We start from the raw sequence: 71,447 nt of genomic DNA on the forward strand, positions 1-71,447 counted from the left end.
ACCTCAGGAAAGAATGCTACCCCTCTACTTACAAACTGAATGGGAATAGGGAGTAGAGGAATCCACTGAGGCACAGGTCACTTAGATTCCCAGGTGGCTTCTTGATACCCAGGATTGAAAGTATGACGGATTTTGACCCTTGTCCACATGCAGGACACGTGTCTTCATTCCCTCCGAACAGCGCCCAGCCTGGGTCCTGGCACAGTTAACCTGGCTCAGAGAGACGTGAGAAAGAACAGGATCCACTCATGGAATAGACAAAATATACAGCCATTTTACTGCCAAAGATGCATTTTCCAAAAGCAAGAGATGCCATCTTGAAGATAAGAAAGCCTCTGGGGAGGGGACTGGTGGAGCTTCAGTATGGCACAGCCACGCGGGGCAACCCTTTGCGAGCTCGGATTCCCTGGGAGATCTTGTAGAGTTCCATCGCTGCCCGCGCATCTTCCACTGAGCTGTGTCCCAGATGGTTGTTCTGAAGACAGAGGCACACAGTGAGGACTTGGGGTCCCAGTGTCACACCCCAACATCCCAATTCCTGGGGTGATCTGTGGTGAGTCTCCCTGAGCCTCTGACTCCCTGGGTTTGGAAGAGTGTCAGTGGGTGACAGGAACTGGCCTGGCTTCACCCTCTGGAATCACCGGGCACTAGGCCCAGGCATTCCAAGACAAAATCCAGCATCCTGAGAATCAGGCTATGCCCTACCACCTAACATCTGGTGGGGGAGAGGAGGCATCGGTGCAGGCGGGAGCTGGCTGAGTCTGGGGAACAACCAGGCTTCATGAGCCCAGGGACAAGCAGACAGAGCCTGAGACAGGGTTAGGGTCAGGTTCAGACTGACAGGCACAGCGCGTGGCACCGGAGCAGGTGCGCAGAGATCCACAGAGTACACCTAATACCCACGTGTGGACGGCACCCCTCTGCCAGCCAGAGCCACCAGGGTTGGTCCTTGGGTGCCATGGAGCTAATGAGAAGCCCACCCCTGCTTGCAACCCAATTCCTGCAAGGAGGGCGAGGGCTCTGTGCTCCCACACCCAGCCAAGCAGTCTCCATCTCGGGCCTGGTTCACGCCCTACGCTCCTGTTCTCTGAGACTAGGACTCATCCAACTCTGTCCACACCTGGTCTCCGGCCGGCCAGTCCCACCCTTCCTTCCTGCTCCCAGAGGACTGTTCTTCCTTCCACCGGGTGTTCCTCGCATTGTGGGCTGATGATTGGGCTCGGTGCCACCTCCCCTCCAACCAAGGGTGCCTCTGGGACAGAGCCAGGTCTTGCTCACCCCTGCGTCCCTTGCATCTGGCAAGGAGTATGTGCTCCATAAAGAGTTGCTGACCTGGATGGAGGGCCCCAGGGTGTGCAGCTGGCTGTTAGCATCTGGCGGTCTCCCTGAGCCCCTCCCTCCAGGAATTCCCACCCCACATCCGCGTGGCTTCACCTGCTGGCTTTGCTGGGGCCAGCTTTGCCCACCAGCCAGAAAGGCTGGGGAATTGGAGCAATGCCTGATGGGAACTGGGGGGTAAGTACCCCAACTCCTGAACCCCACCCTGGGGTACATCAGAGGTGATGGCCTGACACCATTTCCCAGAGTTCTGTGGTGGCATAAGCTTCGTTGCCCACAGGGAAACTGGCTTGATTTGAACCAGCAAAAGCAAATGCCTGTTGGGTACCCCCCTGCCCCTGCCTCATTCGCAATCTCCCAGCACCTCCCGGGCCACCTCTCAAGTCAAACTCTAGCAACCCCATCCTTGCTTCCGGAAGCCCAAACAAAACACTCTCCCCCTCTCACAAGCACACACCTCTCAGGAGTAGAGGGAACAGAGTCTTGGGGGTAAATATTTGTACTGAAGCCATCCTGTCCACAGTCCTGGACGGAGAGGCCCTGCCCTTGGAGCAACGCCTCAGACAGGCTGCCTGGCTTGTCCTGGGTGGCCCCACCCTGAGGAGCAGGAGGAGTCCTCACCTGGATGAGCCTGTGGAGGAGACGTTCGCTCAGCACCCGCAGGGAGACCCGCATGCAGTGGTCCAACTTGGCCTCGTGCCACAGCAGCCTGTCTGTGGATGTGTCATAGATGGTGTAGCTGCTCATGTCCTCCTTCAGGGCCTTGAAGTCATGCTTCAGGTCATGACCCACCACCAGCTTGCCTTTCAGGATAGACAGGATCTGCCCAGGAAGACACAGGCCCCACACTTATTCATCCTGGGTCCTCCAGGTAGATGGGGGGCAACTTGCTACAGTTAGGGGGCTGGCAGGGAGCAGCCCTACCTCCACTTGCTGTGTGACCTTGGGCAAATCATCATCCATCTCTGAGCTTCAAACATATCTAGGAAGAGATTGGACCAGGTCCCTTGTTATATGCCATGCCAGGCAGTGCCAAAGGGACTTGTCCAGTGGCTCAGATGCATAAGGGCAGTGGCTGGTATTTACTGTTTCCCATGTGCTGGCATATATCAAGATGTATCACCTAGATCACCTTTGTGTGTGTGTGTGCATGTGTGTGTGTGTGCATGTGCACCCACTGGGGATGGAACCCAGAGGCAGTTTACCACTGAGCCACATCCCCAGTCCTTTTTTAAAATTATGAGACAGGGCCTCATTAAGTTGCTGAGGGTCTTACTAAATTGCTGAGGCTGACCTCTAACATTTGATCCTCCTGCCTCAGCCTCCTGGGTTGCTGGGATAACAGACAAGCGCCACCATGCTCAATGGTCACATCTTTTGATATCCTCAACAACCCTACTGTGGCAGGTAGAATAATGGCCTCCCAAAGATAGGTATGCCCTAATCCCCAGAATCTGAAAATATGTTCCATGGCAAAAGGAATTGTTAGAGTCTGTAAACAAGTCAGGATGGCTCCTGGCATTTTGCCAGAGAAATGTTAGAGTCTGTAAACAAGTCTGGATGGTGCCTGGCAAAATGCCAGAGGGAGTGGTTTGAGAAGTAACGAAAGCAAGCCATTGAATGTGGAGATTCCTTATTGGTTGACTGATGTATCTAGTTTATGCTAATTAAGATAAGCTGTGTGGAATGTATAAATACCACTCCTGTCCTACAATAAACGGCTCCTACTCCTGCTGTATCAATCTACACAAGTTGCTCGTCACACCCCACCCCCACCCCCACCCCCCCCCACCCCCGGTTATTTTGCCCAGCCAGCCGGGCTGCGGCAAGGAATTAAAATCATGGGTAGAACTTAGATCTCTAATCATATGACTTTTAAAAAAGGAAAACTTTTGAATTATCCAGGTGGGACCAACACAATGGAAAAATCCTTATTGTGGAGATCAGCGAGATTCCTTCTAAGAAGAACTCGCACGTTGCTGGCCTTGAGGATGGAGGAAGGGACCAAGAGGTGTCAGGCAGCCTCTGGAAGCTGGAAAGGGCAAGGAAGTGGCTTCTCCCCCAGAGTCCCGAGGACTCCAGCCCTGGGCACCTTAATTTTATCCCAGGGAAACCCACGTTGGACTTTGGAACTGCAAAACTGTGAGCTAATAAATTTGTGTTGTTTTGAACCATGAAGTTGATGACTTTGTTCATCAGCCAGAGAAAGCTGCTCAGTCAGGAGGGGTGCTGCATTTATCTGAGTTTTACAAATGAAAAAACAAAAACAAAACAAACAAAGAATGGGAGCATAGAGATTTGAAGGCATTTGCCCAAAGTTCCTCTGATGATTTTTAAATTAGTTTAAACTCTCCTCTCAAAAAGATGAACTCTAAATCCCCTCGCATCCGGCTGCCCATGTGACTTCTGCTCTGGAGCTGAAATCCTGAGGGCCTTTTTTTTTTTCCCCAATTCTGTGGATTGAATCCAGGGGTGCTCTACGACTATGCTATGAACTCAGCCCTTTTTATTTATTGTTTTGAGTCAGGACCTTACTAAATTGCCCAGGCTGACCTTGAGCTTGTGATCCACTTGTCCACTTGTTCCAGCCTCCCTAGTTGCTGGGATGACAAGCAGGCACCATCACTCCCAGCAGAATCCTGAGAGTAAGGAATGTAAGTTCAGCCACCCAGAAGCCACCATGCTAGAGACACCATGGATAGGGAGAGGCTATACAGAGACATGCCCAGGGAACCCCAGCATTGTCAACAGACAGTTCCCCTGAACAAACTTTCCTGAAACTCTAGCCCCTGCCTTCACTATGCCATTCCTGCCCTGCTCTCCCCAGGTTGATTGCAGGTGCATGAGAGAAATAAATATGGACACTGTTTGAACCACTCAGTGTTGGGTGACTTGCTAAGCACCATTAGAGAACTAGCACAGTGCACAGCTAGATAGTGGCAGAGCCAGGCACCTGCTTGTCACCGTCACAGTGAGAAGATCAAGCAGGCCTGCTCCAGGCCTCCAACAGCCCAGTGGCCCAGCTGCCAGGGCAGGGATGGCCCTAAGAGCACCCCAGTCCATGTCCTGTGCAAGTGTCCAAACCTCTCCTCCAGCCTCCTCTCCCATGTGGACAGCCTGCAGGGCTCCAGCCATACCAGGTTGGCTGTCCAATGTGGCTGCATTGGAGAGGATGGCAAAGGAGACCTAAGAGCAGAAGGTGGCTGTATCAACGGGGCTGAAGGGCAGCTCTGGCTCTTCAGACCCAGTGTGGACAGTTCTTTCACCTTTCATCTTTTCTCTGTATGGAGCCCCCCAGCTTAGCCTGTGCCCCAAGAGGGTACCTCGTGGGTCTGACACCTTCCCACCTCCTACTTCTCCTGCTAGCTGGCTAGTGACTGGGGACACCATGGAGTTCCTTTATAAACATACTCTCTTGGTGACCACAGGAAGCCCAGGCTCAGACAGCTCATGACTTGTCTACAGTGATAATTAGAAGCAGGCCTGCCCATTTACTGTCACCAGCCCACTCTGCTGTTCACATGACTCTGTTGGAGTCTCCTCTGGACAGAGGAGGGGACTCAACTTGGGGGACTATGGAAAGCAGGCCAGAAGAACTAGGAGCATTGCTCCTGGGCCATGCCGGTGCCGCTTCAACTGGAGAACTTGGGAGTCACCTGTGGATTGTCACTACAATAAAGTCGTCCCTTGGTAGCTGTAGGAGAGTGGCTCCAGGACTCTCATAGATACAGAACCTGAGGATGCTCAAGTCCCTCATTTAAAATGAGGCAGTGTTTGCAAACAGCCTACGTACACCCTCCCGAGTCCGCGAAATTGCCTCTAAATCCTAACAGCTAATACAGTGGAAATGCTGGGTCAAAAGTTGTCATGCTGGTCCCTGGTCCCTGGTCCCTGGCCCCTCAGCGGCTTGACGTGCGGAGCAACGCTGACGCGGCCCCTGGAGCTCAGGCGGCGCTGCTGAGCCCAGGTTCCCCGGAGCGCGGCGCTGGGCCCCGCCCCGCCCCCCGCCCCCCGGCCTGGGCCCCGCCCCGCCCCCCGCCCCCCGGCCTGGGCCCCGCCCCGCCCCCCGGCCTGGGCCCCGCCCCGCCCCCCGCCCCCCGGCCCAGGCCCTTAGGACGCGGAGCCGCGGAATCTACAGCGCTCGCCCCGCCCAGCGGCGAGCGGCGCCTTCCAACTCCAGAGCAATCTTCAGAACATAAAGCAAGAATATAGTGGTCATCCAGAGGTGGAGACGTTTAGAAGTCGTTCTCAGTCAGAATGCAGCTCGCACTTCAGAAGGCCGGCCTCCCTCCCAGCACTCACAGCACTGATGCCCAGGTCCTCCTGATGAAGAAGGACCAGCCCGCCTTCGCCCTTGACAACTTGGAATAATATGCGAGAGGCTTTTAAAAGACTAGGGAGATAAAATACGGGAGGAGTATGAGCAAATCCTCAGTACCAAACTAGCATGGCAGTAGGAATCTTTTGTGAATTCACACATGATCCGATTATGCGGAGACACGGAACAAGACCCATAAGCTGGGTCTCCTGAAGCTTTCTTGCATTATCTGCGCACCAGGTTTGACCTCAAGAGATGGCCCTGTACATTTTGCAACTGGCTTGATGTCACATTTCAGCTCCAAAACTTTGCATCCTGAGAACACTTGAACGTTTCTGCAGGTCCGTTTTATACAACTTGAAACACCTTTCTGGTTGCCACAAGCATATCTTTCTTTTCTGCTCATCCAATAAACAGTTGTGCCCTACTGGGACAGAGTTTCCAAACAAAAATACCTGGAGCAGCAGTTTAGCAAAATATGCCTTCAGTGGCACTCAACAAATGGAGTTTCCCCAAGCACAGTTCTGTAAGAAGTGTGTGTGAGAGAGTGTGTATATGCGTGTATGTGTATTTTAAGTTTTTATTTGTATTGTGCAAAAAAAAAAATTGTTTTGAACTCTGGGATTCTGGCTGTGAATTTGATGCACAACAATTATAGTTAAAAACACTTGCTTGTGGGGCTGGGGATATAGCTCAGTCAGTAGAGTGCTTACCTGGTATGCACAAGGCCCTGGATTCAATCCCCAGCATCACCAAAAAAAGAAAAGAAAGAAAGAAAAACATTTGCTTGGTCTATAGACTAATCATTGATGTTTCGTGACCTAAGTTGTAACAGTGGATTGTTTTATGTGTAGGCATTATTGTTAAATACAGGGACTGTTTCCAGGCACAGAATATAAATCATAAGTTAGGATGGACATTAAATGTGATTATGATGATATAGCAAAGATCTGCAGTCCTAGATCTACAAATGTGAGGTAAGAACAAGAGACAGGCCATTGACACATGGACTCTACCTAGTCATGTTAGGAAAAAAAAAAAAAAATCTTTGACTCCAAGCCTTAAAATACCCCATGGAGTCGGCGCTCACCTCATTTATATAATCAAAGACCTCCCTGAACACTGAGCCTCTAAAGGGAGACAAGTCTCTCCTGGAGCAGAAGCACTGGGGTTTGCTCAGGAGCAGAGTATAGGTGAGCAAGGGACTGGGCCAGGCCCCAGCAGCACCAACACTTGGGAGGAACCACTTCATCTTTGTATCAGTTATTAAAAATACAATTCAGATTCTTTGGTCAGGTTCCCCCAAATTCTTCTGAGGTGTCCATGTTCAACTGCTTGAGCTTTGTTTTGGCAACCCCACACCTGAATTTGCTTATAGGCTGTTCTTCACCTTGTTTCCAAGGCTGCAGAGCAGAAAGTAGCCCCTGTTTTGAGGAGGAGGAGTTAAGTATACATTTATTTTTTGACTGTGACTTGTTCAGGACCACATTTTTAAAAAATGCCTTATTTCCTTATTATTATTTCTGGAAAGGAAAGTTCTATTAAAGTCGTTTTAGTTTGAACATGGAATCATTTTTTTAAATTATGGCTTATTTTGAAAATTTTTGAGTTTAATTCAAATGTATGCCAGTGCCTTCCAAAGTAAGGTAATATTCAGAGACAGTTGTTCTGATCATATGGCTTAGAGAAATTTCTGGAATATTCACATTTGAAGATTCCTTATTAATGAATGTCTGACTTAAATCTAACCAAAAACTGCAACATTATTCCTTGCACATTTTCATTCTATAGTGTTAACAAGCTTAGTTGCAAATAAAATACTTAAGCTATTTTTTTTTAAAGTTGTCATGCCATATTGTTAGGCAAGCAGGACAAGAAGAATGAGTCTGTTCAGGTTCAGTACAGACACGATTTTTTTTTTCCCAATTGTTTTCCACGCATGGTTGGTTGAGTCCACAGGCATGGCACCAGGAGCAGAGGGCCCACTGTACAGGCTGACATTCAGGGGGTCTGGGCAGGGCCTGGATTCTGCACTGGCCAGATATGACGCTGCTGGTATGGAGGTCACCATGAGGCTTTCAAAGACGACTCTGGGACCCAGAAGACCTCAAAGCAGCGCTGGAGGGGAATCCTGTGGGGGGAATGGGGCGGCACCGGAATCCGGAATCCGCAATCCGCAGAGGGGGATGCTGCCAGCCGGGTGGCTGAGGTCACTGCTTTTGCTTGCTGACATCCTTTATGTTGCTGAACAATGTGGCCTGTTTTCCCGTCTAGCAGCTTGGCTCAGGCCCAGTTCACACAAAGCCCAGAAGGAAATCGTGTCTATCCCAGAGACAGCTACAGCCAGTCCCAGACATAAGAGGACCAAGTCATGGTGATGTGGATTCCTGGGAAATTCATCACTTCCTGGACCCAGAGTCCCCCCTGGTTGGACTGGGTGTGTGTGGGGGGCGGGTTCGCTGGCACCATGGAAATCATCATGAGGGGTGTATATCCAAGCCACAAAATAAGCGGGGTGAGATAAGCAGAAGAAAGAAGAAAACAGTCTAGCTTGTAGAGAGATACCTATGATTCTCTGCACAACCATGCTGGGACCTGGTCAGGGACAGAGGGCCAGACTTGCTGTGTGGCTTCAGGATGTTAGGAATCCTCTCTGGTCCTCAGATTTTCCATTTGTAAGCAGCCAGGGTTCTGTGATTTCCTAAGGCTGGACTAGGGAGGGATGAGGTGAGGTGACCAGCTAGAGCCCAGAGAAGGATTGGGGGAGGGGTCCACCAGCAGGTCAGACCTGTCACAAGGCAGGAATGCCAGACTTCACTGCCAAACACAGGGAGTGGAGACTCTCAAATTCCTGGAAAGAACTGAAGTGCAGTGGGGTAAGGGACATTTGTTGATCTCTTCTTATCAGCAAGGCACTGTGCCAGCGCTTTGCTTAACTAACCACAAGCATCCTCAGCAAGATTATTCTTCATTCCAGGAAGGAGGTGAGGATCAGAGAGGTTAAGGGGCTTGTCCAAGTCAAACAGCTTATAAGTGGAAAGCTGAGATGCAGTATCTGAATCCACCTAACACTGTCATTTTTATTGTCGTTGTTATTATTACCACTACTGAGTGCTTGGGACAAAGAGCACATCCAGGCCCATAATGGCATTCACTGAGGATTTCTGGAATCAGGAATAACAGCCCCCATGAGACAGGGCTTGCCCGTCATCTGACCCAGTGGCGACGGGGTGCAGAGGGGTGTATATCCAAGCCACATGGCCAGGGAGTGACAGGCCGCGTTCTGCTATCTGCCTTGTACTCCCTCTGTGGTTACAGGCTCCTTCCAAGCATTCCCCAGACGGGCCTGACCCAAGCCATCCCAATCGCTGGGCCACACTGTCTGCATCACTGTCCCCGGGGAAGGGTTGGTGGCTGCTGTTCCAGGGGGTACTTCCTACTGCCAAGTCTGGCAATCTTTGCAGACAAGTCTGGAGACCTCTGCAGGAGCCTGTGGCCTCTTGAAGACTCAGCCTTCCCGTCTGTAGTTCCCGTGTCCATTCATGCTCTCCTGGCTGCCAAGCTGCCCAGTTCCCCTGCCCTCAGTTCGTGCCACTTACCCTGGGACTAACCCGGACAATGAGGTCTTCTTCCTCCATCTGTCAAGCCCCAGAGAGCCCCAGCAGGTGGCAGAGCCCCAGCAGGACACCCTGACCCATGCAAAAGTCACTGTTACTGAGCTCACTCCCCCTTCACAAGCCACCAAGTCCTCCCCTTGTGAGATTCCCTCCTAAGCCCCAGGGTAAGTGCCGCTCATCATGCCCAGTTGGCATAAAAAGTATTAAATCACTTTTGTGCTTTACAATCTATTAAAAATTACTGTTAGATAATGCCGAGCACAGTGGCATATGCCTGTAACCCCAGCTACTTGAGAGGCTGACGCAGGAAGATCACAAATTTGAGGCCAGCCTCAACAATTTAGCAAGACCCTCAAGCAACTCAATGAGACACTGTTTCAAAATAAAAAATTTAAAAAGCTGGGATAGAGTTCAGTGATAGAACACCACTGGGTTCCATCCCCAGTACTGGAAAAATGAAAATGAAAAATTACTGTTAGTTTAAAAGAATAAGATTAACCTGCCAGATGGGAGCCTGAGTCTGAGCACTGTCTTGTATCACAGCTTCCTGTGTGTCCTTAGACCAGTCCCCGCTCCTCTCTGAACCTCAGTCTCCTGATTTCTAGGGCTCTCTATAGACTGGGGTTCTCAACCTCAGCACCAGAAACAATCAGGACCAGATACATCCTTGCTGTGTGTGGCAGGGGAGGGGGCTGTCCAGCAGCGTCCTTGGCCTTCACTACCAGATGTCAGTAGCAGCCCCCACTTCCCACGTGGTGCCAACCAGAGTGGTCCCAGAATCCCTCAGTTAGCCATGGGGAGCAAAACCCCACCTCATTGAGAACCCCTGCTCTGGATGATGGCTGGACCTAGCGATGTCTGAAGATAAGGAACACTTTCCTTTTTATTGCTTTCTGTTTTTTTTTTTTTTTTTTTTTTTTTTGGTGGGGTGGGGACTAGGGATTGAACCCAGGGGTGCTCTAGCACTGAGCTACATCCCCGGCCCTTTTTATTTTTTGAGACAGGGTCTTGCTGAGTTGATGAGGCTGGCCTCAAACTGGCCTCGGCCTGCTGAGTTGCTGAGATTGCAGACGTGCCCCACCACAGACGGCAAGAACAATTTCTTTACACTATAATAGTGACAATCCCATTACAAAAAAACAAAGAAGCAAGAAGATCTTGCAGGGGTCCCACTTAGGGAGAGGGGCTCAGGGGTACCCCAGAGCTTTCCTGGTTGCCTGGCCAGCCCCGGATTCGCCTGAGAGGAGCCTGTGGGGGTTGAAAGGGACTTTAAGCTTCTGCCATCTGGGGTGTCCCAGCACGGTTTGGCACCCGCATGCCTGATCTGTCTGGGATTGAAACATGACGATGAGGTAGATCAAGCCACCTCAGGGGCCTTGGCTGTCTCACAGGTGTCCTTGATGGCCATGACCTGGCACCACCTCTTCACTCACAGGCCATACTGGATCCTGTCCCCTACAGATGTCGGGCACTTCACATTTATAGAAGGCACTGGCAATCGTTGAACTTGAGATTCGAATGGCAGAGCTCCAACTCTGGAGCCAGAATTAAAATCTCTTCTTCACAGTGGACAGTAGACTCAGCCTTGCACCTCAGTTTCCTTATCTGAAAAATGGGGACGATCCTAGGTAACTCCCTCCCACCGTGTTGTGGGAAATAAAGAAAGTGGTATGTGGAAAATGCACAGAGCTGTGCCTGGGACATGGTGCTGGATACACCTGTGCTAATGCATCATTCTTATTGCACAGAGGGGAACACAGAGAGGGTGAGCAACAAGCCAAAAGACACGGAGCAGTCAGGTGGCAGAGTTGAAATTGTACTCATGTCCAGTCAAGTCTAAAGAAAGGATGCTTCCCGTGGCTGTGTAAGTATTGCTATGACTCAACAAAAGCGTAGAGAGCAAAACTGAATACCTGGGGAGAGGCAACCTTATTGCACATGATGGCCAGAACTTCTGTTTTTGAAAATCAGTTTAACTCCCATCCCACAGATATTCTCAGGGGCCCTTCTGAGTGCCAAGCACAGCATCCCATTTGGATGCAGGCAAATACAGCAAGAGCTGTGGCTCTAGATAGATAAGAGTGGACAGGGAGGCTAAGAGGTGCGTGGGCAGCAGCAAGGGAGGTGAGAGACCCCCACTGCAGGGGTCCCATGGGCAGGGAGAGGGGCAGGGTGGGAGAGCATCATAAAGGACTCCTCTCACCTGGAGCTGACATTTCTGGGAGCAAGAATGGAGGACGGGGGGCTGGGTTTGGCCGAAGCTCGGGGTGAGCAGCACTGAGCTGCGCAGCAGGCAGCAGAGTGAGGTGGGTGGGGCCCTGGGGAGCCTTGATGCTGGGTGGCCGCCAGGTGATGGGAGCCATGGGAGGTGTGTGAATGGCAGTGGCTATGAGCTGAGCCAGGCTTCGAGAAGTTTCTCTGGCAGCAGAGCAGGAGTGACGGGGTGAGCAGACCAGAGGTAGCAGGCAGAAAACAAGGCCAGCATTCTCAAGGGGAGTCGGGAGGGGACTGGCCGCCAGCTCTGGGTTTCTGCCCTTCTCTGTAGCAGTCACATGTAGTGAACAGCAACCAGCCAGGAGCCACTGCACTTGGGACCACAGCTCATGTCATTGTATCCAACCTACATGAGGTTGGAGAAGAGGCAGGGACTGAGGTCCAGAAGCATTGGAGAATTTGCCCAAGGTCACACAAAACGGGAAGTGACAGGGCAGAAACTGTGAAGCCACTGTGGCTCCAGAGACCTGTCCAGTGACCAATCTGGGCAGACCTCTGTGTCAGGTACACAAAACCTGGCTTTGGCTTGGTGTCTAACTGAGAAACAGGTTAGATGACCGTGGTCTACAGCCCAGACCAAGATGGTATCCTGACTCCCAGGCCAGCACTCAAGGGTGCCCAGGGAATGACAGGTTTTAGGCCTTGATGTCCAGGTCAGGGAATGCGAGAGGCATTTCTTTATTCTGTTCTGGGTTCTTCCGACTCTTTCCGCCCCTTTGATGGGGAGGGAGGCTGGGGACATACCATTGCCCCTGACTGCTCAACAGGGATCATAGGGCAGAGGCTCCTTGCAGTGTCCCAGGGCCTCCCACCAGCACCTGAACACATCTCCACCTCTTTGTACTATGCTCCCCTTCCCGGGGATTCTGCTGTGGTCTCCTCCTTCCAACGCCTCTTGGTCTCCAATCCTTTGTCCACCATGGAAGACTCGGACCCTGGAACTGTCCCTGGGGCCTCTGGTGCTTCTCCTGTTTGTAGACCCTTTCCTCACCCCTGTCTACCTCCCACACCACCCCTATCCTAATTTTCTTGAAACTGGTCCTTGTCCTGCCAGGCCCTTCACTTGCTCAAAATCTTCAGTGGTTCCCTATAGCCTCTAAAACTGATGGCACACACTCTGTGCCATCCTTTTCAAATGCCACTGATCTCATGGAGTCTTTCTAGAATCACCTTGACAAGCTGGGCTCCCCAGTATCCTCTTAGTACTTCCAGAGCAGCGTTGTCCAATAGCAATACAGTGCAAGCCACAGATGTCTTTTTAAATCATAATAGGCATATTAAAAAAGTAAAATGAGACAGGTGATATTAATTTCGATGTTTTGTTCAACCAATATAGCAAAAATATGATCATTTCAATATATAAACAATAAAAAAATTGATCAAAGTATTTTGTGGTTCTTGTTTCCAGTACAAGTGTACAAAATCCAGAGTGGATTTTACACTTACAGCACATCTCAGTTCAGACCAGCCAAACATCAGGTGCTCACCGGCCACATGGGCGGTGGCTGCCCTAGCCATCAATGCAGCTCTGGAAGACAACGCCTGAGCTGTTCTCTCTCCTTCCTCCCTCCCTCCCTCCCTCCCTCCTGTCTTCCTTCCTTCCCTCTCTCTCTCTCTCTTTTTCATATGTACAGATTTTTGTCCTGTCATTATTCCCTAAATAAAACAACTATTTACATAGCATTTACATTGCATGAGGTAATTAAGTACTTTAGAAATTATTTAAAATATACAAGAGGATGTATGTAGGTTATATGCCAATAGCATGCCATTTTGTTATCATTTTGATTGATTTTACCCTTTTATTTTATTTATTTATTTATTTTTTGTAGTACTGGGAATTGAAATCAGAGGTGCTCTACCACTTAGCTAAATCCCCAGTCCTTTTTTGAATCAGGGTCTCACTATGCTGTTGAGGCTAGCCTCAAACTGCAATCCTCCTGCCTCAGCCTCCCAAGTCACTGGGATTATAGGCATGTGCTACCTCACCTGGCTATTGTGCCATTGTTTACAAGGGACTTGAATATTTGTAGAATTTGGTATCCTTCAGGATCCTAAAACCAATCTCCTATATATACTGAGGCATAACTATATGATTACCTTCATTTTCCAAATGAAAACCAGATAGGGTGAGAGTAAGTATTTTACCCAGTATCTCACAGCTTGTAATAGGGACTTCAGGACTGAGCCCTGCACTCCACTGAGTTCTCTAAAACGACAATCTGAGTTTTAAATCTTGACCAGCTCTTGCACATTCTAGCTATCTGATCTTGTGCAAATTACTTAGTGTAATGGGCTGCAGTGTGTCTTCTACCACCAACTTTATGTTGAAATCCTAACCCCCAAAAGCTCAGAATGTGACTTGTTTGGAAACAGGGTTTAGGTGTCCACCAAAAGCTCACGTGTAAGACAATGCAAGAAAGTTTAGAGGTGAAAGGTTTGGGTTAAAAAAGTCTTAGCCTAATCCATGCATTTAATCCCCTGATAGGGAGGAAACGGGGGTAACTGTAGGCAGACAGGGTGAGGCTGGAGGAGGTGCGCCTTGGAGGGTATGCCTTGGGGTCCATATTTTATCGATGGTGAGAGGACTCTCTCTCTGCTTCCTGGTGCTGTTCCCAGCTGCTTTCCTCCTCCATGCTTTCCTGCCATTATGTTCTGCCTCAACTCAGGCCCCAACGAATGGAGTCGGCCATTTATGAACTGAGACCTCTGAAACTGTGAGCCCCAAATAAACTTTTCCTCCTCTAAAATTGTTCTTGTTGGGTCTTTTGGTTGCAGCAACCAAAAAGCTGACTACAACAAGTGTCGTGGCAGATAGACAGTTGTCCCTCAGTATCGAGGAGGATTGGTTCCAGAACCCTCTGTGGATACCAAAATCTGCAGAGGCTCCAGTCCTTTAAAGAAAATGGCATAGTATTTGCACACCACCTACACACATCCTCCTGTAGACTGTAAGTCATCTCTGGATTACAATAACACCTAATACAATGTAAATGCTATGTCAATAATTGTTGTTGCTTAGAGAAAAGCGACAAGGAAAAAAGACTGTTTACAGATACAGTTTCTTTTCAAATATTTTCTTCTAATATCTGTGTTTGGTTGAATCCACAGATACAGAACCTGCCCATATGGAGAGCTGACTGTAACTAGGTTACTTAGGATAAGGTCATGCCAGAGTAGGTGGGCTCCTAATGCAGTGTGACAGGAATCCTTTAAAAAGAGGAATTTAAACAGGGAAAAATGCACAAATGCACAAATGCCTCATGAACCCGAAGGCAGAGTCGGGCACAGTGATGCACGGCCTGCAATCCCAGCAAAGTGGGAGGCTGGCACAGGAGGATCGCAAGTTTGAGGCCAGTCTGGTCAACTTAGTGAGGCCCTGTCTCAAAACAAAAAATAAAAAGAGCTGAGTGTGTGCAGCTCAGTGATAGAACACCCCTGGGTTCAATTCCTAGTATTAAAACTCAAAAACAAACAAATAACATGAAGGCAGAGGTCTTGTGATATTTCTACAAATCAAAGATTGCCAATACCACCAGTGAGGAAGAGAACCATAGTAGATTTTCCGTTGTAGCCTTCACCTTGATTTTAAACTTGTAGCCTCCAGAACTGTGAGACAATAAATTTCTGTTGTTGGGCTGGGGATGTGGCTCAAGTGGTAGTGCACTCGCCTGGCATGCATGCGGCCCAGGTTCGATCCTCAGCACCACATACAAATAAATTTCTGTTGTTTAAGCCACCCAGTTTGTGATGCTTTGTTACAGTGTAGCCCTAGCAAATTAATATGCTTAGTTTAAGCAAACCTTAGTTTCCCCATCTGTCAGGAGCCACTCTGGACAGGAGCTATGTATGCACCTCTAAGTCCTGAGTAAAGAGGTACTGAACTGGTATTGCACACATTGCAATGCATTTGGACCTTACTTCTGCTCAGATAAGAGAAGTGCAGCTCCAAGAGTGGGCGTCACCCAATGGGGGTGGATTACACCCACTTGTTTGTTGTAACCCTACCCCTTGCCTCATTTAAATGGCTCTTCCCCAATAAACCTGGGTTTGAGGTGTGCTCCCTCTCTTTCTTGCCTGCCTTGCCCTCCTTGTGGGAGCTGTGGCTGAGGTGTGGTCACTGAGCCCAAAGAAAAGATGCTTTCTGTGTCTGTGTCTTGTAGTCAGCCCAAATTCATTTGGAGTGACCCTGACGGGTTCAGTTGTGTGTCGCAACAAATGGTGGTCCATATGGGAAATCTAATATGAATTTTTAGAACGGTGGGTTTGTTTTTTCTTTCTCTCTCCAGTAGTGAGGCTGCACATAGATTTTTTAAATATTGTGGGTTGATTTCTAAAAGGTGAGAATTAGAAGAAAGTCAGCAAATTTTTTGATCTTAGAAAGAGAATAAATTTTTATTTAGCAATTCTAGAGACCATAAATAAATGTAAAAAATTATTAAGATGATTAATGGGATATGCTGCTAAATTCAGTCTTCTCCCATGGGAAAAGTGCTTTTGTGGGTTTTTTAAATTGTTTTTGTGAATTTTTATATTTTAAAATATTAGGTAAAGATTTTGGGGGTTATATGCTAGGAATCTTCACTTGGAGAGTGAGAGAGAAGAAGGAAAAAAAATTTGTGAGACTTGATACAGGGGATTCTATTCCTATAGAAAAGTGAATTTTATTTTTCTTGTTTTTAAAAAATACTAGGGGGTGCTGGGGCTGGGGCTCAAGGGTAGAGGACTCGCCTAGCACATGTGAGGCCCTGGGTTCGATCCTCAGCACCACATAAAAATAAATAAATAAAATAAAGGTATTGTGCCCAACTACAACTAAAAAATAACATTAAAAAAAATACTTGGAGAATTTATACTGAACCTTTTCAATGCATTCGTATCCCACCGGGATCAAAATGACTGTGACCCAACTGATGTTCTGGGACTGATGCAAGACTGGCTGCTGTTCCCTATAGGGTCTGTAACTAGACCCACCACCAGCAATATTCTGCCCTTTAAAAGCCCTAATTTGACGAGTACGGTCTGCCCTGGGGCCCTCTGCCCTGGGGCCCCCAGCTCCAGCGTCTGCAGAGCGGCTTATTTTGGGGTTGAAGGGTTTTTGAGATGCTAGCAGGACTACGCACTGCTCAGGGAGGATGCCCGCTTACCCTGGCCCCGGGTTCCTGGAGCCAGATGCTTGCCCCAGGCGATGGAGGACAATTTGCTGGTTGTGACCCCACAACTGGCGGACCACCTGTCCACAATGCACTTGCAGAGGGACCCCAGTGGCCACAGGAAGGCGGAGGACGGCTCACTGCTGGGGCGGGCATTCCCCTGGGCACAGCCATGCTGCCCGCTCCCTGGGCCCAAGCCCTGCTCCAGCAGGACCAACACAAGCACGTGGGACACAGGCGCAGACAGTGGCCAAAGGCCACACCAGGCTGAACTGCCCCGCAGCAGCAGCCATGGGCTTCACTCTTGTTTCTGGGCCAAGCCCGGCTTCCGCCTCAACCCGGCTGGCCTGAGAACCCGACGGCGGGGCCACCTTCTCAACCTCCATGGCCTGGAGGACTGGCCAAGTGCTCACACAGTGTGGTTGCAGGGAGATTTGGAATGGATGTGCGAACAGACAGGCCAACAGGGGGGACTCTCGCCTGGAGGCTGGTTCCAGGCTTCTACACAAAGAAATTCACAAGCCACAGGGAGAGAGCAACAGGGCAGATGAGTCCCACCTTCCGCATTTTTCCCGGCTTCCCATTGGTTCTTCCACTGTCACTCAAACGGGGCTTTGGGCCTGGCCTCCCAACTGTTAACCTGCACTTCCTGTTTCACACAGGCCGCTGCCTGAGCTGCGCACAGCCTGCGTATATATCCAAATATAACTGGTCAAAATCTTTCCCCCATAGATCTTCAGTACTAACAAAATACTTCCTTTCCAGGTACAATTTGATTTGAGAAACTTCTTTATTGCAGCCATCAGCCTGACTGTTCTCAAAACTAAAGAATCTGATTTTTTTTTTAATCCTTCAACAGGTTCCTTTAAATTCCTTCCTTTTCGTCTCTATGGTTGTGTTACCAAAAAATGTTACCTTGACAAAAGTTGTAATACATATGCTTCTTTGTATTTTGCTTTTATTTTTGGACATTATGAGGATACATTTTGCTCATCACAGGAACAAAAGCCTGCAACCTGAGACAATTTTCTCACAATGTTCCCATAATGACCAAAAAATCCTTATCCTTCTCATTTCTGACTATATAAATACAAAAAATAAATAAAATTACACAAGGATCTTAATTTCACTAAATCGTGTGATGTCGTAGAGATATAAAAAGTGCACTCTTGATCCAAAATAAGTTAAAATGGATCCAAATATTTTGAAAACCATATGGTTTCATAATTATAAGCTGTACCTTTATTCTTTATGCATATTTTTCCAAGTATTTAACTAATATATACTCTTTAATTCATAAAATAGTTAACATATATGTCTATTTGTTTAACTAATGTGTCTATCTGCTTCTAATATTTTCTTCAACAGAAAACACATAACTTATACGTTTTATACATGCATTTATCTGATGCTCTGGTTTTTGTAGTTAAAAATAATTAAAGGCTAGGGATATGAGTTGGTAGAGTGCTTGCCTCACATGCTCAAGGCCCTAGGTTCAACTCCCAGCATCATAAAAAAATAATAATTAAGATAAATGTAATTTACTATAAAATACTTATTTCAAGGGACCCATCATATGATCTCTAATTCCTAAATAATTGCTCAGGCTTAAGTATCTCTTCTTATTAAAAAACAATAGTTATTTAGATTCTAAGATTTACAGGAGTTATTCCAAATATAACCAAGGAAGAATTTTAGAAGGAGAAAAGGATACTTCTACAGAGAGAAAGCACCCATTGGAGAGTCATAAGAGAAAGAAATCATCTTTGGATAAAAGAAGAGGTCTTTATATATTCTAGATTTTAATGATAAAAAGATTTTCCTAAATAGAGAAATCTTTATATAGTTATCTAGACAGATGATATAGAAAACTAAAATAATTGAGAAACAAATTTATATATAACTGGACTAATTATAAGTATTTGGACAGATCAATCCTAGGATGTTTCAGCTTTTCCCCCTGATTTTGTTATACTGATATGAAACAAGATTTTGTCCATATTTTGACACGATAAAAACCTATTGAAACATTAAGTTTATTTTCATTAAATAAGGTTATTATTTACCTAGTGATTCTTACTGTTTAAGACAAGGACCATTTTTAGTGAATCCAATTCACACATCCTTGATTAAACAATAAATATCTTTGAATATTACCTTGAGTTCCAATTTTGAAATATCTCTTTAGATATTAAAATTGATTAATATAAATACATCGATTATTATGATTATACTGCTAATTCCTACATATTACTTCTGTTTGTTAGATATTTATGGGATTTAGGAGAGAATTTTATTGGGGCTGATGTTCTCCAAATTAAAGTCATATGTTGATTTTGAGCAAGGAAGCTTACAAACTTTGTTGGAAATTCATTGGTATTATGCAAGTTCTCTGACTGGACCTATTATCCATAAAATATGTGGTAAGACTTGTATATTACTCCCTACACTGAGAAGTAACCTTAATCATATATATTTAAAAAGATAAGAGACACCTATTTAAAGGATAATATTCTAAGCTATAAGGATATTTTGAGACCTTCTCTCAAAAAGAGATTGAAGGTTTCTTTCGAATTGTCCATTTACATGTCACATCAAGGTGGATCAGCTAGTCTACATACTGAGAAAATATAAAGATTAATAACGATATCTTATTTTCATATATTGTTAGATCTAGCCTCAATCACTCATGAGACAAAGCCTTAAAAAATTGCCTACTGGAAAATAAAAAGGGAACCTCTCAAACTTAATATGGGCCAGAAAAAATTCAGGGAGTTTTTAAGAAATCCAAATTCATGTATTGTAATATTTCAAAATTTATACCAGATGTCTGACCTCACCTGGAGAAATATTATGCTAGTACTTAGCTAAGTTTTAAGGTAAAATATCACCCAAAAAACAATTTTGGAGATTTTTATATTAACCATGTCCCAATAACACAGAATAGGGACAAACCTGATAGTCTGTCTGAAGCACAGACAACCCCCAAAACAGATATCCAACAGGTAAATAGATGCTTAAAAAATAATTTTAATAAGCCTCTAGAAAAATCCTACTGTTTCATAGACTCAAAAAGACAATACACACCACCCTAAATTTATAGAGGGTCACCCAATTTCAAAGGATTTCAGAAATTGGCATGATCCTAAACCAAATTTAGCTGTTACCCCACAATTTATACAGATATCAAATAAAAGAAATTTTAAAAAAACCTTACAGACAAAAAGAGATTAAAATGCAAATCCTAGCTCAAAGAAAAATAAGCTACCTGGGTAAAAGTTTTACTCCTCGTTTAAGTTATAAACAGATTTGGAAGCTTCTAAACATTAAAACAGGGCCTTACTTCTAGCCCCTGTCAACAGTTTATCACTGAGAAAAATTACTCTGGAAATTATTATCCCTAAAATATTAGGCAGACAGCCATAAACAAATCAGCTCAACAGCCAATAGCTTATTTCAATAAGAAATTTAACATTATAGACCTTTTCTTAACTTTAATAATATGAGACAATGCCCTACATACATCAATATTTTTAAAATTAGTAAAGCCAAAAATCATACATAATTATTAGAGCAACTCTTGCTACATTAAGATGTTCATACAATTGTTTCTTTATATTTAAAAATTATTTTGACATAAATCCCTCAAAATGTCATTGCTAGCTCAAGTCATACAAATTTTAAATTAAATCACTGTCTTAAACCATACTGTTGACTTCTTGTTTTTACTCATTAATATTTGAGATACTAACTCCCCATACTTAGGTCAACACTAAGTTGGATAACAATAATAATAGTTTTTTATAGATTGGTAAATAAAGAACTATTAATTTCTCTATTTCATCTTTTATTAATGGTGAAAAACAAAACATCTTCTCCAGGTTTATTTAGCATGTGTACTTCCTATCTTGGATAGATGTCTATATTTTTCTCATGCCCCTAGTAAAGACCGCCACTTCTAACTTTAAAACTCTGTCTCTAGCCTCATCCCAAATTAAGATAATTAAGTTTATCTAGGTCTAATTTCAAATTATAAAATTTTATATACAGCTTATTATATTCTTCATTTTTGGCAATTCTGTTAAAGTCAAAACCAAGTCATAGTAAAGGCTAACCTTCTATTTAACATGGTTCCTTTCCAACTCATTAACATTAAACTTAACATAACTAGTAGATCACCTTTGTCAAGTTTATGACCAGCTAGAGATAATAAATCCTTTCTTATTATTTAAATACTTGTACTATTGTCTATAACTTAAACTAATGATAATATGGGTCTATTAAATTTTATTGAATAAAGAAAGGGGGAAAACAGGACCCAATATGCACATACTGGATCATACAAATATTTCAAAAATTTTCTTAAATTTAAAATATTAAAAGTCTTACTGCTGCTGAACATGATTTAGATAGTTAAATCAGATTTCAAAGGAAAGTTTAAACCTGTAATCATGGAAATGACTGAAAAACCTGGCACGGGAAGTTAAGTTTCCAGCTGCAGAGTTTACAGCCATACAGCTTCACAAGCTTGTCAGGTAAGTAAAAAATTATGAAGAGACTTCTGTGTACCCATCTCTCAGGTCCACCTTTAATGTGCTTTGCAGTGTGGACTAGAAAGTCCACCCATGTAACTAGATTAATTATACTGACTATAATGGTCAGTTATACCTATATGTTGAGCCTAAGGTAAACAGGCTGTCTGGAAATATCTTTTGAGGAAAAAAACAATATATGAGAAACCTAAGCCAGCCAATCATGCTGGTCCTTAGAAATTAAGACTATATATCTGGACAATTATCAAAATAGAAAGATTGTTGAAATATAATTTTCCTATATAGGCCAGTTATTTACAGACTAGCCTCCTAGAATTGACAAGGACAAGTGCATAAGTTTTAACCCTCAGCCAGATGGCATCCAAAAAGATGTCTGATGTTTGACTTCTGCATCCAGAATTTTTACATTACTGACAGGCCTAAAAGACTCCTTAAATGTGAGAACTAAGAGAAAGGATGATCAAATATCCTGTAACCTATAAAAAATACAACTTGCCTAATTTTGTCACTAGTTATGATAGAGGAAAAGGGCATTGATCCTTCATCAATGTTCCTTTGTCCTATTGCCAGCTGGCACGCTGAAGTTAACATTCACGCTTTGAAACAGGTGCATGCCAATTTACCAGACCTGGGCAAGCTCTTGATCTCATGATCCTTGAAGTGGCTACTTTGAATATTATTCATTTTTTCTACGATTACAGCCTTTGTGGCTATGTCTTAAAACTTACAACATGTGAATTTTCTTAATAATTTGACTTAAACTACTTCCAAGATCCTTCACAGTCTGGTAAGTGCTGATGAAAGAATTGGAACTAAGTCGAACATTCTAGAAGCCACTATAATGAATAATGCAAATGAGCCCTCTGCTTATGGTTTGAGGAAAGGCTTAAATGACATGCCAATTAAATATATCTGTGTTACTATGGCCAAACACAATGGTCCCAATAAAATTAGGAAAAGATTAAGAATCTTCTGATGAGTATTTGGCAGAGTAATATGATAACATGAATCTTTCAAAGCTAATTAAATGACTTTAATCCTAAAAATATGTTGAAACATTCTATATGATGTTATTGGAATGATATGTTTTCTACTAATTCCCTTTGTGTCTCAATAGTAAGTCATGACAACCTCGAACCAAGAATCCAGTGACTTGAAGATATAATTCCCCAATTTCCCTTTTATATTAAGAAAGGGGGGATATGTTGGGAGCCACTCTGGACAGGAGCTAAGTACACACCTCTAAGTCCTGAGTAAAGAGGTACTGAACTGGTATTGCACCCATTGCAATGCGTTTGGGCCTTACCTCTGCTCAGATAAAAGAGATGCAGCTCCAGGAGTGGGCATCACCCAGTGGGGTTGGATTACACCCACTTGTTTGTTGTAACCCTACCTCTTGCCTCATTTGAATGGCTCCTCTCCAATAAAACTGAGGTTTGAGGTATGCTCCCTCTCTTTCTTGCTTGCCTTGCCCTCCTTGAGGGAGCTCTGGCTGAGGAGTGGTCACTGAACCCAAAGAAAAGTTACTTTCTGTGTCTGTGTCTTTATCTAGTCAGCCCAAATTCACTTGGAGTGAGTGAGTGACCCTGACCCATTTAGTTGTGTGTTGAGACACCCATCTATTATTATAAGGGAATAAAAAGTTAAACAATCATAATAGCTAACATTTTTTTTAGTAGAGTTTGCCCTTGTTATCCAAGGGGTAATGATTCCAGGACCCTCTCTAGATACCAAAATCCACAGAAGCTCAAGTTCCTTATGTCAAATGGTGTCATATTTACATGTAATCTATACATATCATCACACGCCCTTGAAATAATCTCTAATAGCTTATGATACCTAATACAATGTAAATGCTGTCGATAGTTGTCATACTGTATTGTTCAGGGAATAAGGACAAAAAAAGTGTACATATTTGTTCAGTACAGTTACAATTTTCTTTCCAAAATTTTCAATCCATGTTTTGTTGAATCCACCAATGTGGAATCTGCAGATACTGAGAACCAAGTGGACTCACTTGGGCACTTGTCTTCATCACAACCCCATGATGCTGCTACTATTATCACCCCCAATGCCTTTTAGGAATGAGGGAAGTGGGTACAGAGAGGATGAATAACTTGCCCAAGGTCACTCTTACCGTAAGCAACAGAGCTGGGATTCAAATTGGCCCTCTGAACTCTGGAATTGTTAATGGCTGAGAGCCCACCTGGCAGGACTGGTGGTGCACAATGAAGCTTGCAGAGGGTGACTGTGCAGGAGAGCACCCAGCGCATAGCGAGTGTTCAGTAAATAGTAGTTACTGTGATCTTATCTCCAGTGCCCAAAACCTGGCATGCACTGCATGTGTGCAGTTGAGATAAACCTCAGTCAAGTGTTCCTGGATTCCCCCAAGCCCCACAGATGCTGATGAGCTCACTTGCCCTGGGGAAACTCCTGCACTGGTTAAGTTTTATTTTCCCTTTAGTAATTCAGAGAGCACAGTCATTCCTGGAAAAGCTATTACCACTAACTAAAGGGCAAGAGTGTGGGAAATCTTGGGACCACAAACTTGAGCTTCAAACTTAGTGGACAGTCTGTGGTGGGCCAGTGTTGCATCAGGAGAAAGACCCCTCTCAGCCCAGGGAGCTCCGATCTCTTCTCCAAAACAGGCTCAACACAGGAGCCTATGCAGCCCTCCAGGGCTCATCTATGGCAGCCTGGCATAGAGTAAAGAATGGGGAATGTAGCCAGGTCATTGTGTAGGGAACATCAGGTGGGACTCAGTTTCCATATCACAAGACTAGGAAGTGGAACCAGATGTGAGCAGCTTCCAGATGTGAGTCTAAGGTTCTCTGTTGGTTGGAAACTTCTCAAGACTAGGATGGAGACCCCTGCCAAGTTTGTCTCCTCAGCAATGTGGGGTCACAGACTACAGATGCCAGGGGAGGAGCTAGGGAAGTGGGATGGGGTTGCAGACACTTGGTTTGGCTGGCTCCTGGCCATTCACTCACCTCTTTTCTGGCCTCGGCAAACGGGGTGGCCCTTGCCATGTTCTGAGGTGTGATCCCGCTGACCCGGGTTCTGTAATCTGTGATCTCTCCCTCTGGCTGGATGAACTTGTCGTACAGCACAACGCCATAGAAGTTCACAAGGCTGCAGCGAGCCAGGCCACTCTCCCGGTGAGGACCCAGCCCCACCATCTCACAGTCCATGGCCACGACCTCGGGGCTGCCTGCCATGCTCCGTGGGGTCTCTCAGATGTGCTACAGGGGCGGGGGTATGGAAGAGCTATCACTTGGGGCCAACAAGTCTCCTGGTGTCCTAGGCCACCACCCAGCTGGCCTGCACCATCTGCCCTGCCCTATCTCCACAGCTACCTGGCAACAGAGGAAGCTGGCCTCTTGCCACCCTGCCCAGTTCCCCTGGCCTGCGGGTCCCAGGCCCCTATCTTGCCCAAGAGGCTGGGAACTAGAAGGCCCCCTCTCACCACCTCCCAGGCCACTGTGGCCACTCAGTGTCCCCTTCTTACCTGCCTGCCTCTCCACCCTCCGCTCACGTCTGCCTCTCTGCTGCCACTTCGCAGCTACTACAGTTGCTCTGAACGGTGACTCATCTCCAACTCCAAGCAGGGCATCCCGACCCGTTTCAGTTTCTAGTGTTATCAAGGGAAGTCAGGGGCGGGAGGCAGCATGTGGGCTGGGCCACTCCTTCTCCTCAGCTGCTGGCAGGTGGGGAGCTGGCAGACTGAGTCAGGGCTGGTCGATCTGGACGTCCCTCCTCTGCCCCTGCCCTCCCCCTCTCAGATGACGCATCTGACGTGGATGGAGTGGATTGCAACATCTTTCTTTGCTTTCTCACCCTCCACCCAGAAAATAAACATCCCCAGCATTGGAGCCTGGGGAATGTCCTGCAACTTCTGGGGCCCGTTACCAGAATGATATTCTGTTTGGTCTTTTATGAGGGCAGGGCAAGCTGTTCTTGAGTTGTGGAGGCCACTACTTGGGAAGGGTGGGAGGAGGTAGGGGTGGAAAGGGACTAATCCCCACCCCCGACCAGGGAACGCAAGGAAGCAGCATTGGGACTCCATCGGTTCAGGGGTGCTTCTGTCCACCCTCCGTGGGCTCTGTCTTCAGCTGGGTTGATGTTGAGGACCAGAAGCAGGCATCAAGGGAGTACCACCAGCCCAGCCATGCTTCTTTGGAGCCACACTCATCCAGGCCGGAACATCTAATTCTTACAGGAGTGCCTGGCATGTAAAGAGCACTCTGTATTTACTGAATAAATGAATGAGCTACAACTGGGTCCAAAACTCAGTTTGTTTTGGTTTTTTGCTTGTTTCTTCGCGGTACTGGAGATTGAACCCAGGGGTGCTTTACCACTGAGTTACATGCCCAGCCCTTGGTTTATTTTATTTTATTTTGAGACAGGGTCTTGCTAAATTGTTGAGGCTGTATTCAAACTTGCAAGCCTCCTTGCCTCAGCCTCCAGAGTGCCTGGGATTACAGGTGTGCACCACTGCACCCAACTTCAGACTCAGTTTTCCATGAGAAACACACGCATTGCACCATACACTATGGTGTGACTGATTAGAGCCACCATGCTCGCCTCCTACCTCACATCTATACAGAATAAACACCCATCAGTCTGATCTGGTTGCCCTCATTTTCACAAAGATTTGTGATTTGTAAGGGGACTTCCCTAGTTTCATGGTGTTTTTTTTTTTTTTTTACCAAGCCAGATGTCTGACTTAGACTTCAAAAATAAACCAAATAGGAAGTATGTCTCAATGATACAGCATTGTTTCTGTTTGTTGCGCTGTTGGTTCAAGTCTGAACCAAAAAAAGTATTTTTGGTTCCCATCTGAGTGAGCAACTCTTGCTTGGATTCAGTTTGGGGACTTTCTGCTTTTCAAAAGCATAAAGGTTGTTCTGCTGATTTAGGGAGAAGTGAAGCGGCATAAACAGGAGACAAAACTCTTGTTACTTTATGAGAATGTGCATTTAAAAAGTAACCCCTGCCAGCTGTGGTGGCTCAGCCTGTAATCCCAGAGACTCCTGTGGCTGAGGCAGAAGGACCACAAGTTCAAGCCCGGGGAATTTAGTGAGACCCTTTCTCAAAATAAAAAATAAAAAGGGCTGGGAATGTAGCTCAGTGATAAATGAAGGATATGAAAAACAACAACCCTCAGGGGTGGGGGGGGGACAAGAACAATGAGTCCCTGGGAGAGAAGGAAAACAATGGGCTCCTGACTTTCACAATTGTTCCCCCTGACTGCCCAACCGATGCATTCTTTGATGATTCAGTCTAACTAAACCCTATAAAATTTAGACCCCTATTGAAACTGAAGGACATGGACAATAGGCCCCAAGGAACTTCCCTAACTGTTCCCCTTATTGTCCTACTGCCCCTCCCTAAATAAGCCTACCACCAAAAACTCCCATGACTTGGCAGTGCTGCCAAATAGGGCCACCAAAAGGAACTAACTCCTCCCATGACCAGGCTCTGCTAAGACCCTATAAAACACAAATCCACGTGGTGGCCTTCTGCCATTTTCCCCTGAAGATGTGCCCCTGGGGTGCCGAATAAAGCATTGCTGGTCCATTGAGGTCTGCCTCTATTTTCTTTTTGTATTCACTTTCATGTGCTTTCAGTAACCATTGCCATATTCTCTCTTGAAAATATGCCCCTCCAGTGTTCGATAAAGCATTGCTGATCTGTTGAGGTCTATCTTCATTTCTTCTTCTTTCATTTTGCTTTCAGTAAAGCAGCCCTGGGTTTAATCCTCAGTACCAAAATAAGAATCCCCCTAAAACAAAACAACAACAACAAAAAAACCCAAACTCCCCCAAACAGTAAGCCCCTAAAGATTCTCTTGGAGATTTGTTTCTTCAAATTCCCATTGGACCCCAAACAGTCAGTGGTGATCTTTAGACATCAACATCCTGCTGCAGACCCTGTGCTTCACCTGGTCCCAGAGCACATTCTTCTCCCCGTGGTCCTATACATGGTCTATGCAACCTGCTCCTGATCTGCATCTTCAAGTGCTTTCCCACATGGCTTCCAAGTTCGGCTTTTTCTCTTTTTCTGGGCTTGTTTTACCCATCAGTCCTCATCTTCCAATATTGCTGCAAATGGATATTCTCCATCTTCAGGTCCTGCTTTAAATTGTCCTTTGAGCCCTACCTGATCAAGTTTTCCAAAGTCTAATCTCATGTACTGTGTCACAGCTCTTTTCTGCTTAAAAATTTAGGAATTTTCTGCTGTTCAAAACCCCCACACTTCAACTCCCAGGCAGTTTTTCGGGCCCTCCCTCAAGTGCCCCCCCCCCCCCCCAGCCCTTTCCAATCTCATTTTGAACCAGGCTCTGATCTACAACCTCTAGGTTTAAACCCACTCTCAGGGTTGCTGTTCATACAAGTGTTGACACCTCCCAAGCCACATGCAGGTCTTGTCACCTCCTTGAAAGATGCTGGTCGCTGCCCCAGTGTGAGAATGGCTAGAAGAACCAATAAAATCAGGTCTGCTTCAGAAGGGTATGTTCATTTGGGCACACTCCTTTCTCAGGGCCTGGGCATTTGCTGTCACCTCTTCTGGAAAGTTCCTCCCCCAGGTCATCTGCCTAGCTTACCTCTTCTCTGGCAGGTCTCTTCATGGAACCATCCCCGATCTCTTATTTAAAAATGCACTTCCATGGAGCTGGGGCTATGACTCCGTGGTAAGCACTCGCCTAGCATATGTGAGGCCCTGGGTTCAATCCTCAGCATCACATATAAATAAATAAAATAAAGGTATTGGGTCCAACTACAACTAAAAAATAATTTTAAAAAAAAATGCACTTCCTAATCTCTTCCTGGCTTTTTCCTACTAGAATGAGCACCCCCCAGAAACACCATGCATTCTACTTGTTCATTTAATTCCATTTGCCCTCTCTTTGGTTCACTGCTGGGCCCCTAGAACCTAGAACTCTAACTGGCTCAGGCTAAATTTTTGTACAAATGTCCTGCGTGCTCTGATGTTGGATCCAACTGCTGGTGATTAACAGCACTTTAGGGGCAAACGCCAACCCCAGTCAGGGTGCTCCCTGTTGTGGATGTTGCCAAATCTTGTTGGATCCGGTAGCAGGAGAGTGAGTCATTCAGCAAACTTGTCAGCCTTACAAACACACATCTTGGAACAGCTGCCCACTTGTCACGACTGTAGCAGGTAGAAGGCTGTCACTGCGTGGCCCTCTCTGCAATTCCTACCACTCAGAATCCCCAGGGTACAAGCCAAGCAAATGGTTTGTACTATGGTTTGGAAGTAGTTTGTGTCCCCCAAAAGTTCATGTGCTGGAAGCTTGGTCCCTAGCATAATGCTGTTGAGGTGGCACTTAGAGAGGTACAGTCTAGCCGGTGGTAATACAGCCATAAGCACCTCTTTCACAAATGGATTAATGCTGTTTCTTGGGAATTCAAGGTCATGTGAGACTAGGTTACCACTGCAAAAGAGGGTCTCAGCTTGATGTAGCCACCAGGTACCCCCATCATAATTGTACCATATAAGCTTCTCCCCTAGTCAATAAGATTCTTACAAAGAATGTCAACAGGATTTATGCAGAATTCATTGTGGTTTGAAGCTTCCTCTCCCTTGTAAATGACAGGTTTGCACCCAAAAGATGTGACAGACTGTCTCAAGAGAGCTTGCTGTGCAAAAGTTACTGTATTCCTTGGTAAAAACTTGTGAAACCTGTCTGATCTAAAATATGGGACAAAGTGTAGCTGTTACATACCCACCCTCATGTAACCACCCCACTGAGTATAAATCTGAGAGAATTTCCAGACCCCAAGGTCCAGAAATTTTAGACATTAGCCCCTTTGGACCATTGTAGATTAAATAAATCTGATTCCTGAAAATTCCACAGGTGTCCAGCTTTATCTGTCCTAACTCAAGCTCATTGTCCTGCTTCCTGTCTTACCATGTGATCCATTCTACATGCAATCCTGCCATGGTGCTACCATCTGTCATGAGGCCCTCCACAAAGCTAATCAGATGCCAATGACAAAACCTTGAATCTCCAGATCTCAACTAAATAAACCTCTTTTTATAAAGACTTGGGTATTTTGTTATAGTAACAAAATAGGCTAAGAAAATTCACAATGGAGGGTCAGAGGCACTTTTCCCTAGAGGCAGCTCTGCCCTCTCCAACCCTGGCTGAACATGTATCGCTAAAATGTGCACATGGATATCTAAACTATATATTATAGGTTGAGTCACATGAAATGAAAACTTCAGCAATAATCAAAATCATGTGGTTCAACTTAATATATCTAAGACTAGGGCAAAACAGAGAGGTTGGGAATATAGCTCAGTTGGCAGAGTGCTTGCCTAGCATGCCCAAGGCCTGAGTTCAACCCCTAGCACCATATGAAAAAAAGAAAAGACTGTGCTAATCCATACACAATAAAAAAAAATGAAGTGAGTTAAAAACTGTGTGGGGGCTATGGTTGTGGCTCAGTGGTAGAGTGCTTGCCTAGCATGTGTGAAGCACTGGGTTCGATCCTCAGCACCATATAAAAATAAATAGAATAAAGGTATTGTGTCTACCTATGATGAAAAAATTTTTTAAATGAACTATGTACAAATAAGCACTCAACATCACAAAATATAAAAACCCTATCATCTCACACTCATTAGAATAACTATTATTTTAAAAATAAAACAAAAACAACAGGTGCTGACAAACATGTAGAGAAATGAAACCCTATTGGGTGAGAATGTAAAATGGCTCAGCCACTGAATTAAAAAATTACCACAAGATTCAGCAATTTCCCTACTGGGTGTATGTCCAAAAAAACTTAAGAGGATAGCAAAGGGACATTTACACACTCATGTTTACAGCTGGCATTTTCACAATAATAGCCAAGAGTGATAAACAACCCAAGTGTTGCTCACAGACAGATAAATGGATTAACATGCTATGTGCAAATTATTCAACCTTAGAAATTCTGATGTGTGCTATAACATGGATAAACCTTTTCTTTGAGTATATTATGCTAAGTGAAATAATCCAGTGACAAAGACAAATATTGTATGATTCCCCTTATGAGAAATATCTAGTCAAATTCAGAGAAACAGAATGTAGGGTGGTGGTTGCCAGAGGTTGTGGGGGTAGGAATGGGAGTAACTACTTAATGGGGAGACTTTGTTTTGCAACAGGAAAAAAGTTCTGGAGATCTATTGCACAAAAATGTGTATGTATTTAACACTATTTAACTGTACACTTAAAAATGATTAAGATAGTAAATTTTAAGTATGTTTTATCAATTAAAAATATTTTAAAGTACATAGTTTCAGTGAGATATTAAACTTGTGCTCTAAACAGGGCAGCTATAAAATAAAAATTGTAAGTTCTTTTTTTTTTTTTTAAAGAGAGAAAGAGAGAGAATTTTATTAATATTTATTTTTTAGTTTTCGGCAGACACAACATCTTTGTTTGTATGTGGTGCTGAGGATCGAACCCGGGCTGCACGCATGCCAGGCGAGCATGCTACCGCTTGAGCCACATCCCCAGCCCCTAAAAATTGTAAGTTCTTTAGCTCTAAAAATTTTCTGCTACATTCCAGTGCATCATCTTGAAAGATGTCCTTGAGACCAAGCACCCAGCAAAGTCTAGTGCCCACCCCAAATCCCCAACCACCCTAGGTTGAGAATTGATGGAAAGAACCATTTCACCCACTTTTCTAATTGTGTTTTATTCTAGAACAAATGGTTCTACAACAAAACAATTTTCAACAATACATTTTCCCACTATAATAGCTCCATTTTCCTTCAATCCACGAACCAATTTAAAATGCTACTTAGCTGTGTGTTTAGCAAGGTTTTAAAAGAATTCAGATGTCAGTCCTAGAGGTGGCTGGCCAGCTTCCTCCTCTGCTGATAGGGAGGAGCTGGTGACCACACAGTCTCTGACCTGGGTTTGTGCAGTGGAGCCTCGGCTGACGAGTGGGTGGTGTGGTTTCAGTAGTGTCCCTCCCTCCCTGACCCTGTGTTGCCTTGCTCTGTCATCACTTCCTGCACACAGTGATAGGATGCTGACAAGAAGCCAGCAATTGGTCGCCATAGACAAGATACACTGAAGCTCCATGCCCTGCCCTCATCCCAGCCTGCATGGGCCCAGGCCCCACCTGCTGGAACAGGCAAGCAAAGACAGCTCTCTCTGAGCCACTACTGTTCCATCTAGGACTCAGTGTCTGGGCATTGTCCTGAATGAACAGTAAGTAGCCCATTCACTCAGGACATGTGCAAGGCACCTAACAATGAATCCTCCTAACCACCTGTAGGCTTTATCACTCTGCCCATTTTACAGATGAGGAAACAGGCTCAAGGGTAAAGTCACAGGCTTGTCTGAAGTCTCAAAGCTAAGTGGCAGTAAAGATGGGGACTGTAAGTGGCAATAAAGATGGAGTTTGGAGGTCTGTGTCACCTGAGCCCTTGGTTGTCCTAGTAACCCAAAATTTCCCCTCAGAAAACATTTTTATAGGAATTAACCCCCCTCCCAAATCACAGTGTAACTGTTAATTATAAAACTGAAAGGCACCAGGTACAGGGACACTGTATAGCTGCCATACCTGCCCCAGCAACTATGTAGACTGTTTCCAAGGCTGGCACTTGCTCTATGTAAGGGCAGACACAACTCCTCAGGGGGGTTGGGGGTGGGGGCAAAATTAAACCATACTGTTTCTCAGGCTTTGTGTAAACGAGCCTAGTGCTGGATGGGCAAAGAATTCCTGATTTGGGATAATAAATAAATATGCCAGTTCTTATCCAAAGCTTCTCTGCTCTCCCTTGTGAGCTGTGACCTGTGATTCTGATATCACGCTTGTGAAGGGGCCAAGGGAGGCTGTGGGCTCTCCTATTCTACTGCAGCCTAGAAGGCAGGGGACAGGCACCATGGGACATAAAACTTCTTACAATGGCTGTAACCAGGGTTCCAACTCAGAGATGAGAAGAAATGTCCCCTTTAGAGGCCTTAATTCTTTTAACTTCAGAACATATTTATTCTGAATCTGAACATGACTGTGGAGGAAGAGACAGCAACAAAAACTAAACTTTGTCACATAAATTAACTTAAGGGAACTCCAGGGACTGAACCCCATCCCCCCCACCCCACCCCCACCCCAGGGAGATGTTATCCCTGTAGCTAGCACAGCATGGTCCAGGACACATGGAGATGGAGAAGGCCAGTGACAGTCCACCTGCCATTTCCATGGAATCTATAAAGTGCCATCAGCAAAATCACAGGAGTCAGGAGAAAGAACTACCAACAGCCCTCAGGGACAGAGGGCTGTTATGTGGGCAGAGGGTATAGAGGACAAAGATCCTAGCTGCTGTGACCCTGGGACTGGTAGGCTGCATCCTGCCAGTCCTGTCCAGGATGGACAGCCCAGTGCTGCCCTGAACCCTACTTCCCACCCACCACACTCCTTTGTCTCATTCCCTTCCGTCCTGTACTCCCCCGGTGCCTCCTGTGGTGTCCTGGGCCAGGTCATCAGGCCAGTATTGGTCCTCCATATACTGCTCCATGTCAGTGCTGCTATCAGGCTCTCTGTCCTCAGGATGGGCCCAGAAGCTACTGGCTGCCTGCTGTTCCCACTGCGCCTCCACCAGCCGGTACAGCTCCATGGCTGTTGTGGCATCTTCCACGGATGAGTGCCCATGCTGGCCCACCTGTGGATGAGAGCCACTACATCAATGTATGGTGATACAGGCCTGAGAAGCAATGCCCACTCCCAGGGCTTTTTGTAGGGGCTCAAGAACACATACCCCAGAATGTGTTCAGAGAAGAGTTGGAACCTTAGCTGCCTACCACAGGCCACCTAGCTTCTCCGAGCCTGTTTTCCATGAATATAAGACATGGTAAAAAGTCTGATTCAAGTGCTATAAGACCAGATGGATAATGAATATGAAGCACAGTGGGAGCAAGAGTCACCAGACCCCTGATCAAAGGTTCTATGTCTGATAGTAGGAGAAAAGAGAGCAACCTATGGGGATACAAGGACAGAGCCAGGACTTGGGTAGGGGACAGACCTGGAAGAGATCTGGAAGAATGTGGCTATCATAGTGACACTGGGAAAGGTTGTAGAAACACGAGGACAGCCTGTGTAAATGGGAGACCCATGCTTCATGCAACATGACCTGGACCAGAGAAGGAAGAATGGCAAGGTACCCCTGTGGCCTAGCAGGCATGGAGGCCAAGTGGGCCTTGCTCCCTTCCAACCACCCCTGTACCACACACCTGGATCTTCTTATGCAGCAACTGCAGGGCCAGGTCCTTAAGAGAGACTCTGGCTCGGGTGTGGAGGTCAGGCTGACTGAGCAGGTTTGGGACATAAGTGGTATCCCGAGTCTGGCTCCGAGGGTGGACGTACTTGAGGGCCTGGAAGTCATTGTGCAGCGCGTGGCCCACTACCACCTTGCCCTTCAGGAGCTTAAGGATCTGTAAATGGAGAGAGGAGGCATGAAGGCCCCATTGTCAGACTAGTAGCAGACATACCCTGGAGGGCCCTCAACAACATGTGCATGGTCCGCAGGGAGGCAGTACAGAAGAGGGAGACCATGCACCCTACAGTCAACCATGCTACCCCAAGTTTGAAACCAGGCCCTTCTTCTGAGTAAATTAGTGGTACACTTCAGTTCTCTGCACTGTACAAGGGGAACACTACCAATAGCATTCCATGGGGTGGTTGTCAGGATTATGGGGAGTCATGGAGGGGTCAAGTCTTCTAGTCTCCAAATACAAGCAACTCTTCACTGCTGGCACAGGCTTTGCTCTCCGCCTAAAGACTTCACCATCAGCCTTCTCACCCCACCTGGCTCCTCCCCAACTTCTCTCAGGCTGTAAATCTCAGCTTCAATGCCGTCCTCAGGAGGCCTTCCCATGATTTCCCACTACCACTATTCTCTCCTTCAGGGGACACATTTTCTAATCACATATTTACCTCTCAAGATGATCTAACCACCTCTTTCTCCCTGTAATTCCCAGGAGTACAGGGACCCTACTTGATTTGACTAATAATGCTTTGATGAAAGCATTCCATTTATTTATTATTAATTATTGATCAATAAAGACCTGTTATTTGGCAGGGTGTGGTGGCACATGCTTGTAATCCCAGCAGCTTCGAAGGCTGAGGCAGGAGGATCATGATGTTTAAAGCCAGTCTCAGCAATAAGTGAGGCACTAAACAATTCAGTAAGACCCCTGTCTCTAAATAGAATACAAAATAGGGCATGGGCTGTGGCTCAGTGGTCAAGTGCCCGAGTTCAATCCCTGGTACCCAAAACAACAACAAAAACAAAAATACCATTATTTGGGTGAATTCAACATAACAGTATCTCGCACAAGCAGACATACCATAAATGGAAACTCTTGTGAGTATTAAAGGACATAGTTCTTTTTTTCAGGATATTGTCACCTTGCCTCTCTGTGCACTAACTCTTCCTTCTCACCCTCTACACCTGCTTTTCTTTGCAGCTCTGGCTGCCTGCAAAGGGAAGAGTGTGCTTCTTTCCTCCCTGGTCAAAAATCTCCTCACACCCAGGGAGGCTGTGTCCAGGGTCATGGGCCTGGGCTCTCCTTATCACCAGCTGCTTGTCTCCCAAGGTCTAACTCTGCTGGCAATTCATGGTTTACTACTCTCGTGGCAGATGGGTAAGACACACTTAAGACTTTATGGTGGGGTGCATTACCACACTAGTCTCACACCATAACCTCCACCCAACCACCAGTCATAAAATGAGATCAAGCCCACCCCAGGCTAGCTCAGTCTGGACAGAAAGTGGTTCTGCTTCTGAGTAAATGGAAGGGACCAAGGAGCTAGAAGGCTCATCACAGGTCTACCTTCCTTTTTTATTTTTAAAGTACTGGGAACTGAACCCATAGGAGTTTTACGCTGGCTACATCCCCAACCCTTTTTATTTATTTTGAGACAGGGTCTCACTAAGTTGCTGAGGATCTCATAAAGTTACTTAAGTTAGCTCAAATTTGGAATTCTCATTCCTTAGCCTCCCAAGTCACTGGGATTACAGGTTTGTGCCACCACCCATGGCCATAAATCTACCTTCCTACTGCTTCTATTCCTGCTCCACCTGATTGATAAATAATAATCTTTTCAAAGAAACATTTAGACCATAGATGTATGGAAAAGGAAGACAAAGATGAAGTATACCAATATCTTCCAAACCTGCCTAATTCAAATAACCCAGAATCATTAAATAGCAGTTGTAATGCTTGTTTTAAAAATGCAAATTTATTCTTTTTGGGGAGATACCAGGGATTGAACTCAGGGGCACTCGACTACCAAGCCACATCCCCAGCCCTATTTGTATTTTATTTAGAGACAGGGTCTCACTGAGTTGCTTAGTGCCTCACTTTTGCTGAGGCTGGCTTTGAATTCGAAATCCTCCTGCCCCAGCTTCCCAAGCTGCTGGGATTATAGGTGTGTGCCACCTTGCCCAGCCTAAATTTGTTCTTATATTAGATCAATCTATCTACCAAATATATCAATTATATTACTGATGTAATAGAGCACAGCTTAAGAATGTGAATTTCACCTTGGCTTATGCATAATTTTATCCTTGAGAAACACTAAATAAAAGCAGGAAAAACTAGCCAGCTGAACTGGGATCAGTATAAAGGCACAATATATGCAAACCTCAAATAGCTATCAGCAACTTTGTTCACTTGTGTGATGTCCCATACCTCTTCACATCTATTTCTATTTGTACCAGTTTTTTTGTGTGTATGTGCATGGTATTGCAGCCTGAACCCAGGGGTGCTCTACCACTGAGCTACACCCCTGCCCTTTTTATGAGAAAGGGTCTTGCTAAGTTGCCTAGGCTGGCTTTAAGCTTTTGATCCTACTATCTCAGCCTCCAGAGTTTCAGGGATTATGGACGTGTGCCACCAGCCTCACTTTCTTGTAGCACTTTCTGAGAAAACTCTTCTTCCACACACCAACTTACAAATAACCCAAACAGCAACCCTCCTGACACCTGTTTCCATAAGCAAACTTCAGGTCTCTGTCAAGATAAAGTGCCCAACTTATTGGTGCATTATGCATTTCTTAACCATTTAACATGTGCAAAACTGTGTTATCATTTATTATTAGATTATTATATTTCTGTGATATTGCTGACCAGTTCTTTTGAATATTGTATACCAACACCATTTCCCCAGAGATGCTATGATTTTTACGACACAGGTTTCCTTAGTATGATTGTTTGTAGAAATGCACATTGGAGCCCTCCCTAGATTTGAGACATCCTAAATCAGAATCTTCATGGAGGAACCAGGTGGCAAGGATCTAGATTGTTAATAAGGCTTTAGCTATTTCCTATGGTCAAAGGTATCGGATAATTCCTGTTAGAGTGGTCCCAAAACTAATCAATTTTGTTCAAAGCACTTAAAAACTAACATAAGGAAGTATGTCAGAATAGCAACACCTAAGGCAATAGAACTGCGGGCCTTGATAATTTTACACAGGAACATAGCACTCTCATAACAGAATTCAAGAAAGGTACAGTGGTGCACACCTAAAATTCTAGTGACTTGGGAGGTTGTGGCCAGAGGATAGCAAGGGTGAGGCCAGCCTGGGCAACCTAGAGAGACCTGTCTCGAAATAAAAAATAGAAAAGGGCTGGAAGTACAGCTTAGTGGTAGAGCACCTCTGGATTCAATCTCTAATACCAAATAAATAAACAAATAAAGATAACAGCAAAATTCAACATGGAAGTTGCTTATGTCGCCACCATCCCCACAGCCCTCCCACAAACACCAACCCCCAATCCTTTCTGGAGGCAGAGTTAGAATTTTTCACTTACCCTATTCAATGGAAAAGGAACCTACTATTTGGAAAAGTGAGGTGATTTTTTCAAGGTCTCTCACAACCAGAGGCAAGGTGGTAACTCAAAGTCAGGGCTGCTCTGCCCAACACTTTGCATAGACCCACAAATCCCCAACCCTGTCCTCACCTCTTTCTGGGCCACCTGGAAGGGGATGGCCTTGCGCATGTGCTGCCGAGTGATGCCGCTCCAGCGAGTGCGGTAGTCAACGATGGGCATCTCAGGCCGAATGTACTTGTCATAGAGGACGTCACCATGGTAACTCACCACAGAGCAGCGGGCCAGCTCACTCACCCGCCCTCGGGGTCCTGTGCCCACCATCTCACAGTCAATAGCTACACACTTGCTGGGCAAGGGCCCTGAAGCTTCCCTGGAGGTGGGCCTTTTGCTATATGGGCCACCACTGCCAAATTCAGCCCTGGGATGCTGCCTCCCACTGCCAGCAGCTTCAGCGCCTGACAGCACCTCCAATGGGGCAGGCAGCAGGGAGGAGCCTTGTTCCGGTGGCATGGTCAGCAGTCCCTGTTCCTGTAGCAAGGCCTTCCGGGCCATGAAGCGTTGGTGCTGTCGGCTCCTCCTCTTGTGCCTTCTTCGAACCACATCCCTGGCACTGGGGTTGGTAAGGGACAGGCATGGGCACTGAGCAGACTCAGGGGCTTCCTCAGGTACCATGCCAGTCAGCTCCGAACTCAGGGCAAGGGAAGCCTGGGAAGCAATCTTTCAACCGGGTGGCAGCCTGGAGAACACATAAGCAGAGGAGGTGTGTGAGGAGTGTACCACGCAGTTCTTCCTCTACCCTGCAGTGCTGCATAGCTGGGCTGCCCTAGAGTGGAGAGCTCAAGGCACCTCATCAAGTCCAGGACCTACTTTATTAAAAACTGTACTCTTACGTAAACAAATACCAGGTGCAAATCACTGCTCTAAGTACTGCATGGACTCGCTCCATCTCTCCAATGACTGGGCAAAGTATTATTACCCTTGTTTTATAAGAAAAAAAAAAAAACCTGAAGCATAAAGGCTAAGGAATTTAGAAAGACATACAGGCTAATGAGAATCCCAAACCTATATTCTCAACCTCAAGCCACAGCTCACCTCCATATTATTTTACCCAAGAATTTTAGAGGTCCAGTTATAGGGAAATAAAATTCATAAAAAAAGTATTCAAGTTGAGCATCCCTAATGCAAAATCCAAAATCTGAAACTTTTTGATCACTGACAATTATACTGTGAACAAGGCACAACAGGATTTAACCTCGATCTTTATAAAACTGTATATAGCATATATACAGCAGGGGCTCAATAGCTATCTGCTTCCTTCTTCCCAGAGAAGCTAAGATTCTAGCCCATGGTTGATAACCAGATATTCTCAGGTCAGTTTCTCTGCCTGTACTCACTGCCTTTCCTATGCCTCCCTCTGACCATTTTACACCCAGCTGCTGCATTACCCAGAAGCCCTTATCCCACATGTCACACTAAGACTTTCCGGGTCCCAATGGTGCCAGGTGCTGGGCAGTGTTATAAAGATGGTCCTAGACTCTGAGGAATCTAGTCTCACCAGAGCAAGGGAAATGAAGTAGACAGTGTGTTAAGGGCTGGATTAGAGGCACTGGAACGAAGGCTGAGACAATAGGCAGAAGGAGGATTCATGGATGGCTTCCTGGAAGAGGTTATATCTATGTGATGAACAGTAGTAACCCTCCAAGTAGAAGGGAGAGGATTAAGTGGAGGGCAAAGGCTTGACAATGGAGTAGCCCACAGGTGAGGTTGAGGGACCCACCAGCCACTTGATGCCACTGGAGTGTAAAGCATAAATGGTGGTAGCTGAGTGCACTACTCCATTTTACCACTTTATCTTCTGCCTCCAACTTTGGTGGCCCTTCCACAAAGCATCCCTACCCCAGGCTGGTGTCCCCAGGCTGTTTTCTGCTGGTTAAGGGAATGAAAGAGCCCCAGAGGCACCTAGAAAAGTTACTGAAATGTTGCTCAGTATCCCTGACCCACAGCATTAACTGTCTAGTTGAGGAGCAAAAAAATTCACCCTGTGCCCTGTGCTGGCTGCATGGGGAAATTATTTTACTCCTCAGTAAGTTACATGGTGTAACTCAGGGCTCTCTGAAGGTAGGGACAGAGCTCTGTTTGTCTCTGTCCCTTTTCTAACAAGTCAGCCTAAAACCTGGATTGTTATAGGCCACCATCTTCAGAAGCTTCCTTGAAGGAAACTCAAGCTGGGCCTACTATTAGCCAGACTGTGGGGACTAGAAAGCTGGAGGTGACTAAGTTCCCTAGGACACAATCACCTCTAGGGAATTCGTGGCTTGGTAGGGATAGAGAGAGTTCAAAAGTTATAAGGGCATGCTCAGGATGGAAGTGATGGTTGCAAAGGAAGGGTACCTGGTAGCTTAGGCAAGCACAAAACAAGACCTGGAGTAGGGAATGCCTGGCAGTGGAGGGGACACTCTGCAGTGTTTTAGACAAGTCATCCAGGGAACTCAGGAATAAAAGGACATTCAGAAAGAGAAATCACAGGCACAAAGCCCAGAGCCAAAAGCACACCCACTGAGGGAGGGCAAAGGGTTCAGTGCAACAACTAAAAAGCCAGGAGGTAGACAGCCAGGAGAAAAGTGAGTGGGGATGGCAAGAAAACTGTTCCTGGAGAGTGAGTACAAGTTTGGGCTTAATAAAAAATTGATGGGGAAACACTGAGGGTTTTAGGGAGAGGGTGAAAGAAATACACCTGCCTTACAGGAAAAAAAGCCTGGATTTGATTAAGAGCAAAGGTTTAAAGAAATGGGAAGGGGGCAGGAAGTGAAGTGCCAAGTTTGCTGATGCCTGCATTTGCATGAGGATTCCTGGCACCTAAGCCAGTGCGAGGCTTGATGACCCCATCCTGACTCATCTATCCTCAGCTGTTCATGGCTTCCACAAGAAGCGCTCTCCTTTTAAAAAAAGGCTTTTAACTGTAAGCAACTCCCTCATACTGACAAAACACACCTTAGAATTCAGAACCTCAATTTGCCTTAGCCTGGCAATGCAAGAAAACCTGGCCCAATGAGACCTACACCAGTAATTGACTTCTGGGTGGAAGTGAGGAGCTTTCCCCTCCTCTACTTGGGGTTGAAAGCTCTGTGGGTCAGGAGCTGAGACCGTGGTTAGAGTAGCTTTCTTGATCCTGCTGGCAAGGTTTTAAAGAAGTCAAAATTCGATTTCCTAAGAAAAGGTCTCTATGGCCTTGTTCCAAGAGAAAACAACAGTCCTTTTCCATATATCCTGGTCTTGATGACATGTCACAACCAACAACCATCATGGGCACATCTTGGGACCCCAGATGTTTATAGCTGGGGATAAGTTTCGCTCAAATGGCACAATCCTTCAGCAAAGACAAATACAAATTCGTTTTCCAGCCTGGATCCAGGGCTCTGATGTCAGCTCAGACACGTGGCCCTCGGATTAGGAGTCCCACGTCTAAGGGAAGGGCCTCAGCGCAGAGTCCTCTTAGTACAGGCCCCATAGGAACCACAGAGTCAGAATCATCAGCGGGCAGATCAGGAAGGAGCGAGCAGTCCTAGACCCTGCCTTGGGTCTAGGACTACATGACCTCGGGCAAACCCAGGGCTTCTTACTAGGTTAAGGCTTCGGAAAGACAGTTAATTACTCGAAACATGAGGTTTGTTACGCTGCCGATTCTCAGGCCTATTCCCACCCAGTCTGAACTGCCCTTTGGCGACCAGGGACCGAGAATCTGTTTTTTAAAACCGCCTGACCCCACCCCCAAGCTATGATTCCCCAAATCGCCAAATATGAGAAAGCCTGGCTCACTAAGGTTCCCCGCATTACTACAAACTTCTGGGGATCAAGAAAAACAAGGCGAAAGAAACACCACACGACCTCGCCGTCCGCTGGGCGTTCTCCGCGGCAAGACGCGAGGGAGGCCCGGCCATACCGGGAAGGGCTCGGGGGTTAGGCACTTACTGGCCGCCGCGTCCAGGCCGAGTCGGGATGAGGGAGGCGGTACCCAGGCCCGGCCCCCGTACCTGCCCGCCCGAAGCTTGTGGTCGGCGGAGGCTAGGCGCCCCTACCCCACCGCGACCGCCAGCGGCCCTGGACACGCCGCGCCAGCCCGCCCGAACCGGCAACGCTGATCAGGGTCCTAGTGCTCACCTGAAACCGCGGACGTCTCTTCCGGCGAGCACGTGGCGCCCAGGCAGCTGGCAGCTCCCGCATGCCCGGGCAAGCCCGGCTACGGCTGCCCGCCCATTGGCTCGCTGGAAGCAGCGCCCGCCTAAGACCTCTTCTGATTGGTTGAGCCTGCCCAGATGCGGTAGGTGTTCGGAGTCGAAGGGCGGGAGCTCGCGGAGAGGGCGTGTCCGAGCCGCCGGGTGGGAGGGCAGATTTAAAGAGAACCCGGCAGACCGTGCATCAGCTCCCGGTTCCAACTCGCCTTGCTGCTAGAGTGGAGATGGTGTTTGTGAGCCAGCTTCGTTCCACCCAAGGCCGAGTAAATTACAGTGTACACCCACATCTGCAGAATGAGAGCAGCAGTCATTGCCTCCTCCAGAATTACGGAGATTGAGTGAGATCATAAAAGTACACCGATGAGCTCCATTTACTTCCTGTGCACTACTTTTTCATTTATTCTTTTGTAATTTCACTCGTGTAGGGAAGACTTAAATTTACTCTTTTCCTTCTGTAGCTTCAGTAAGTATACGTGTGGAATAAACTGAAAATAGGTACAACAGGAAGAACCTACAAGTCGTATTTTTTGCTTGAGACAGGGAAGCCTGAAAATACAAGATGACTGAACCCTATGTGGCGCTCCTATGGATGAGGGTTTGTGCTCCAGGGGGAAGGAAGGTGGTATGAAAGTTTCGGGGGAGGAAAGATGTGCACAGCAAGCAACTATTTTCCTGTTATGCAGAAAAACTGGTTAGAGCCACCAGTTCCTGCTTAACCCCTACCCCTTCCCTTGCCCCAGTCTTCCTGTGGAAACATCCCTCCTAGGTAGAAAGTGGAATATCCGATAGGAATGCCTCTGTCTGAATATCTTGTTTACTAATATTGATAAATGTAAATTTCTTTTACAAAAGGATGGCTTTTCAAATATTCATGTGACAGAATTGGGGTGATTGTGGAAATTTGAAAAGATTCTCTCATACAATGAAATGCTGTATGTTTATTTTGATCTTGTCTACCACTAATAATTGCAATACATCTCAATCTGGAAGGGAAAAAAATGAACATCGAACCTTATGTTCACAAAGTTTTTTTCAGTTAGCAAATTTAAATTTATTGACACAATTTTGTGGGAGAAATGAGTGGATGCATCATAAAATATTGCCAAGCATGAAAATATATTATGGTTGGATTAAACTTCATAACAGAAGTCCAATGTAAATTCAAGGAGAAAAAAAGCATGTTGCATCTAATGTCAAGTCAGAAACAAATCCAGATTTATTTGAAAGTATTATTTTGGGAATGGAATGGGGAATGGTGAGCTGAGCACTCTGGCCATGATCTCTCCATGTTCCCAAGGATTAGACAAAAAGCATTTCTTTTTTTTAGGGAAGTGTAAACAAAAGCTAGAAATGGGATGAATAGAAGTGACATGATGGGATAGTAGACAGGAGAATGTTTTATTTGGGGACCATACTATTCTTAGGAGGCTGTTAAGGAGGGATTGTATAGTGGTTTAGGCTGAGAGAGGGCCAAAATTGGGGGAACATGGGAAAGGGAGAGAGTCAAAAGCTTAATTAAAGTTTAGTCATCCATATTGTTTCAGTTATTCAGTGGGCCAAGCAGTTCATGAGATCACTGATGAAGTCAAGAATGGGACCCCAGGCACTCAGAAAATAGGAGGAGTGCAAGTTCAAGACCAGCCTGGGCAACTTAGATCCTGTTTCAAAATAAAATAGGACTTGAAATGTGCTCAGCATCATCAGAGGCCACAGTGGGGAATCCATGAGTTTTATCTTAGTTGGAGAAGGGTGTTTCTTTGTAGTAATTCATTGCTAACACAAAAGGGTGAGGGGTGGGTTTCTTAACCATTGCTGTTTTTGAGGAGCACAGGTGCTTTGAGTAAAATTAACATTGTCAGTAAGAACAGTTATTTCATATACTTTAAAAAAGGATAATGTTAGTATATGTGCAAAACCAGGGCTGCAAAGGCCCCAATGTATGATTTTTGATCACAAAGAAAGAACTTCTGGACATTTTATTACTTATGTGCTCTTTGGAAGTAGCAGGCCTGGATACAATGGAGGACTGCACATACAAGCAGGAGAATATATCTACAAGAGAGATTGCATGCCTACTGCACGCATGGGTTTCTTCGTATGTTTTATGAGTATGTGACTCTGTTTCACAACCAAGATCATTCTGCTTCGATCCCCACCTAAAGACTGGAGATGAGGGAAATGGTCAGCTTCCTTCCTTCTTGCCCCTCACAACACATTCTTGGAGGTCCTTCTTAGTTCACCTTCAGAAACAACAAACCTTCTTGGCACTGACTAGTGTTTACCCCAACGGTATCAAATCACTACCTAATTTAGAGGTGGTTGCATTCCTTTGATGTATTTCTTAAGAGGTCAATATTTAACTGGGTGTGGTGGCACATGCCTATGATCCCAGCCACTCAGAAAATAGGAGGAGTGCAAGTTCAAGACCAGCCTGGGCAACTTAGATCCTTTCTCAAAATAAAATAGGACTGGGAATACGGTTCCTGGGTTCAATTCCCAGTGCCGCAAATAATAATAATAATAATGACACCTTCATAACTACTCAGTTATGATAATAATATTATCAAGCAAAAAGTTTGAAGCCCCAGGTGTTCAATAAGGATGTTATCTTGACTGTGGATGGCAGTGCTCCTAGTCCTGCTTCCTTAGGAAAACCACTGATCTCAACTGCCCACTCCTGTACTGGAAATATCCCTTCCTTCCACTGCTCTAGGGACCTTACAATCTGGAAGCACTTGAGAGGTAAGACTTGATTTGTTTACTTATAAAACATTATGCATGGGCTGGGGCTGTGGCTCAAGTGGTAGCGCGCTCGCCTGTCATGCGTGCGGCCCGGGTTCGATCCTCAGCACCACATACAAACAAAGATGTTGTGTCCGCCGAGAACTAAATAAATAAATATTTAAAAAAATAAAATAAAACATTATGCATGAACTGCTATTCTTGCTGCTATGTATACCTATTGTGAGAATATTCTGGGCACTGTGGGGATCCCCATGGTGCTGAACCAAATGCAGACCTGAAATTAGTTGTTGATCTGGTCTGGGGGCTTTTTTGTTTGTTTTTGATTTTTTAAATTTCTTTTTAAAAAATTATTCATTTATTCTAATTTGTTATCCATGACAGCAGAATGCATTTTGATTCATAGTATACAAACAGAGCACAATTTTTCATTTCTCTGGTTGTACAGAAAGTAGAGTCACACCATTCTTGTCTTCATACATATACCTAGTGGTCTGGTTTTTTAGAGCAACAGTTTTCTAAGTGTGGTCCTAAACCAACAGCATAGGCTTGACATGGGAATTTGTTGGAAAATCAGGAGGTGGGGCCTAGCAATCTGTCTTTGATCAATCTAACAGCTGATCCTGATGCAGGGCTGTGTTTAAGATCATTGTGTTAGCCAGGCATGGTGGCACACACCTGTAATGCCAGTGACTCAGGAGGCTGGGGCAGGAAGATTGCAAGTTCTTGAGGCCAGCCTGGGCAACTTAGAGAGACCCTATCTCAAAAAATAAGAAGGGCTGTGGATGTGGCTCAGTGGTAGAGCATCTCTGAGTTTAATCCTTAATATCTTCCCCACCCAAAAAGAAAGAAAAAGATCCTTTGTGTTACAGGGTATGAAGCTGACTAAACTCTGGGAGCTAAATGTAAATCACTCATTTTATCCAAGCAATTTCCCCTCTCTTAGCTCTCTTGACCCAACAGTGGCCAGATTTTGGACATAAACTGTCAACAAAACAATTGTGCCACTTTTATACACTCAACTCTTGAAAAGTCTCAAGATTCTTAGACCCAGGTGAATCTCGAATTGTTAATTTTTTAATGGAAATCGGACAGATTCAACCCAGGGAAATTTATATGCTAGTTTCTCCGCATATAAAAATTACTCCTTCAATCAGTGGTCCTCAGTCTCAACTGAACATGAGGAACTTTAAAAATTACTGGAGCTCGGGTCACACCCCAAGGTTCTGATTTAATCAGTTTGGGGTGGAGCCTGAACAGGGAAATTTTCAAAGCTGGTCTGTTCTGTTGCATTGCTGACAGAACTGCGACTAAAGAAGTTACCTAGAGAATCCAGCAGAGGGCGTCACGTCCATGCTTATCCGGGAAACCTGATAGCTGCAGTAAAGGACCAGGCTGCTGCATCGCTGCGGTTAAGGCTAGAAATTCCTGCCCTGACCCTGGCGTCCCCCGACCCTTTTGTGTTCTGGGACTCCTAGAAAGTTACTTTGCTGAATGACTGAGAGGCAAGTCGTGACCTCTCTAGTCCTTGATTTCTGTGTTTTTAAGATGGGAAGGGATTTGGCCTCCCTTCCTTCTTTCATTGTATATTGAACACCTTGAAATGGACAAGATGCTGATTTGAGGAAGGGAAGCATCAACACTGAAATGGATAAAACTCCTACATAAGAAGGGAGACTAGTAGTGAGATGGTAGTTTCCATCTGTTCCTATTTCAGGAAAGGAGACCTGTGGTACCCAAGGATGGTAAAGACGACAACCAGGAACAATATAAAAGAGGAGGCCGAAGAGACCGAAATATGGAGACCTTGTATACCTTCATGTATTATGACACCTCATTTGCCTAATTGTCATAATGCCTAGCAAAGTGATCTAGTTCATTTTACAGTTGAAGAATTCAAGGCTCAGGGATGTTAAGTGACTGGCTTAAAATCACACAGCTGTTAAGCAGTAGTCAAAATTGAAACTGGGGTGTGTTTGACTTAACAGGGACTGTCTTATCCATCTCTCAAATTAGGAGTGTACTCCACTTCCCTCCCCAGATGTGTTAGCAAAGAAGGATTTCTTCCCCTTCCTTTCCACATCAGCCCTGGATACCGAGGGGTTCCTGGAAGAGATTCCACTCTGTTCCCTAGCTCTGCCCATCTTGTCCATCAGACCCCTTTCCCCCTGTGAAGGACAGACACCTGCTGAGTGACACCAATTTGCAGACTTCTCAAGTGTGAATGAAATTTCTAATAGGACTGGCTGCCCACAGGTTTCAGGCAGAGTTAGAAATAAAGAGAAATGCAAGAGGCAGGAAATGGGACCGAAGAGAGCTTGTTTGGAGGAACAGCGGAGGCAACAACAGCGGGAGCCTCTGGGTGGAAGTGAAGGTTCAGAGAAGTTAAGCACCTTTCCAAAGGTCATACAGCTAGCAAGCAGAGACGCTGTGTGAGCTCAGTTAATGGTTGCATTTTTAGCCTTCCCTAAAAATGCACAATTCCCAACCCAATTTAAGTTTGTAAGTTCTCTGCTGCATGGGTAGAAGAGGAGGGTAGGAATAGACTGGAAAGGAAGAGGGAGGGCCTTTGAGTTTATTGCTTGAGAAATGTATCTCCACCTAGCATCTCAGTATTGGGTTTGGTGCCCGCAGAGGGGCAAGGTGGTTTCCAAGCACAGACATCAAGAAAGGTTCCCAGTGGCTCAAAAGGCTAAGACAGGAGGATCACAAGTTCAAAGCCAGCCTCAGCAACCAAAAAATAAATAAGTAAAAAGGGCTGGGATGTGGCTCAGTGGTTAAGCACCCCTGGGTTCAATCCCTAGTAGCAATTTAAAAAAAAGAAGAGGAGGAAGGGGAGGAGGAAAAGAAAAGGCTGGGAAATGGTTACTCTGATCACTTTTGCCACAGTCAAGGCACTGGGTTTCCCCATCCTAGTTTTTGGTCTTCGTGACACCTCTGAGTGTCAGGACAGAAGCAGATTCTGGGGCAAAGAAATTCCTTGCACACAAGTCCATGGCCCTCTGGCTTCACAAGAGGACTGGGCAGGTCTGACCAGCTCCATGTGGACCAGAACCAGGTGTGTTGTCCACCTTGCCTGGGCACTCAGCATCTGGACACCTCCGCATCATGAGCACGTGCCCCTTTGTGCCAGCACTCGCTGTGGCTCTCTCAGGCCAGAATCCACCTGGCCTGTGAGTCCCATGGTGGGGACTCTTACATGTTTGTTGTGTTAATGGGTGAATAATTAAGGGGGATTCTTTCTCCTTGCCCTGTAGTTGGGATGCAGAAGCAGCCAGGGCACTGTGAGGACAGACTCCATCCCCTCCCCTCACACACTATAGACCATCCTTGTTTCCCGAGGAGTCTGCCTGGGCACAGGGGCATGCCAAGTGGTTTCCTGTGGTGGTTTCTAGGAGACATAGAAGGCACAGGAAGGAACCTGTGGAAGGACAGTCAGAAAGGGGGCCCCGCCCATGCCCTGCACCCTGCTGCTGGGGCCAGCACCATGCGGTAGACTGGGACTTGTTGTTGAGAGGTGAAACAACAACAAAATCACTAGTCTTCCAGATGGGGCTAACCGGTCCTTAGCCTTGGCAGCCACCCCGATCCCAGTCTTGGACCCACCAGGGGTGGGGGTGGGCTAGCCCAATGGACACTCCTGCAAGGACGGCCAGCATTTGCCCCTTCTCCCATTACCAAGTTCATCTCTTCTCATTGCTCCTCCCTTGTTTCTGCACAAGACAGGGAGAAATTTTCTTACTATTTTTTTTTCTTTTTTATACTGGGGTATTCTATTTTCTATAATAAGCATATTTCCTGTAATAATGGGAAAATCTTATCTTTAGAGGGAAGCAGACAGGTATCTCATTTTCTCTACCTTCATGAATCATAAGGCACTTTACTGTTCCAGAAAAGGGGGAAAAAAGAAAACTCCAGATAATGGTGGCCCCCACCACAGGTCCCACCTCCCACTCCTTCAGATTTACTTAATTCAAGGTGAAAATCCTCCCCGGGGTTAAGTCTCACTGTGGTGCCCTGGGAATGCAGGGCAGAAATGGGAGGAAGAGGGAAATGATTGTGGGTAGCGGGAGGCTGGAACCCCAGCCCAGGCATCCCCTCCTTGCAGGCATAGGCTGAGTCCCCTGGTTCATTTCTCCCGCAGTGTGGCACTGATGGAGGAGTGGCGAGGCCCTCCCCGCCTGGGCCAGCCTCTAATTGCACTGGCAGGGCACATCCGCTCCTTAATTAGCAAAAGCCACAATATCCTGGCAGCCCAGAGAGCATGGCCCTAATTGCATTTCTGCAGCAGCTGAGGGATAATTACCCTTCCCTATTGGTGCTTTTAATTCTTTAGCTTCTTAATTGCGAGCTCTTCCTCTTGAGTCCACCCCTCCACCCTTCGGTTGATTTTTCCCATCCAGAGTGGGGAAGGGCTTTCCTGGAGATGGAGAAATTGAAGGTCTGGGGAGGGATGATGTGGAGAATGTTGGCAGCACCAGCTCCGAGGCCAGCCCCTTCCAGCCATCAGCCAGAAACTGGGCACAGTCCTGTGTGGGTCTGAGAAAATGCCAGGAAGTTCTTTCGCACCTGGCACGCTGGCGGGTGCCTGTGATCCAGGTGACTTGGGAGGCTAAGGCAGGAGTATTGGAAATTCCAGGCCAGCCTGGGCAATTTAGTGAGACCCTATCTTAAAAATAAAAAGGGCTAGGGGTGTAGCTCAGTGTTAAAGTGCCTGTACGTTCAATATATAGTATCACCAAAAAAAAAAGTTTGTATATGGGAAAAGTATCCCTCCCTAGAAGGATAAGACCTTTTAAGCTTCAGGGAGCCAAGTCTCACCCCTTCCCCATTTAATCCATCATGGGACAGCAAGGAATATATTGTCAAATTTCTCTTAAAATAAAAAATAATAAGCTGTTTCCTCAACACTGTTGAGAGAGAGCTAGTACATCAACCTTGCTGTGTTATTTCACAAACAGACTCAAGCCTAGGACTAGAGAGCAAGTCTAACTAGGGTGTAAGGTACTATTAGGAGAGGTTAGTACCCTAGTTCTTTAGGAAGCTTGCAGATGAACTTCAGGTGGTAATAAGCTAAACAGTCTCACAAAGGGGATTTGGAGAGAGTCTCTGAAGCTCTCTGGATACCACCTTACGGGCCGGGCCGCCTGTCCACAAGAACAACCCTGGCTTGAAAGTCATCAGCAGGTGACTTCCCTGTTCTAAGCTCGCCCTGCTTAGCACACAGCCTGGCCCTTGATGTATGAAATAGTTGGCAAAGAGGCAAAGTTCAGACAGAGTAGGATTCTGTGATGTGAAAAGAATAAATCCATTTTCCTTGGCTTTTTCTATACAAAGCCATTGAAGATGGACTTGAGTTGATGATAGCACTGGTTTTCTAAAATTTCTAAAAGTCTTTAACCTGGGTTGAGGAAAAATCTAAATATTGGAAAGAAAAGATAATACTGCTATCATCTCAGAGAAATGTACCTTGAAAAAGTGACCTGCCCTTGAGCCCACCAAATCCCACTACCCACTTCTAGTTTCCTTCCTCTGAATTTAGAGCTGTCCCCTTAGCAACGCGTGTTTCCATGGTTTCCTCCATGACAACAATTCCCCAACCCCTCCTCTCTTTTGCTTCATGACAGTAATGGGTGATAGGGATCCTCAGAGTGGCCACTCCACGTAACCATGGTAACAATTAACTGAACCTTTATTTATCTTTTGTGAAGAGGACTAGGGAATATGAAGCTTTTGATTTGGAGGGGGAGTCAGAGAAAAGGGTGGGCCTGGGGCTAGAGCTGTCATTTTCATAAAGAGGAGGTTAAAGGACTTGTCCTAATACTAATTGGTCTAGTTCATACATGTGTTGAACCTCTAGTTTAAACATGACTAAGCTCTAGGGAATCAAAGATGACAAGATATAGCCCCTAATCTTGAAAAGTTGATAATCCAGCACTGAAGCTCCCGGTCCCGCTGAACTCAGGTGGACTCCTTTAGGAGGTGGCTCCTGATAGCAACATCATAATCAGGCATCTGTTTGCTCCTAGCATCTCCTCTCGCAGCTACCAAAACAAGACTGCCAAACAAGACTGCATGCGTACTCACATAGAGACTTCTTCAAGGCTGTTATCAGAGAGTTTGCCCTGGAAGGAACTGTGACTCCCCTTTCTTTTAGAGAAGAGGGAACAAGTGCCTATCCCCCTAAATAGTGCACTTGGTGCAGGGAGAAGGAAAATTAATAAACAAACAGACCTGTCCAACTCCAATGCTACAAGGGACTGGGATGAGCTTTAGTTCCAGAGATCACCAGTACTTACCTGTCAAAGCCTTCCTGGGAAGTGGCTGCTCTGCTTTTATACTGAATTAGAAGGCTGTCATCTCCATCTATCCAGCTTTTCTACTTGTCAGTGAAAATTCAGGCCAAAAAGGACAGCTGCAAAGAATGAAAGTGGAAAGAAAAAGAAAAGGTAAAATAACCATGGGACACTGAAGCGGAGTGGAGTGAATCTAAAAGTTGGGATACCCGTTTGTCATAGTTAATGCTGTTCTTCCCTCTTCTGTTTGTCCTCACCCCTGGCTAATTCTGAGGACCAATTCTGCACTTCTAGGGGAAGTCACAAAAATCCCTGGGTCCCTATATGCTGATACCGATAACCTGCTCTGACTTGGAAAGATGATCATGATGTACCATAAAATAAAATTTTAAAAAGCCATGGAGCAATGTATTATGCAAGTATGTACAAGTAGATAGGTAGAAAGGTTCATCTTTGCAAGTCAAACACAATCTGAACTAACCCAGGTAAATCCCAGATCTTGGGTCCCAGAACTCAGTTCTGTCCTTTGCTTCTGAATAGAACTAAGGCAGATTCAATCATTCTGGGTACCCTGTTCACTCAGCTACTCAGAAAAGGATAAATGGCATCCTCTTATTGGTTAACAAGGCAATATACAACAGCCAATAAGAGAATTGTTCTTCCTTTCTGGCCAATAAAATCTCAGTTATCTTCTTGAAAGGAAAGTAAACCCTTTGTCCATAAAGAAATGAAAAGAAAGGGAATACTAATTAAAAAAAAAAAAAAAAAAAACTACTGTTGCTATGGGACATTACTGATGTGATCAATGATAGGCTGCGCCAAAGAATTAATAAAGAAAAGCACTTCTTTGGGGAAAAAAGTACAAAAAGCAGACCAGCTGTCTGGTCTGGTGTAAAAGGAAGTTTCTATAGTAACATGTAAGAGAAAGGCATTTTAATATAAACGCCCCACAACTATATCTAACCTGTCCACTTAGGGCATTTTTTGGCCTTAAACTTCCATTGAAAATATAGAAATTTTTAAAAATTATATTAGCAATGGATGAAGAAGAGAAAAGGAAGAATGTTTATTTGCTGATGAAGGGCATTACAGACAAAGAGATGATGGTCACTATCTGAAATATGGAGATCTTCTCCTTCCCTGCATTATTAAGTGATAATTCAATTTAAAACAAGGTTTTGTTTTAGAAATAGAAAGCTATCAGCTCTTTAATGAGAAGAATTCTAGATGAAATAATGCATAGAACATAGGTCATTCTTAGTAACCTACTAATGGTTTATTCTTAAATCATTCTGAGATTGCTATGATTGCTTTAGTGAAATTATGGGTAAAATGGTTTTCCACCCAGATGTTACACATGAACACAGGCAGGTGAGATTGACAAGTCAAAAGTGGAGTCAATATTTGTCAATCAAGGGAAAGGTAAAAAATGGGAGGATTAGAAGCTCTAAGTGCTGTGTTTGCTAGTTATGAAGCCAAGGCTGGGGAAGAAGAAAAGAGAATCTTGAACAAAGTGCAAGTAATGCTAGGGACTGCTTGTTAAGAGGAAAGTGTTTCTACCTCCCTGTGCTTTCTTTGAGGTCTGTGGGGAGAGGCGATTCAAAATCCAGGTCCCTTCCCTTGCAAAGAGGTGTTTGCAGGAGATGACTGACAAACCAAGGAGAAAATCTCTCTGCAGTAGACCGCCTTGGACAATATGCCTGTTTCCCTCTTGTTTAACCCATGAAGAACAAGCCTATGGGGGATAGGGAGGAATCAGCTTCTACAGTATAAAGAAAGAAATTGGGCAGGGGGTGCTGAGAACCAAACTGCGAATCCCAAAGAAACTACAGGGAAGGCTACAATTACTTCTGTGAAACGTGGGTGGGGTGGGGTGGGGTGGGAAGGATTGCAAGGGTATTTGCCTGGCGCCTTGAATTAAACGGAAAAAATTCACCCTCCAGAATTTCCCTGGCCGGGCCTTGTGTGCGGTGGGGGCGGAGGGGGAGTGGATTATGTGGGAGCAGTCATGACTTTCACTCAGCTAGGGGAAGGCAGGGATTCCCAGGAGACATTTTAAAGAATCAAGGTGCTTATGAATAATCAGTGGCCAAAGCCCCTCCACTCACTGTAACCAAGGCAACTGGAGGCAGGGGCTTGCAGTTGGTTGCCTGGTAACCACGCTAGTGCGGGCGTCGGGTCCGCTCTTCTCCTCCCCCACCTTCGTTAGCCCTTTTGTGACAGCTTTTTCCCCTCTGCGGCTTTTTTCATCCCTGGGAAAACAATCATCTCTGTTCCTCATACAGAGGGCATTTGGAGCTCCTTTGGATTAAAAAAAAAAAAAAAAAGAAAGAAAGAAAGAAACTTGATGTTCATTTTGGGCAAATTTAATCTATACCCAAAGGTTGGCGCCCATATAAAATGTGCATCTTACCTCAGCTTCAATATCTTCTCTATTCCACGCTTTTTCCTCCATTCATTCCCAGCAAGGGGTACGGAGATTGTGGGGAGGGAGAGGGAGAGAGAGAGAGGCAAAGAACTCAGATGCGGCGAGTTTTCATAGAACACCAATGCCTGGAGCTCCCAATAAACTGTCTCGCTTGCTCCTGTGCTCACCGCGTGCAGGCGCGCCTTTTCTTCCCCCACACTGCCTGCACTTGGCGCTAAATTTTTCCTCTGGTTGTAGCGAAAGGGACATGGAATGATCTCCTGGAAACCAACACAAACTCCTGGAGAAATGAGGAAGACAAGTCCTTCCTTCCTCTGCAAGCCCTATCTCACCTCCTGGCCTCCTCTGGGTTGTGTCAGAGATTGTAGCGAGTAGCTGGGAGGTCGAGGTCAAGTGCCAACACCTCCCAGGCTATCCGGGAATTAGGCGCTATCCAGTTTCTGATGCTGAAACTGGAATATTGGATTCGCTGGAGAGGGGTTACAGGGATTTTCAACAGTCAGATTCAGACCTCAGGCAGGAACCCGACGGGTGGAAAAGCGGGATGAGAACCTATCTGAACTAGTTGCGGTTTTGATTTTTTTTTTTTTAAGCAGATTGGGGCTCCCCTGGGAGCGATTCCCTGCGCTTCATTTCCCTTCCCATGTTAATGGGATCATTTGCTGCAATCGCAAAGGGTGGAAAGAAGGGCCCTTCGCACCGAGATGATTACCTATTTGTTTTCCAGCACTTTCCACATCCACGTACACCCCTCCCTGGTCGGTTCTGAGCTTTCAGAGTGTTTGCAAGCAGAGTCCCGGAACTCTCGGTGCACAGATCTTGTGGAACGCCGAATCTGGCCGCTTTTCTTCACGCAACAGGTCTGCTGCACCTGGAATCTAAGAAACAAGGAGTACAGGAGCGCAGCAGCGACCGAGGGCTTGGAGTGGCTGGTTTCGAGGGCGTACATTCCCGAGGCTTGTGGGGCCGCTTCTCTCACTCCCACAGAGCAAGACAAACAGCAAAGCGGCTTCACCCCCGGGTGGATAGGAGAACTAGATGCCCCCACAACTCGAATTGGCAAGCACCAGGTTGGGGCGCTCTGCTGCCAGGCTCCAGAGCCTCCTTCCCTCCCTCCCCTTCAGTTTGGTGGCGTGCACCTTACCGTCAGCTATGCCAAACTCCGCGGTCCACCCCACCCCCACCCCACCCCTCCAGCCTCCCGGGCAGCCCAGGTTCGGATTAGCGAGTCTCAGCTCCAGCTAGCCGCTCCTCCAATTCGTAGCCCTTAATCTGGGGAAGGGGCTGGACAGGATCTTTAGCTGAAATTTTACCTGGCACAGATTGCTACAGCCCGGGAGAAAGATGGCTTGCTCTCCACTTTTTTTCTGGAAGAAAGTCCCCTCACCACCCTGCTGCCGGCCCATGCTGCTCCCCAGAAAGCTACCAAGCAAGCTGCAGAGCAGGGGCGCGGAGAAAGGGATGGGGTTTGACAAGCTATCTTGTGAAACACCCCTTGAATACTTGCCTCTCTCGGGCGGTCTGTCTTATCCTAGGAGTGGCCGCGCTGCTAGAGTGGGAGGCAGGTCTGGAATTTCGGCACGATCTCCCGGTGTAGACGCAGTGGACGTGGCTGCGGGGGCTAGGGGAGAACAGCTGCTTTAAAGCCGAAACCAACCCACAGGTGGCCTGTCAGGGACACGGACGTTCATGACGTCATCCCGAAGGCGAGCGGAGGGGCGGGGGTGTCACAACTCTTCACATCAAAAGTCCCTTGTGGCCATGGTAACAGCTCCTGGGGGTCCGCGCGCGCCAGCAACCAGCTGCCAGCAGCCTATTTTTCTCTCCGGCTGATGTGGCGCTCGGCTGGAGTCCCGTCGGACTTAGTTGCGAATCCAGCGAGGCCCTCACCAGTCCGGGGTCCACCTCTCAATCTTGTCCTTGGGAAAGATTAGACTCCCAGAGGGCTACCATGCAGAATCCTTCATTTCCTCAGGGACATTTCTATCCTCCTTCCACCCGACCTTAGCAAGCTGGATCTGGTTCACCTGATCTCATACAGAGGTGTTCTCCCTGAACTCAAGGATGCGAAAGCTCCGCTTCTCATACACTTTCCACCCACACTGTCCCTGGGCGTCCACACAGAACCCCCTGGTATTTCAGAAAACGGCCAACACTACGGGGGAGGGGGGCGGTGGAGAACATCCACCGATCTAGAATGCATTTGGAGGTCAAAAACTGGTGGGCAACAAACCAAATGAAACGCGGAAGTATTTACCAGTCTCCTACAAGATTTTAAAAATTGATTGGAAGATAACACACAGAAATATGAGTTTTCCAAATCTCTGCAATCTGGCGCTGGTGTTTCTGCCTGCTGTGGAGAAGCCCTGACCCTGGGTAGGAAGGACTGGGATCGAGGCCTGCATAGGACCCCCCTTCTCCATTTTTTATCAATGTCACCAATGCTATTCGTCATTTACCTTTTCTATTTTTTCCTATAGTAAAGAGGCCGGGTTTTGAGAGCGTACATTCCCAAGAGGAAATAAAATTGTATGAGTAGGGGAAAAAATTGTTCCCACCTCACTTACTTACTTACTTCATTGATGTTACTTCTTAGTTTTCTGTGTAAGTCTCCCCACGCTGGTCAACAGGGGCTGTCATGGCTTGGCTCAGGTGTCATTCTCCATTCACTATTGGCGGATGCCCAACAGGTCCAGCCCTGAACTAACATTCACATCTGCGCTGCTTACATCCTGACAACACAGGCAGTAGGACATTTCCTGCTAGTACCACAGGGGTTTTGTTTTAATTTTTTTCTACTTCAAAATATGCAGGTATTCGGAAACATTTAAAGATCATATTTTTCATTCATCACTCAGATATTTGGTCACAGAGAAATAATAATGATAATAATAGTAATTATTATATTCATTATTATTTTTTTGTGATGCTGGGAATTAAACCCAGAGCTTCCAGAAATAACATTCTTTACATTTTTTTTAATTTAGGGAAAGCTATTTTATTTATAAATACATGGAGAAATGGAAAGAACAAAAAAATTCAAACCACTTCTAGGCTCAACTGTGTCGTTATGTAAACCTAACAGTGTTTTACATTTTCTGATTGGTAGGTTAAATATAGCTGTAAAACATATTTTCATGAACCCAACTAACCAACCAAAGTAACAATTAAAAAATCACTACCAACACCAGGTGTCATGGCATAGGCCTGTCATCCCAGCAACTCGGGAGAATGAGGCAGGTGAGGCCAGCCTCAGCAAATTAGAGAGGCCCTAGCAAATTAGTGAGATCCTGTCTCAAAATAAAAAAAGAACTGGGGATGTATCTCAGTGGTAAAGTGCCCCGGGTTCAATTCCCAGTACTGAAGAAAAAACAAAAACAAATAAACAGAAAACCCACTACCAACTCTCTCCCACAAAGTCACAATCAGCATAGTCATTAAACAGGCATTTGAATATATGCAATGATCTCTCCCCTTTAGAATTCCCCCCAAGGAAAAATAGACTTCTATTTATATACTTGCTCTCCTGTGCAATTGTCTGGAAATATTGGTTGAAAGCAAATGTAAATTTATACTAGAGAATTCTAAATCTTACCCAGTGTGGATTATTTCTAGGCTATTTAGGAAAATGAGTGAAGGGGAAAGATCACACCATCTCCATCTCTTGGTAGGAAACAGTTAGGTTTCTGGGTAGTTAGTGTATGGAATCCTTCAGCCTTTCTTCATTTCACCAGATTTGTCTCTAACAGCACGTTTTTCTTGGAGCTATTCCATTTGGAATCTTAGAACTGTCAGCTATAGATGAAATGAGAGTAACTGTATTAATACTTTAATTCCTGTCTTTATAAAACCCTTGATATTTCACCACACATTTCACATGGTGTATCCAACTTGATTCTAAATGCTGCCCATTCTATACATGAAGAAGCAGAACTCAGACTGTTTAGTTCATCTTGAAGTACTAGGGATCTTTCTGCTGAAAAGCCCTGATTGTTTTCCTTGTATGAGTTATTGAAATTATTCATTAAGTAGAAATAAAAAAGACAATTTATAAAAATGGAAGATAGGGCTGGGGTTGTGGCTCAGTGGAAGAGTGCTTGCCTAGCAAGTATGAGGCACTGGGTTCGATCCTCAGCACCACATAAAAATAAAAGAAAATAAAGATAGTGTGTCTACCTAAAACTAAAAAATAAACATTTTTCTTAAATGGAAAGACAACTGACATACGAATATTTGGACTTGTTCTGCTTTATTTAAAATAGAGCCAGGCACAGTGGCACACTCCTAAAATCCCGGTATCTCAGGAGGCCAGACTCAGCAATTCAATGAGATCCTCAGCAACTTAGCAAGAACTTGTCTCAAAATTTAAAAAGGTATGGGAATGTAGCTCAGGGGTAAAGCATCCCTGGGCTCAATTCCCAGTACCAAATAAATAAATAAAAATAAAATAATATAAATCATACAAATTTGTGGTATCATTTTTCACATACTGAATTGACAAAAATAAAAATCGACTTCCTAATGCTGGAGAAGGTGTGGTAAAATAGAGGTTGTAAGTTGTATAAATTCAGTGAAAAGCAGTTTTACTAGTTGTATCAAGAGGCATATGCATGTTCACACTCTTTAGGTGGGTTCTTCTTCTGAATATCTATTCTAATTTATAAAATAATCTTAAATAGAGGAAATGCTGGATACAAAGAAGTATTATTTAGTATTTTTAAAAGTGGAAACAACAGCTGGTTACTGTGGTCCATGCCTGTAATCTCAGCAATGCAGGAGGCTGAGGCAGCAGGATCACAAGTTCAAGGCCAGCCTCAGCAACTTAACAAGACCCTGTCTTAAAATAAAATTTAAAAAAGAAAGAAAAGAAAAAGCAGAAGCAACATTAATATCCAACAATAGGGGACTGGCATATCAGCTATTGAATGGATAAAATGTTCTACCAACTCTAAAATGCTGAAACATGAATAGAGAAAATAGGCATAATAAAATGTCAAAGAAAGATATGAGTAGAATACAGAACTACCTTCATAGTTGTGATTAAAATAATGGCTTTAAAATTTTTAAAAGCTCGCATACATTAACAAAATAGAAGAGAGGTACATCAGAGTGTGATAAAGTTTCTGCTAAAATACAGAGATTACAGATGGCTTTAAAAATTTTTCCTTTTATCATGTTTCCCAAATTTTCTGAAATATGATCATGTAGTTTCTATAATTAAAAGTGTAATATGATAGAAATAGGGGAGTAGAAGGTCAGGCATCTATTACTTATCTAATGCTGTTCCAGATGGACATAATCAGGACAGGTGTGGAGACTGGGTCTCAGAACTGTGTAGGTCATTTCAGATCTTGCCTGGGGTATTTGGTGACCATGAGATGGTTTGAGTTTATCAGCAAAGAGCTGATAAGGGACATTTGGTTGTTAGTCAAGTCAGATACATCATCAACCCAGCTGGCCTTCTCTCCAATAAGCTTGCTTCTGTTCCTGGCATCTATTTCTCCATCACATTTCCTTCCAAACTCGAATTAATAATAATGATGATGTTAATAATAATATTTCCCTTACATTTTTATAGTGGTATTTCATGTTTTTTATGCTTTTACATACAGTATTTCATATAACTTTATGATAGCTACTACTAAAAAAAAACCCTGAATTAGATGTTATATCATTTAATTACACAATTATTTAATCTCTGGTTAAGTAATTTGCCAGAAGCCACACAGCTGGTAAGTGATGGATTCATCCATAATTTGACTTCTAGACACTCCCTCCTCACAGGAAAAAGGCAGCTTAATTAGAAGTAACAATGCTCCTCCTTTCTGTTACTGTAACCAATACCTGAGATGATCAACTTAAAAAGGAGGAAAGTTCATTTTGACTTACAGTTTCAGATGTTTCAGTCCATGGTTGATTGGCAATGCTGCCTCTGGGGCCGTGGTGAGACAGCACACCAGGGCTCATGCACAGTGGGAGCAAAACTTACCACTCCTTAGTGGCCAGAAACAAAGAGAAAGGAAAAGGAGCTAGAGTCCCAATATTTCCTTCAAGGGCTTGCCACCAATGACCTAAGACCTTCTACGAGGCCCCACCTACTACTATCACCAAGCTGAGACTAAAATGTATGATTGATATATATATATATATATATATATATATATATATATATATATATATATACACACACACACACACACACACACACACACATATATAAAATGTACATTATATATAATGTAATATACGTGTGTGTATATATATATACATATATACATATATATATATATATATATATATATATATATAACACATTGTAACATTTTTTAAGCTTGCAGTTAAGTGACATTAAGTAATATATATTTTGAGATCCAGGGGCCTAAGTTTTAGCTTGCAGACAGGGTGGCCAAAGGTAAAAAGAAGGCAAGAAGCTAGAACCAAGGCACTAGCATTAACCTAGCATAGTAGATTGATGATGTATCTGTGCCAGCATCTGTGTTGTGAAGAATGGCTGATCTCTTAAGAAAAATGGAGCAAGAACAGTTGGATCCATGGACGCAGAGAACCAGTAAGGAAACTGCTAATTACTCAGACTCTGGATGTAGATTATTTTATGTTTCCCCATGGGAAATAAAACTCCAAGACTGAGTCCTCGTGGAGGTCTGAATTGAGAGCATGTCTTGGTGCAAAAACCCCAACAGAGGTATTACACTCAAATCTGTGGTAGGGGCAGGTAAACCTCTCAATTCCATAAAGGCAAATGCAAACTGTGACTACAGTTTTAAAATAAGACCATGATAGCTATGAATGAGCACCATCAGACACTGTATAAAGGATTTCCAAAGAACTTCAGATAGAGAGACAATCAGTAAAGTCTAAATATAAATACAGTCATCCCTAGGTATCCATGGAGATTTGTTTCAGAACCCCTGAGGACACAAAAATCTGCAGATGCCCAAGCCCTTATTAAAATGGTATAATATTTGTATATAACTCATGCATATCCTCCCATGTACTTTAAATCATCTCCAGATTACTTATAATACAGAATACAAAGCAAATGCTAAGTAAAAAGTTGTATACTATATTGTTTCTGGGAAAGAAAAGCCAGTACCTATTCAATACAGATACAATTTTTTTTCAAATATTTTTATTCATAGTTAGCTGAATTCATGGATGTGGAACCTATAGATATAGAGGGCCAGGTATATGCTTTTAAAAAAAATAAACTTCATAAAAGGAAGGAATAGCTGGGTACAGTGGTGCATGCCTGGACTCTCAGCAACTCGGGAGGCTAAGGCAGGAAGATTACAAGTTTGAGGCCAGCCTCAGCAACCTTAGTGAGACTCTGTCTCAAAAAATAAAAAGGACTACAGATGTAGCTTAATGGTAAAGCACCACTGGGTTCAATCCCAGTGTAAAATTATCCACAACAAAAACCAGAAGGACCAGAATCCATAATGAAACAGCAGCTGATGCATTTTTAAAGTAATACGTAAATTAGAGAGAAAAAGAATTTAAACGAATGAAGCTTAATGGATGAATTAAACAGCTGACTAATCATAGCAGAGGAGAGAATTATGAATCTCACCATCATGTATATCCACAAGAATGGAGTCCTAATTAGAATAAGATATATTCCATACTTGTATAATTATACCAAAATGGATTTCACTGTATAACTAAAAAGAATGAATAAAAAAATTTGAAAAAAAATTATCTTGAATTTAGCAGAGAGATAAATTGATGGGAAATATCAGACAGTAAGAGGCAAGAATGAGTAAATGAGAAGGACCAAGGTATTTCTAACAGGTATTTCTAAAGGAGAGAATAAAGAGATGAGGAAGGAGCAATATTAGAAATGACCATGGTTAAGAGTGTTTCAGAATTTATTAAAATTCCAAAACCTGACCACCTTTCACAGTGTTTCTTCCAACTTGAACCTGGAAGAATGGCTCCCTTGAAGAAGGGGTCAAGAAGAGGAAGATCACTCTGGCATCAATGAGTGCTTCCATGGAGTGATCTTTGAGAATCATGCCCCTCGGGAACTCAAAGTGATCAGAAATTTGCCCTGAAGGAGATGGGGACTCCAGAGGCATTCGTTCATAACAGGCTCAGCAAAGCTATGTAGGCTAAAGGAATAAGGATCGCCCCATATCTTATGCATGTGTGATTGTCCAGAAAACATATTGAGGATAAAAATTCACTAAACAGAATCTGGATGTAAACTGGGTAAACCTAAGTATCTGTTACCACATCAAAAACTCTACAGACAGCCAGGCATAGAGGTGCACGATTGTAATTCTAGCAACAGGGAGACTGAGGCAGGAAGATAGTCTGAGCAACTTGGCAAGACCCTGTCTCAAAATAAAATTTTTTTTAAAAGGTCGGGGGTGATGAGGATGTAGCTTAGTGGTAAAAAGTCCGGGATTTATTCACCAGTATCACAGAAACAAAACAAAAACGACAATATGGATAAGCACTAACCAGTATAGTCCAACTGCCTTAAAAATCAAAATAAAACAAAAAACAAATACCTGACCCTTCAGGTTAAAAAAATCCACAAGTCTGGAAAACAATAAATTTAAAAGCAAATTTCAAATAAAGACTTAAGTAACCTAATTATAGAGAATTTAACACTCTTTCAAAGCAAAAGCCATAAAAATATAGGCTTTTTCTTTCTTTCTTTCTTTTTGTGGGGTAGGTACTGGGGATTGAACCCAGGGATGTTCTATCACTGACCTACAGCCCCAGCCTTTTGTATTTTAAAATTTTGAGACCAGGTCTTGCTATGTTGTCCAGGTTGGCCCTGTTGGCCCTAAACTTGCCAGCCTCATGACTCAGCCTCCCAACTCACTGATTGGGCCACCATGCCCAGCAAAAGGATGGACTTTGAGAGTCAGAAAATGGAACCCAAAAAGAAAGAATGAAATGAAAGAAATTATAATTATAATGGAAACTTGAAAATAGACTGATAAATCAAAAAATGCACAGACTATAAAACTATAATAATCATGTCTAACTTTGGAGGTGGAGCCAAAATACTAGACAATAAATCTCAAAATATTTTAACAAATCAGTGTCATATACACCATGTAGAAATGGAGCTATAGAGCTTGCATTCTATTTTTTTTTAAGTTTGAAAGCGCAGGAAGTACCCTTTTATTTTTTAAGAGAGAGAGAGAATTTTTAATATTTTATTTTTTAGTTCTCGGCGGACACAACATCTTTGTTTGTATGTGGTGCTGAGGATCGAACTCGGGCCGCACACATGCCAGGCGAGCGCACTACCACTTGAGCCACATCCCCAGCCCCAGAGCTTGCATTCTAAATTCCATGTTTTATTCTGGAATGTTTTACAACTATGAACTTTAAATTGCAATAAATCAAATGTGCATGTTAATATTTTAGAATGTAGCTAGGCATGGTGGTACACGCCTGTGATCCCAGGGGCTCCAGAGGCTGAGGTAGGAGGATTGAAAGTTTAAAGTCAGCCTCAGTAACTAAGCAAGGTCTTAAGCAGAATACCCTGTCTCAAAATAAAAAATAAAAAAGAGGGCTGGGGATGTGACTCAGTGGTAAAGCACTCCTGGGTTTAATCCCCCATACCAAAATAGTAGTAGTAGTAGTAGTGGTAGTAGTAGTAGTAGTAGTAGTAGTAATAATATATGAAGAAAAGGGATTAAATCAAGTGGGACATTGGAAAGAAAAAGGAGGTAAAACAAAGCTCAAGTAAATAGAAAACAATAAATTAAATGATAGAAGTAATTTTAATGTTACTAAACGTGATAAATTTAAGTGCACTAGCTTTTTCAGTTCAAAAACAGAAATTTTGAGAGATTTTAAAAGCCAGCTGAGTTAGAGATGTAGCTGACAGATGTAGCTAGCTTCTTAGCATGCACAAGGCCCTAGGTTCAAACTCCAATACTATAAATGAATGAATGAATGAATGAATAAATAAATAAATAAAAAAGCCAGCTATAAGCCAGGCACAGCTGTAATCTCAGCTACTCAGAAGCCTGAGGCAGGAGGATCTCAAGTTCAAGGCCAGTCTCAGAAACTTAGCAAGATTCTGACTCAAAATAAAATAAAAAGAGCTGGGGATGTGATTTATTGGTAGAACGCTCCTGAATTCAATCCCAGTACTGGGGAGGGAGGTGGCGTTGGGAAGAAGCAGCAGCAAAGAAGATCATATCTATAGAAATAGTAAAGATTTTAAAATGGTAATTGATTACAATGAAAAGCTTTATTCCAATACATTTGAAACTTTAAGTGGACAATTTTATAGAAAAATGTAAATTAACAAAACTAACTCAAAAATATATAGAAAATCTTATGGTGGGTGTGGTGGCATACCTGTAATCTCAGTGACTTGGGAGGCTGAGGCAAGAAAATCCCAAGTTCAAGGGCAGTCTCAGCAACTCAGTGAGACCCTGTCTTAAAATGAAAAATAAAAATTGAACTGGAGAGGTATCTCAGTGGTAAAGCATGGTTGGGTTCAATTTCTGGTACAATAAACATAAATACAAATATATAAACATATATAATCTTAATAGGCCTATAGTGATTAAAATTAATCAATCTTTAACAAAAATATACCACCACCCACCCTTAAACGCACATATTACCAGGTTGAGATAGTTTTGTATGCAAATTCTAACATAAATTTGAGAAACAGAGTATGTCTATATTACCAAATCACACAGAGAAAGAAAGAAAAAAGAAAGAGGGAGGGAAGAAGAAAGGAAGGAAGGAGGAATAAACAATAAGAAATATGGGAAACAAACGTGTAGTCCAATCTATTTAGAAATATAGATGTAAAGAATCCTAAATAAATTTTAATAAGCCAAATTCACAAAATACACAAGTAAGGCTTATTCCAGGTATTGTTAGCATTTAGAAATCTATTCATGTAAATTAAGTCAACTTTAATAGATTAAAAGGGAAAAGAATCTCATGAACACTGAACAAATCTAGAAAGCATTCGATAAGATTACATATTGATTTAAGATAAAACCCTTAGCCAATCTGGAATGAAAGGAAATTGCCTGTCCTTAATAAAGGGCATCTAGTCACAGCACCACACTAAACAGTGAAATTGGAGAACCGTTCTCTTTAAGATCAGGAATGTGACCTCTTCTGGTCACCACAATACTGGATTAGACTATGAAGATATCAAATTGTCCTTATTTCAGGTGGTGCACACCCATGAATATAGAAGTAATCATGGAGGCCAGCCTCAGTAATTCAGTGAGGCCCTGTCTCAAAATAAGAGGTTAAAAAGGCTGGGGTGTAACTCAGTTGGAAAGACTTGCCTAGGATGCATGAGGCCCTGGGTTTCATCCTCAGCACTGCAAAACAAACAAGCACAAAGATAAATAAAAGAGCCTTATTGGAAAACAAGAGTGAATGATCCTAACATAAAGATAAACATATAGATCAATGGAATAAAATCAAGTGTTCAGAAAAAAAAATTAAGGTTAATTGACTTTTTTAAGAAAAATAACTTTGTTTTATTTATTTTTATGTGGTGCTGAGGATGTAACCCAGTGCCTCACACATGCTAGGTGAGCCCTTTACCAATCTGCCACAAACCTAGAAAGAAGAGTTGCTTCAGTAAATGGTGCTGGAACTGGATATTCATTTACAAAAGGATGAATTTGGACCTGAAAGTCACACCATATACACAAATTTATTCAAAACAGATCAAAGCCCCAATAGGGGAACTCTTAGAAGAGAACAGGGGGAAGTCTTTGTGATATTATTAAGCAGTCATTTTTTAAATGACTCTTCAAGTATAAGCAACCAAAGAAAATGTTAATCAAAACTTAAAATTTTGTGTTTCAAGGACACTAGCAAGAAAATGCAAACACAACTCACAGAATGGGAGAAAATATTTGAAAATTATATATTTGATGAAAGCCTAAGAGTCAACTGGAGATGTGGCTCAGTGATGGGTTTTATCCCCAGTACCACCAGGAAAAAAAAAAAAAAAAGCCTAAGATTCAGTGTATGTAAACAAAGTCTCAGCTACCCAGGCTGGCCTTGAACTTGTGATCCTCCTGCCTCAGTCTCCACAATAGCTGAGATTTTGGCATGTGCCACCAGGACCAGCTCATTTCTTTTCTTGTTTTTTTAAAAAAAAAAAAATTCAGCTGGCGCAATGGTGCACACCTGTAATCCCAGTGACAGGGGAGGCTGAGGCAGGAGTATCATAGTTCAAAGCCAGCCTCAGAAACTTAACAAGTCCCTAAGCTACTGAGTGAGAACTTGTCTCCAAATAAAAAATAAAAAGGCTGTGACATGGCTCAGTGGTTAAGAACCTCTGGGTTCAATGCCAGGTACCCAAAAATCAAAACAAAAACAAAACCTGAAGCATCTGTTAACAATCATTAGACATGTGGCTTTTTAAAATATTTTCTGTATTTTAAGTATTCTCAAAATACTTAATAATTTACTTTGAAAAAGTACATGCAGTCTCTGCACAATGGTAGAAATTGGTGTTTGTACTTGGGGAGTCCTTTAACCTCTGTCTCACAGGTCCTCTTCACCCAGAAGAGGATGGTGACCCTTCATTTTCCACCTGATAGGCTTTTGGTGACAATTAAGTATGCTCCTACACAAGAGAGCCCTTTGAGAACTGTAAATTCAGCTTAATGCTGGATACTATTGTTATCACATAAAATGAAATGGCCCAAACATAATGAGCTAAGAATGACTCCGTCTGAGATTTAGAACGATAGCTCATACTAATTTTGAATTAGGTTACAGATAAGGAGAAGGTATTCAATTTCCCCTTCACGGTTCCCCAGGGTGTTCCAAGCAGGGCAGAGAAAGGCCACTTGGCCAGGGAAGGAGGTGAACATAAATCACTCCCCTGGCAGGCCACAACACTATCCATCAGAGTAGCCTTTTAATGGAAAATGCCAGAGGCAGCAGCAATCCAAAGCAGCTTGTGAGAGTCATCAGTTTGCCACTGAAGTTTGAGAAAGGTGAGTTTCTGACATTCTTGGGACAAGAAGACCTCTAAGACTCACCTCTGAGAAAGGGCTGTCCTGCCTTGGGAAAGTAATTGAGTTCATTAATATGTGCAGGGGTGGGAGATATGCAGCCCTGACACCCAGTGCTTCCGATCCTTAACTACTGTCATGAAGATGGAGCCAGCCTGTCAACTTGATTGGGAGAAACCAGTTTCCTGGGAAAATGTCAATAAAATCATTGTTTTCCTATCATCAGTGGAAACCTGGTTAAGTCCTCCAAAAACGTTTAGCTTTATGGGATTGTGTTTCACAGCTCTGGGCACCTTGGTTAGGATTTCATTCTAAAATAACATTTCCTTTCTCTAACAAATGTGTTCTTGCTCTAGGCTCTGAGGCTCGGTGACCTTCATGTGTTTTTAACTGCAGGAGAAACAGAGGTGAACTGGAGGTTTGCAATTTATGTCAAATATACTCACAGAGACACACAATTTGATCTGTTCCCTTTGCTTCCTCTTTTTTCCCCTTTATCATATGTAATTTCTTAGAAGATGAGGTAGAGACTCCTGCTGTGACAATCATGACAGTATCTCCATTGCACAGTTCAAAATTAGTAGTGGATGTAAATCTTTCCCCCCCTTTTAAATAGAATCTGTATTTCAGAGCAGTTTTAGGTTTACCGCAAATTGGAGCAGAAAGTAGAGTTCTCAACACACCCTGCCCTCTTGTATGCATAGCCTTCCCCACAATCAACATAATGAGCTAAGCCCTTTTTACTTTTTATTTTGAGACAGGGTCTCAGTAAGTTGCTGGGGGTGTTGCTAAGTTGGCCCTGAACTTGTTGTCCTCCTGCCTTAGCTTCTGAGCTGTCAGGATCACTGGTATGGGCCACCATGTCTAGCAGTATGAAGCCTTTTCAAATTGGCTTCTTTTACTTAGTTGTAGATGGACACAATACCTTTATATAGTTTCCACCATATCTTTTCATAGCTTGATAGCTCACTTCTTTTTAAGGCTTCATTATTCAGTGCAAAATAATATTCCACCATCTGGTTGTAACACAATTTATGTATCCACTTACCTATTGAAGGACATCTTTTGTTTTTTGTTTTTGGGTACTGGGGATTTAACCCAAGAACACCTAACCACTGAGCTACATCCCCAGACCTTTTAATTTTTTATTTTGAGACAGGGTCTTGCTAAGTTGCTGAGGCTGGCCTCAAACTTGCAATACTCAGTCTTCTGAGTCACTGGGATTACAGGCACGCACCACCACATCTGGTTGCTTCTAAGAGTTGGCAATTATGAATAAAGCTACTACAAACATCTGTGTACAGATTTTTATGTGGATATATATTTCATTTGAGTAAATACCAAGGAACATGATGGATCATATGGTAAGAGTATGTTTAGTAACTTGGTTCTAAGTGGCCATACCCCCTGTTGTTTTCAGTACTGGGGATTGAACCCAAGGGTACTTTACCACTGAGCTTTATCTCCAGTCCTATTAGTTGGTTTGATTTGAGACAGGGTCTTCCTGACTTGCAATTCTCCTGCCTCAGCCTCTCAAGTAGCTGAGTTTACAGGCCTGCCGCCACCATGCCTGGCTCATGGCTGTACCATGTTGCCTTACCACCCACAGTGACTGAGGGTTCCTGTTGTTCCACATCCTCCGCAGCATGGTGTGTTGTCAGTGTTTGGGATTTTGGTCATTCTAACAGGCAAGTAGTGGTGTTTCACTGTTGTTTTTATAGGCATTTCCCTGATGACATATGGCGTGGTGCATCTTTTTATAAGCTTAATTGCCATTTAGATGTCTACTTCAATGAGGAGTCTGTTTAGGTGTTTGAACCAATTTTATTTATTTTATTCCCTTCTTCCTTCCCTCTCTCTCTCTCCTTGATCTATTTTTAAATCACACTGTTTTCTTATTATTTGAGTGTTAAAAATTCTTTGCACAAAAAACTTCTTTGCACATTTGGATAATGGTTATTTATCAAATATGTTACTTGCAAATATCTCCCAATCTGTGGCTTGTCTTGTTCTCTAAGCTCCTTTAGATAGAGCAGACACTCCTAATTTTCATAAAGTCATCTTATCAAGGTCTGTGTCTAAATTCACTTTTCTATATATGGATGTCCATTTGTTCCAGCATCATTTGTTGAAAAGATTTCCTTTGTTGTTCTGTATTGACTTTGCTCCTTTCTCAAAGATCAGTTGACTATATTCATGTGAATTTTTTTCTGGGCTCTTCCCACTCCTTTTCAATATCATACTAGAAGTTAATGTGATAAGACAAGAGAAATTAAAAAAAAAAAAAAAAGTTTTAAAGCCTGGCAGGATGGTGCACACCTGTAATCCCAGCAACTCAGGAGGCTGAGGCAAGAGAATTACAGATTCCACATTGATCTCAGCAATTTAGCAAGACTCTGTCTCTAAATTAAAAAAAAAAAAAGAAAGAAAGAAAAGAAAAAAGAAAGAAAGAGAGAAAGAAAGAAAAAGAAAAAAGAAAAGGACTGGGGATGTAGCTCATTATGGCAAAGCAACCCTGGGTTAAATCCTCAGGACCTCCAAAAACAAAAACAAAAAAGAAAGAAAAGAAAGAAAGAGGGAAGGAAGATAAACTATTGGTAGAATTCACCAGTGAACCTATCTTGAAAGTAAATCTATTTTTTAAAATCAATATATTTTTAGTTGTAGATGGACACAATACCTTTATTTTTATGTGGTGCTGAGGATCAAACCCAGTGCCTCATGTGTGCCAGGCAGGCGCTCTACCACTGAGCCCCAGCCCCAGTCCTGTAAATCTATTTTTAACTCATCTTGACTAATAGTCAGTTTTGATAGGAGTAGCCCTTATAATTGTCTATGACATCAATATCAGAGTAGTTATGGGAAGAAATGGCTACCTAATTTGTGGGGCCTAGGGAAAAATAAAATGGGCCTCTTTGTTTATAAATTATTAGTAATTTCAATATGGTGACCACAGAACATTAAATCAAAGGTGGAGCCCTTCTAGCACAGAGCCCTGTGTGACTACCCAAGTGCATGAGGCTGCCCCTGACTACAGAGCCCAGAAAAGGTAACCAAAAAGGTATGCAGAGTCCTTTGAACCTGGGAAGGAACTTGCATTTGCTGTGGCCTGCACTCTCATATTGGTGTCTAATAAATGTTTGTTAAATAAATCTCACTAAATTCTCACAATCAACCTATGTATTGTAAGCTATTTTCTTCATTTGACTGATGTAGCATTTGAGGCTTAAAGAGTTAAAGAAATGTGCAAAGCTAGGTACTGGCAAAGATATAATTGAGACCAGAATTTTCTGAGTTCTAAACCTCTCCCCAGGCCAAAACAACATGCTGGAGATTATGCCTCTAAAGCCTAGGACAACTTCTTCCTGTGGAAATTGGTCAAGAGCAGAGCTCCATCACAAAGCTTTGGATCTAAAATGGAGGCAGGTGGATAGAGACAGAGAAAGCAAAGCAGGTGAGTGGTGAAGGCTGAGCCTTGGAGGTAGGCTGGGGAAGACAATGATCTGGGAGCCATGAGGACCTGTCCTGCTTCACACCTTCCCTCTCAATGCCTTCTTGGTAGAGGAGAAGTTATGTATTTTCTATTCATAAAGCTTCCTACTCTTATGGTCCCCTAGTGACCTACCTCAAGACAACCAATCTTCCCTGGCTTCAAGAAATGAAGCCCTGCCCTGGAAGGTTTTTGGAAATAGTCCTCCAGAGAGAAGACTTGCTTCCCATCTTTATTTCTGTTTCAAGCTCCATTCTCCACCCCACCCCCACCCACTAAACTGCTGAGGTTCAGATGGAAAGGCATGTGGTGAGGTTGCTTTTGCCTTTCCTTACCCCCAGTTTGAAGTTAGGTCTTCCTGCTATATATTTCCATGGCTCTGTGGGATTTTCCTCACCATGGTTCATAGGGTGTTTAATTTACCTCTTTCCTAGTCCATGAAAGACTGGCCTGAAGCCAGCGTGCAGTCAAGATTCTGTTTTGTTCAGTATTGCATTCCCAGCAATAGTACCTGGCATGCAGTGTGTGCTGATAAATGTTTGATGCTGAAGGAAGGCGGTCAGGGGCTTTCCAGAGGCTTCCCCAGCATCACAGTCATTACGATAGTGATGGCAGGTCCAGAACCATAGCAGACCTCAGATGTGGTCACACATTCACAGAGCTCCTAGAGGCTGTCGAAAATGCATGATTTAAAAGAAATCTTCCAAGGAGACAGGGCATATTTCTCCCTATATATGGGTCCAAATGATTGGTTGGTGAAATTTAAGTAAGGCCTGGAGCTTTCCTAAAGAAGGCAACAAGAAGCAGCCTGAGCATCCATCTCCACAATAGGATAAAACTCCTGGCGGGCTGAGTCATTTCCTCGAGTTAGGACATTGCTCACTGGACAGAGGTATTGAAAGCACTGTCACATTGGGCTTTTCTAACTTTTTTTTTTTTTTTTTTTAATGTTTCACCAATATCCCTTCTGTTGAATATCTATATTTCTTCTTGCATGCGCTCTTTCTTTTTAAGTAATTTTAGACTCAGAAAAGTTGACATAACAGTACAGCGATTTCATGGTTATCTGTTTGCTGATCCTGTCAACTACTTACACAACAATCAGTCAATTTTAGAGGTCAGAAAATGAGCAACTTTACAAAACTATTAATGAAACTGCAGATTTTACCTGAGTTTCACCATTTTTCATTTTTTCTTTTAATGACCTCCCCTGACTCCAGGATCTCACAATACATTTAGTGGTCATATCTCTTAAGTTTCCAATCTGTGGCAGTTGTTCATTCATTCATTCTTTATTTATTTATATTTGGTATCAGGGATTGAACCCAGGGGCACTTAACCACTGAGCAACAACCCAGCCTCTTTTTATTTTATTTTATTTTTTTATTTAGATATAGAGTCAGTCACTAAGTTGCCTTGGGCCTTGCTAAGTTGCTGAGGTTGGCTTTGAACTTGCAATCTTCCTGCCTCTGTCTCCTGAGCCACTGAGATTACAGCTGTGTGCCACCGAGCCTACCTTTCTTTCTTTCTGTCTGTCCTTCCTTTTTTTTTTTTCTTTCTTTCTGTACTAGGGATTGGACACAGGCCCTCAAGTGTGCCAGGCAAGTGCTCAAACACTAAGCTGCATCACCAGCTCTAGTTCTTCATGCTTTCCTTGTCTTTCATGACCTTTGAACTTTTAAGGAATATTCAAAATGGGGGTCAGTTATTTTGTAGAGTGTCTCTCAACTTGAGTTTTCTCATTGGTTACTTTGATGCCATGCATTATTGGGAAGAATACTACAGAAGAGAAATTGTGTCCTTCTGAGCACATCATTTCAGAGAGTACATGGTGTCTATCTTATTACTGGGGATGTCATTAACTTTGCTCACTTGGTTAGAATGATGTCTGCCAGATTTCTCCACTCTAAAGTCATTTTTACCTTTGTCATTGATAAGTACCTTTGAGAGATACTTTGAGATGATGCCAATATCCTGGTGTCCTGTCAAATTCCTGTCTTCACGATTAAAAAAAAAAAAAAGTGGAAAAAACAAATTCCTGTCCTCTGATGTTAGCCATTGTCTAGTCTGAAACAAGTATTACTAAAGACATAATTTCTTAAAATAATGTTTTAATTTCACAGGTAATACATGAATAT

General features: G+C 44.1%; 2 protein-coding genes and 1 pseudogene across 5 annotated transcripts; 1 reads left to right on the forward strand and 2 right to left on the reverse strand.

The window, feature by feature from the left end:
* Nucleotides 1–254: 254 nt before the first annotated feature.
* Nucleotides 255–24,979, reverse strand: Isg20 (interferon stimulated exonuclease gene 20). The gene is made up of 4 exons (XM_027919732.2): nucleotides 24,762–24,979; nucleotides 24,244–24,495; nucleotides 1,960–2,160; nucleotides 255–475 (listed from the first exon to the last, which is right to left on the reverse strand). The coding sequence occupies exons 2-4, from the start codon at nucleotides 24,469–24,471 to the stop codon at nucleotides 359–361; spliced, it is 546 nt and encodes a 181-aa protein (XP_027775533.2). The 5' UTR covers nucleotides 24,472–24,495; nucleotides 24,762–24,979; the 3' UTR covers nucleotides 255–358.
* LOC114107344 (akirin-1 pseudogene) lies at nucleotides 5,186–5,927 on the forward strand (annotated as a pseudogene).
* A 7,407-nt stretch (nucleotides 24,980–32,386) lies between the features above and the next one.
* Aen (apoptosis enhancing nuclease) lies at nucleotides 32,387–41,353 on the reverse strand. 4 transcript variants are annotated; one of them, XM_027921205.2, is made up of 4 exons: nucleotides 41,270–41,353; nucleotides 37,241–37,847; nucleotides 33,507–33,707; nucleotides 32,387–32,938 (listed from the first exon to the last, which is right to left on the reverse strand). In XM_027921205.2, the coding sequence occupies exons 2-4, from the start codon at nucleotides 37,781–37,783 to the stop codon at nucleotides 32,702–32,704; spliced, it is 981 nt and encodes a 326-aa protein (XP_027777006.1). In that variant the 5' UTR covers nucleotides 37,784–37,847; nucleotides 41,270–41,353; the 3' UTR covers nucleotides 32,387–32,701. The 4 variants fall into 4 exon arrangements, with proteins under 4 accessions (XP_027777006.1, XP_027777002.1, XP_027777012.1 ...); XM_027921201.2 differs by lacking the exon at nucleotides 41,270–41,353 and adding an exon at nucleotides 41,081–41,246; XM_027921211.2 differs by lacking the exon at nucleotides 41,270–41,353 and adding an exon at nucleotides 41,143–41,239.
* Nucleotides 41,354–71,447: the final 30,094 nt, after the last annotated feature.

Source organism: Marmota flaviventris, chromosome 2 (genome assembly GCF_047511675.1).
Source record: "Marmota flaviventris isolate mMarFla1 chromosome 2, mMarFla1.hap1, whole genome shotgun sequence".
Lineage (NCBI taxonomy): Eukaryota > Metazoa > Chordata > Mammalia > Rodentia > Sciuridae > Marmota > Marmota flaviventris.

What these genes read in the sequence shown, in the direction of transcription:
- Isg20 (XM_027919732.2), bottom strand. Translation starts at nt 24,471, where the DNA reads ATGGCAGGCAGCCCCGAGGTCGTGGCCATGGACTGTGAGATGGTGGGG. An exon ending in TTGCCGAGGCCAGAAAAGAG is followed by an intron (nt 2,161 to 24,243) that starts GTGAGTGAATGG and finishes CTTCCTGGGCAG; the next exon opens with ATCCTGTCTATCCTGAAAGG. An exon ending in TCCTCCACAGGCTCATCCAG is followed by an intron (nt 476 to 1,959) that starts GTGAGGACTCCT and finishes CTCTGTCTTCAG; the next exon opens with AACAACCATCTGGGACACAG.
- Aen (XM_027921205.2), bottom strand. Translation starts at nt 37,783, where the DNA reads ATGGTACCTGAGGAAGCCCCTGAGTCTGCTCAGTGCCCATGCCTGTCC. An exon ending in TCCAGGTGGCCCAGAAAGAG is followed by an intron (nt 33,708 to 37,240) that starts GTGAGGACAGGG and finishes CTCCATTTACAG; the next exon opens with ATCCTTAAGCTCCTGAAGGG. An exon ending in TGCTGCATAAGAAGATCCAG is followed by an intron (nt 32,939 to 33,506) that starts GTGTGTGGTACA and finishes TCTCATCCACAG; the next exon opens with GTGGGCCAGCATGGGCACTC.